This window comes from Triticum aestivum, chromosome 6D (genome assembly GCF_018294505.1).
Source record: "Triticum aestivum cultivar Chinese Spring chromosome 6D, IWGSC CS RefSeq v2.1, whole genome shotgun sequence".
NCBI classification, from domain to species: domain Eukaryota; kingdom Viridiplantae; phylum Streptophyta; class Magnoliopsida; order Poales; family Poaceae; genus Triticum; species Triticum aestivum.
In genome coordinates, this window is record NC_057811.1 from 177,197,609 (window position 1) to 177,269,697 (window position 72,089).

A 72,089-nucleotide genomic window follows, 5' to 3' on the forward strand; every position below is an offset into this window, starting at 1 on the left:
CAGCAGCAGGTCATGCCGCCGGCCTCATCCCGCTCCTCTCCTCCCCTGTATCTCCCTTCCTCCCCGTGCTTCTCTCTCTCACGTCTCCCTCTCGTTTCTCTGGCAGGAAACCCCATGACCGCGCCTGACCTACGCCAAGCTCCGCCGCCGCCGTCCCGTGCGCGCCTCCAGTCTTCCCCGCCTGGATCTGGCGCCCTTCGTCCATCCTCGCAGGAGTCGCACCAAGTTCCCCTGCATCGAGCGGGACAACCCCGCGTTGACCCCGCGCCTCGCCCGTTCCAGTCGAGACGCTCGAACCTCCTCTGCTTCCCTCTCGCCCGCACGTGCCGCATCGACCTCCCCTGCTCCGTTCATCGTCGTCTCTGCCAGATCCGGCGAGTCCCTGCACCCCGGCCTTGTCCCTGGCTCCAGGTCGCCGCGCCACCCCACCGGAGACCGCCAAGTCCATCGCCGACCTCCCCTGCTTCTGCGTGCGAGCACGCGAGGACGATGACCGCAGCGCCAAGTCCCGCTCGGTTCAGCCCGCTCCGTTGACCGCGCCTTCCTCACCCGCGTGGACCGCTCCATGCCTCCAGGCTCAGCTGGGCTTGGCCCAATGTGAGCAACCCTCGCCCAGATCCAGATTCATCCCAGTGCATGTTTTTTCCTTCCTGCGAATTTGTCTAATTATCCAGAGTTGGTAGAATTGCAGAAAAACCCTCTAACTTCATGCATATAATTACTCATGAACTATGTATCATATGTAAATAATTTATATATGCAAAATGCTTAGAATTTTATCTAGTTTCATAATATGCTGCTTTCATCCATGTTTAAAATGTTTAAACTTGTTGTTTGTTTAATTTTACATAAATGCCATGTTAAAATGATTTATTTCATAACTAATTAACCGTAGCTCCAAATTTAATAAACTTTATATGTAAATGGGGTAGAAAAATGCATAGATTAACATGGTGTACTTTTTGTACTGTTTAATAACATTAAAATATGTTTTAGGGCAGAACAGTAGCTAATTCGAAAAATGGACATGGGGATTTTCCAGAATTGTTGTTTGTTGTTCCGGCCTCATTTAAACTTGCCTAGATAGGTAGTTTTCATATGCTTCACCCCTTTGCCATGTTTAATAACATTTAATATTGTTGGGTACATAACCGAGAGAGAACTAAATAATTGATGTGGTGTTTCTTCAATATGCAATTCATTGCATATTGCGCTCCACCTAATTTGTAGTATTGTTTGTGCACTTTGCCATGCCATGCCTCATTAAACCGGACATGCATCATACTTGATTGTGCATCATGCCATGTTTATGTGATGCTTGTTTAGCATGTTGATTGCTTCTTTCCGGTTTGCTTCTCTCGTTAGCTTCGGTTTCGTTCCGGAGTTGTGAGGATTCGTTCGACTACGTCCGCTTGTCTTCTTCATGGACTCGTTCTTCTTCCTTGCGGGATCTCAGGCAAAGATAACCATTACCCTCGATATCACTTCTATCTTTACTTGCTAGTTGTTCGTTCTATCGCTATGTTGCGCTACCTACCACTTTTTTATCATGCCTCCCATATTGCCATGTCAAGCCTCTAACCCACCGTCCTAGCAAACCGTTGTTTGGCTAAGTTACCGCTTTTGCTCAGCTCCCTCTTATAGCGTTGCTAGTTGCAGGTGAAGATGAAGCTGGTTCCATGTTGGAACATGATGATGTTGGGATATCACAATATCTCTTATTTTAATGAATGCATCTATATACTTGGTAAAGGGTGGAAGGCTCAACCTTATGCCTGGTGTTTTGTTCCACTCTTGACGCCCTAGTTTCCGTCATACCGGTGTTATGTTCCTTGATTTTGCGTTCCTTACGCGGTTGGGCTTATGGGACCCCCTTGACAGTTCACTTTGAATAAAACTCCTCCAGCAAGGCCCAACCTTGGTTTTAACATTTGTCACCTAAGCCTTTTTCCCTTGGGTTCTATAGACTCAAGGGTCATCTTTATTTTAACCCCCCCCCCCGGGCTAGTGCTCCTCTGAGTGTTGGTCCAAACTACAGCCCTTTGCAGCGCCACCTCGGGGAAACTTGAGGTCTGGTTTTAGTTGTACGGATTGCTCATCCGGTGTGCCCTGAGAACGAGATATGTGCAGCTCCTATCGGGATTTGTCGGCACATTCGGGTGGTCTTGCTGGTCTTGTTTTACCATTGTTGAAATGTCTTGTAACCGGGATTCCGAGTCTGATCGGGTTATTCCGGGAGAAGGAATATCCTTCATTGATCGTGAGAGCTTGTGATGGGCTAAGTTGGGACACCCCTGCAGGGTATAAACTTTCGAAAGCCGTGCCCGCGGTTATTTGGCAGATGGAAATTTTCTAATCTCCAGTTGTAGAGAACTTGACACTTGACTTAATTAAAATGCATCAACCGCGTGTGTAGCCGTGATGGTCTCTTTTCGGCGGAGTCCAGAAAGTGAACACGGTTTGGGTTATGTATGAACGTAAGTAGTTTCAGGATCACTTTTTGATCACCCCTAGCTTCTTGACCGTTGCATTGCTTCTCTTCTCGCTCTTATTTGCGTGTGTTAGCCACCATATATGCTTAGTTCTTGCTGCAGCTCCACCCCATTACCCCATCCTACCCATAAGCTTAAATAGTCTTGATCTCGCGGGTTTTGAGATTGCTGAGTCCTCGTGACTCACAGATACTACGAAAACAGTTGCAGGTGTCGACGATACCATTGCAGGTGACGCAACCGAGTTCAAGTGGGAGTTCGACGAGGACCTTGGTCATTCCTATGTTTTCTTTTCCTGTTGATCAGTAGTGGAGCTCAGTTGGGACGATCGGGGATCTAGCATTTGGGGTTATCTTCTTTTCTTTTGTATTTGAGCGTAGTCGGTCTATGTGTGTACTCTGATGATGTATGATTTCCTTAAGTATTGTGTGAAGTGGCGATTATAAGCCAACTCTTTATCCCATTCTTGTTCATTACATGGGATTGTGTGAAGATGACCCTTCTTGCGACAAAACCACCATGCGGTTATGCCTCTAAGTCGTGCCTCGACACGTGGGAGATATAGCCGTACCGTGGGTGTTACACATTTGCAAAGATATTTCAGTAGGTGTGAGTTTATTCAAGTCAAGTCTTTTATATAAAGATAAAGGCATAACACTAACACCAGCTCCTAAATCACACAAAGCAGTTTTCACATAATTCTTTTTGATAGAGCAAGGTATAGTTGGTATTCCCGGATCTCCAAGTTTTTTGTAACATCCCAAATTTTCAATTTGGAATGTTATACATAGATCATACAATGCATAGCATATTTTTCTTGCATTTTGACAAATCCTCGATAAATCCTAAGCAACTCAAGGACCCTCAGAGAGAGTTGGGGATTTTCTCGATTTTTCATATTTGATTTTATCAAATAATAAAACGAGGATTTTGGTTTTAATTATTTTCTCTCCGGGAAAAATATTTCATTAAAAAATAAACGAGAGGAGAAAATATGACTTCTCCAAAACAATTGAAATACTGGAGGAAAAATATTAAAATCATATATTGGATTTTATCCGGATTTTATTTGCAATTTTAATTGCATTAAAAAATTGCACGTTTTCAAAACAGCATTTTTGTGTCAAAAAAATGTTCACCCTGTTCTAATTATTTTAACTAGACGGGGAAAATTTGTTTTATATTTTTTTGGATTTTTATTTATTTTTCTATGAATTCTTTTCGGCGGAATGTTTAAAAAAAACGCGCCGCGCCCGACCGGGCGGAGGCCCAGCCGAGCGGCCGGCCCAGCCGCGTCGTCTCCTCCCCGCGTACGCCAGCGCCGCCGCCGCCCGAGTCCGTGGCGAGCACGGGAGCCGCCGCCGCCTTGCCCCCTCCTCCAAGCAGGCCCCCCTCCTTATATACCCCGCCGCCGCCCCCTCCCTCGCCACCCCGAGCCCCGCCCAAGCTGCCGCCGCCGGAAGCCCGCAGCGCCGCCGCCCCGCTCGCCGAACCCCGCCGCCGTTCGCCGCCCCAAGCCCGCCCGAGCCCCCGACGGAGCCCAGCCGAGCCCCGTCGGAGCCCCGTTCCGACGAGGTACCGACTCGCCGTCGTTTGCCGGTTTTCTAAAAAAAACCGTTCGTTTAAAAAAAACCTAGATCGGTTTATTTCTTCGGTTTTATTATTTAGTGAACATTCACCGACCCGTTCGTTTTAACGAACGCGTTCGTCGGATTTTCTCTGTTAACGAACGTCCGTTCGTTAACGTTCGTCAGTTTTCTTTTTCGTCAGATTTTTCCGCGATTATCTCAGATCTCGATTTCTGATCGGATCTTCGTTTTCGTTTAACTTTTCGCTCGTTTATCGGAATCAGGCGATTCAAGCGCCTAGAGTTTCGTCTCGAAATTCTCTTTCTGTTTAACCTACTCAAACAAGTTTTTGCTACTGTAAAATTTGACCTAGATCCAGATTAGTAAACGAAGCTTGTTTCTTTCGCCGTTTGACTTTCGTTGCTTCGTTCGAGTTGATTCTTTTTGCAAACCGGAGTTCTTAAGTTGAACTTTCTGGTTGGATCTTTCATTCGAGTTTTACCTGTGTGCATTAGATGAGTACTTATTGTTTGCTTGTTTGTTTGCGATAGAGTACCCGGAGTGCGCCGCTTGTTACTTCGAATCGCTAGGTTTCGCGGATCATCAGCAAGGCAAGTAACACTTTGATCATACCCTTCCATACCCAGTTTTTATTGCATTAGATCACTCCTCAAACACTGCATGGTTAGGATCTAATTAAATTGTGGGTTTTGGGATGTAGTTGAGGTAGTACCTATTACCTGTTTTATTTATCAAACCCTTGAGAGTTACTTCTACGTTGCTATTATATTGCCATGCTATGCTCGTAGATGTGGATTGGGTTTGAGAGATTTACATGACAGATGTGAGATTGTTAATTAATGGTTTACTTAAGGTGGCAACTAAAAACTCACATCTGGGTGGATTGAGGTACCTGGGTATTCCAGGATTGCCTGTTTTTCTTTTGGACCGCCACCCAGGCTCAAAGGGATCATAAGGTTATTCATGCTAGAAACTTCCGTGTGCAGCCACAAGCTATTATGGGCTCTAGCATAGTTGATTAAGTTGTGTGAACACTTACAGTGGTAGACTAGCAGATGTAGGGGAAAGTAGGTGTAACTGTCTACCCATACGTAAGGTGCAAACACTCCTGAAAGACTGTGTCTCGATCATCCGTTACTCAAACACCATGTAGTGCGAGTAATCCAACGGAGGAGATCGAGTCTTGTGGGGAAAAGTGCGCAAACCTCTGCAGAGTGTACAAACTAATCATGGTTAGCCGTGTCCCCGGTTATGGACAACTTGAGTATCTAGTACTTGGATTATCTTGTGAATCTCATCACCATGTTACTTCTAATTAATTTTGTTGGGTTAATGATGATTTTTTTAATTGGGATTGAGATGCTGTCAACCATCTCAATGTAACATCCCAAATTTTCAATTTGGAATGTTATACATAGATCATCATTTGCATATCATGTTTTGTTGCATTTTGACAAATCCTCGATAAATCCTAAGCAACTCAAGGACCCTCGGAGAGAGTTGGGGATTTTCTCGAATTTTCTTATTTGATTTTTCAAACGAGGATTGGGATTTTAATTATTTTTCTCTCCGGAAAAATATTTCGATTTTAAATAAACGAGAGGAGAAAATATGACTTCCCCAAAAAACATTGAAATACTGGAGGAAAAATGTTAAAAACATTATTTGGAATTTATTGGATTTTATTTGCATTTTTATTGCATTTAAAAATATGCATGTTTTCAAAATATTTATTTTTGATTTTAAAAATGTTCACCCTATTCTAGATTTTCTAACAAGACGGGGAAAATGTATTTCATATTTTTCTGATTTATATTTATTTTTCTACGCAATATTTTCCGCGGAACTTATTTTAAAAAAACGCGCCCGCGCCGGCTGGGCCGAGCCCAACCGACGGCCCGCCCGCGCTCTCCTTCCTCCCCACGACGCCGCCGGAGTCCGGGAGCGCCACGACGCCGCCGCCGCCTCGGTAGCCCCTTCCCCAAGCCGGAGCACCCCCCCTTCGTTTTCGCCATCACCGCCGCCGGAGGAGCCCGCCGCCGCCGCCGCATCTAGCCGCCGCCGCCGCCCGCCTTTTGCCTCGCCGCCGTCGCCGAGCCCCGCCCCCTCGCCGCCGGAGCCGCCGCCCCGAGCCCCGCACCCTCGCCACCGAGCCCCGCCCGCAAGAGCCCCTCGCCGGAGCCCCGCCACGAGGTACTGCCGCCGGCCGTCTTCAACGTTGACCGGTTTTCTGAAAAAAAAACCTTTTGTTTTAAAAAAAACCCTAGATCGGTTTTTTTTTCGGTTTTCTTATTTTACGAGCGTTCACCGAACCGTTCGTTTTAACGAACGCGTTCGTCGGTTTTTCTCTGTTAACGAACGTCCATTATTTAACCGTTCGTCCGTTTTTCTTTTTCGTCGGATTTTCTCGTTATTTTCTCAGATTCGATTTCTGATCGAATTTTCGAATCTGTTTAACTTCTCGCTCGTTTATCGGAATCAGGCGATTCAAGCGCCTAGAGTTTCGTCTCGAAATTCTCTTTCCGTTTAACCTACTCAAACAAGTTTTTGCTACAGTAAAAAATGACCTAGATCCAGATTAGCAAACGAAGTTTCTTTCTTTCGCCGTTTGACTTTCGTTGTTTCTTTCGAGTTGATTCTTTTTGCAAACCGGAGTTCTTAAGTTGAACTTTCTGGTTGGATCTTTCTTTCGAGTTTTACCTGTGCATTAGATGAGTACTGATTGTATGCTTGTTTGTTTGCGATAGAGTACCCGGAGTGTGCCGCTTGTTACTTCGACTCGCTAGGTTTTGCGGATCATCAGCAAGGCAAGTAACACTTTGATCATACCCCGTTCATACCCAGTTTTAATGCATTAGATCTATTCCTCACACATTGCATGATTAGGATCTAATTAAACTGTGGGTATTGGGAAGTAGTTGAGGTAGTACCTATTACCTGTTCATATATCAAACCCTCGGGAGTTACTTCTACGTTGCTTTTATTATTGCCATGCTATGCTCGTAGACGTGGATTGGGTTTGAGTGAAATTCATGACAGATGTGAGTGTTTAATAATGGTTCAACTTAAGGTGGCAACTAAAACTCACATCTGGGTGGATTGAGGCACCTGGAGAACCCAGTGTTGTCTGTATGTATAAGGTCCGCCACCCAGGCTCAAAGGGATCATAAGATTATTCATGCTAGAAACTTCCGTGTGCAGCCGCAAGCTATTATGGGCTCTAGCATAGCTGAGTAGGTTACAGGATCTCTTGAAGAGGTGGACTAGCAGATGTAGGGGAAGTAGGTGTACCGGTCCATCCAGAGTAGAGAGTGACTGTTTCTGAAAGACTGTGTCTCGGTCATCCGTTTCTCAAACAACATGCAGTGCGAGAATCAAGCGGAGGCGATCGAGTCTTGTGGGGAAAAGTGCACAAACCTCTGCAGAGTGTACAAACTGATCATGATTAGCCGTGTCCCCGGTTATGGACAACTTGAGTATCTAGTACCTGGATTATCATTTGAATCTCATCACCGTGATACTTATAATTAATTTTGTTGGGTTAATGATGTTACTTAATTGGGATTGAGTTGGAGGTACCTTCTCAATGTTTCAACCACCATGATAGTTAAATAAAATTTATTCCTTTGCAGTAGGATAAAATTGGCTTTTCGCAAAAACTGTAACCATAGAGCCTTTCCACCAGCCATATATGCATATAGTATAGCCTTATCATTGTTCATTGTTCTCTATGTGTTGCTTTGCCAGCATATTCTATGTGCTGACCCGTTTCGGGCTGCAACGTTTCATGTTGCAGACTTTTCAGACGACGAGTAAGGTGCCTTAGGTCGTGGTCTTATACTCAGTGATGCCGCTGGAGTTGATGGACTCACTTATCTTCCAAGTCTTCCGCTGTTATCGTTATTAGATGGCCTTAAGCCATGTTTATCATACTTAATCTCTTTGGAGATATTCGATGTAATAAGTGTGTGATTGCTACTCTGTTATAAATCCTCCATTTGTACTGTGCGTGTCAGCATTACTGATCCAGGGATGACACTGGTGCACAGCAGCACAGGCCATTTGAGGTCTGGTCGCTACAAAGTTGGTATCAGAGCACACGCTGACTATAGGACACGACCACTAAGCTTAAGCCCTAGAAAACTTCTCTCTTCTCATTTCTGACTCCTCTCCACTTTCTACTCTTTTAGGAATGGCGAATGCAAGGAGCAAGTTCATGCAACCAGATGAAGACACGCCGTTTGGACGACACTTGAAGGAAGTCACCAAGTACTTGAACATAGGAATACCAAGCGTCACCGGAACCTACAACGCTACATTACCTGAAGAGGAGAGCTGGAAGATTCAAGTTATCATTCCAGGAAGGACGTTTGCGCCAATTACGGAACCCATGAGATTGGTTTTCGAAGCACCAACTTGGAGTTTAGGGAAGAGCATGGCCGCACATATCGCCATGGGACGCATTGGAGAAGTCTATCACCAGGAGCTTAAGGATACAATTTATCAAATTTGTGGACGTCGAGACGCGCAATGGGAGATGATCAAGACCAAGAAGGATGGATCAATTGCAGCTTTCATCCAGGAGCAGAACCAACATATTCGACGCCAGGAGAACCAGATGTGCACGGACAAGGAAGAACTGAAGAAGGCATTCACGAAGATCAAGGAACTCCAAGAAGAACTCAAGACTACACGCGAAGATTATTTGGAGGAAATCAACGCACTAGTCGGGAAGATTGACGACCTGGAGAATAAGATTGGAGCATCCGTGGGAAATCCAGTGCCAAAAGCAGAAGTCGACGAATGCACTTGTCCGGATAACTACATCATCATCGACGACACCGACTCGGAACCAAGTGAAGACGAATGGATCAATGAAGCTGGAGCAGACATCATGGAGTCTTCAACGGATCAGAATTTTTAGTAGACTACCATATCAGTAGTAGTTTTTCCCCCATTTAGTAGTATAGCTCAAGCACTTTGTAACGCTAGATAGATCGATTGTTTTGCCTTGTTTGGATTGATTGAGTGATATTGATTGAATTTGTCTCATGAGCATATGGGTAGTGTTTTCTCTCTAGACCTCATTCTATTCTTAATTCTCATCTTTTCTAAACCTATCAGATGCCTCCGAGACGCGACACCGGATTTGTTTTCCCGCCAGAGATCACCCAGTTGATTCAGCAACAGAATGCCTTGATGCAAGTGTTAGTTCAGAACCAAGGCAACAACAACAACAACCCACCGCCACCACCACCTGTTGATCACTTAGCCCGTTTCTTAAGGCTAAACCCGCCGGTGTTTTCCAGTAGCACCGAGCCGATTGTAGCAGATGATTGGCTCCGCAAAGTTGGAAGGGAGTTGACCACTGCAGGATGCACAGATGCGGAAAGAGTGCGTTTTGCCGCACATCAGCTTGATGGACCCGCAGCATCATGGTGGGAGAATTATACAGCCACGCACCCTATTGACACTGTCACATGGGACCAGTTTCAGCAAGCTTTCCGTACAGCTCATGTTTCAGCAGGAGCTATGGCTATGAAGAAGCGTGAGTTTCGCAACCTACGCCAAGGAGGACGCACCGTAGGCCAGTATGTGGAAGATTTCAGTAAGTTAGCACGTTATGCACCAGATGACGTTGCTACGGATGCTGCCAAGCAGGAGAAATTTCTGGAAGGATTGAATGATGAGCTGAGTATGCAGTTGATGGTAGCAACTTTCAACAACTACCAGGAGCTGGTAGATAGAGCTCTCATGATTGAAGGGAAGCAACAGCAGATTGAAAACCGCAAGAGGAAGTATGGACAAGGGAAGTACAATTCTGGAGCCCAGCAGAAGCCACGATTTACCCCGAAGCCGGGAGGACAGTTTCAGCATACCCATGGAGGAGGTAGTTCGCACAACCATAATGGCTCCAAGAATGGTAATGGGAATGGAGGAGGAAACGGACAGAACCGCACCAACCCATCTACCCCAACCAAGAGAGATCTAAGTCACATTACTTGTTTCAAGTGCCAGAAGACGGGACATTATGCAACTGATTGTCCCGAAGCCCAAAATGGAAATGGCAATGGAAGCTCTGGGAAGAAGCCGAACCCGTTCAACAAAGGACATGTGAACCACGTGAGCGTGGAGGAGATTGAAGCTCAGCCTGATGCAGTAATAGGTAAGTTTTTGGTTAAGTCATTTACTGCAACTGTTCTTTTCGATACTGGTGCATCGCATTCATACATATCAAGGGGATTCGTAAACAAGTTTAAGATGTCCACCCAAGTTCTCAAAAGCCCCATGTTAGTAACCTCGCCAGGAGCAGAGTATATGGCCACCCAAGGATGTTTTCAGATACCGTTGGCCATTGGAAGGCATGTTTTCCCCTCAGACCTCATTGTTTTGGAATCGCAAGGTTTGGATGTGATTTTGGGAATGGATTGGCTATCGTTGTATGGAGGAAACATCGATTGTGCCAGCAAGACTATTTTGCTTACCACCCCGGAAGGAAAAAGGATCAAGTATGTATCCAGGCATATGCCGAAGAGGACTCAAGTGAATTCCTTATCAGGAGTTGTACAGGAGGAAGTACCAGTGGTGAAGGATTATCCGGATGTATTTCCAGAAGAGTTGCCAGGCATGCCACCAGATAGAGACATTGAGTTCTTGATTGAACTTTTGCCAGGCACAGGGCCAATATCTAAGAGACCGTACAGGATGCCCGCAAAGGATTTGGAGGAAATTAAGAAGCAGATCAAGGAGTTACTGGATAAAGGCTATATTCGCCCAAGTTCGTCACCTTGGGGATCACCAGTACTTCTAGTGGAGAAGAAAGATGGATCACTAAGGATGGTTGTTGATTACCGAGGATTGAATGAAGTGACCATCAAAAACAAGTACCCACTGCCGATGATCAATGATTTGTTTGACCGCCTGCAAGGAGCTAAAGTATTTTCCAAGATCGATCTACGATCAGGATACCATCAGTTAAAGATTCGAGAGCAGGATATACCCAAGACGGCATTTACCACCAGATATGGATTGTATGAGTATACCGTTATGTCATTTGGACTGACTAACGCACCGGCCTATTTCATGAACCTGATGAACAAAGTGTTTATGGAGTTTTTGGATAAGTTCGTCGTGGTGTTCATTGATGATATTTTAATCTTTTCCAAGGATGAAGAAGAGCATGAGGAGCATTTACGATTGGTACTTGAGAAGCTCAGAGAACATCAGTTATATGCCAAGTTCAGCAAATGTGAGTTTTGGTTGAAGGAAGTTGGATTCCTTGGACATGTTATTTCTGGAGAAGGAATAGCAGTAGACCCTGCCAAGGTTGACACAGTGACAAGTTGGGAATCACCCACTACAGTTGGAGAAATCCGGAGTTTTCTTGGACTTGCAGGATACTACCGGAGATTTATCGAGAATTTCTCAAGGATTGCTAAGCCCATGACTGAGCTATTGAAGAAGGACACCAAATTCAATTGGACTGAGGAATGTGAAGCTAGTTTCCAGGAGTTGAAGAAACGATTGGTTACATCACCAGTGTTGATTCTGCCAGATCAACGCAAGGACTATGAAGTTTATTGCGACGCTTCTCGTCGAGGACTTGGAGCAGTGCTTATGCAGGAAGGAAGAGTTGTTTCGTATGCTTCACGACAACTTAAACCCCATGAGAAGAATTATGCTACGCATGATTTGGAATTAGCAGCCGTGGTGCATGCATTGAAGACATGGAGACATTTTCTCATCGGAAACCATTGTGAGGTGTACACGGATCACAAGAGTTTGAAGTACATTTTCACGCAGAAGGAGTTAAACCTCAGACAGAGGAGATGGTTGGAGCTCATCAAAGACTATGATATGAGATTGCATTATCACCCTGGAAAGGCTAACGTAGTAGCAGACGCGTTGAGCCGCAAGAGTCATGTCAACACCCTCATGACAGGAGAGTTACCTCAGGAGTTAGCCGAGGACCTACGTGAGCTATGTTTGGAGATAGTCCCTAGAGGCTATTTAGCGACATTGGAGATTCAGTCTACCTTGATGGAAAGGATCAGAGAAGCTCAGAAGACAGACAAGGAGATTGAAGAGATAAAGGAGAAGATGAGCAAAGGAAAAGCCAAGGGATTTCGTGAGGATGAGCACGATACCTTATGGTTCGAGGACCGCGTATATGTGCCAAATGATCCGGAGATCAGGAAGTTGATTTTGCAAGAAGCCCATGATTCACCGTACTCGATTCACCCAGGGAATACCAAGATGTATTTGGATTTGAAGAATACTTTCTGGTGGACCGGAATGAAGAAGGATATTGCGGAGTTTGTAGCAGTTTGTGATGTATGTCAGAGAGTGAAGGCAGAGCATCAGAAGCCAGCAGGATTGCTACAACCATTGCCGATACCCGAATGGAAGTGGGATAAAATAGGCATGGATTTTATCACAGGATTACCCAGGACTCGTTCAGGCTATGACTCGATATGGGTTGTAGTCGACCGTTTGACGAAAGTGGCTCATTTCATTCCAGTGAAGACCACTTACACCAGTGCTAAGTTGGCAAAGATATACATGACCAGGATAGTATGTTTGCATGGAGTTCCGAGGACCATTGTATCAGACAGAGGAACCCAATTTACCTCGAAGTTTTGGAAGCAGTTACATGAAACATTGGGAACCAGGCTGGAATTTAGTACAGCATTTCACCCGCAGACAGATGGACAGACCGAGAGAGTCAACCAGATTTTGGAGGACATGTTGAGAGCATGTGCACTAGATTATGGATCTAGTTGGGACGACAATTTGCCATATGCGGAGTTTTCATATAACAACAGTTATCAAACCAGTTTGAAGATGGCCCCTTTCGAAGCTTTGTACGGAAGGAGGTGTAGAACACCGTTGTTATGGGACGAAGTTGGAGACCGTCAGTTGTTTGGACCAGATTTGATTAAGGAGTCTGAACAGAAAGTGAAGTTGATTCGCGATAGGCTCAAGGTAGCCCAGTCCAGGCAGAAGAGTTATGCTGATTCTAAACGCAAGGAGACAGTTCACGAAATCGGAGACAGAGTGTATCTTCGAGTATCACCACTTCGAGGAGTAAAGCGCTTTGGAGTTAAGGGAAAGTTAGCGCCTCGTTTTATCGGACCATACAGAGTGTTGGAACGTATGGGAGAAGTTGCCTACAAGCTGGAATTGCCCGAAGGATTGTCTGAAGTACATGATGTATTTCACGTTTCGCAGTTGAAGAAGTGCCACGCAGAGATGGCTGAGATACCACTGAGAGATACTGTGCCACTGGAAGCGATTCAGTTGGAAAGTGATTTGACCTATGAGGAGAAGCCAGTTAAGATTCTCGAGTATGCCAGCCGAGTTACCCGCAGCAAGGTTATCAAGTTTTGCAAAGTTCAGTGGAGTCACCACACAGAAGATGAGGCCACCTGGGAGCGAGAGGAAGATCTACGGAAAAACCACTCCCACCTGTTTTCTAGCCAACCCGAATCTCGAGGGCGAGATTCATCTTAAGGGGGGTAGGTTTGTAACATCCCAAATTTTCAATTTGGAATGTTATACATAGATCATCATTTGCATATCATGTTTTGTTGCATTTTGACAAATCCTCGATAAATCCTAAGCAACTCAAGGACCCTCGGAGAGAGTTGGGGATTTTCTCGAATTTTCTTATTTGATTTTTCAAACGAGGATTGGGATTTTAATTATTTTTCTCTCCGGAAAAATATTTCATTTTAAATAAACGAGAGGAGAAAATATGACTTCTCCAAAACATTGAAATACTGGAGGAAAAATGTTAAAAATCATTATTTGGAATTTATTGGATTTTATTTGCAATTTTTATTGCATTTAAAAATATGCATGTTTTCAAAATATTTATTTTTGATTTTAAAAATGTTCACCCTATTCTAGATTTTCTAACTAGACGGGGAAAATTTATTTCATATTTTTCTGATTTTTATTTATTTTTCTACGCAATATTTTCCGCGGAACTTATTTAAAAAAAAAACGCGCCCGCGCCGACTGGGCCGAGCCCAGCCGACGGCCCGCCGCGCTCTCCTTCCTCCCCACGACGCCGCCGGAGTCTGGGAGCGCCACGACGCCGCCGCCGCCTCGGTAGCCCCTTCCCCAAGCCGGAGCACCCCCCCCCTCCGTTTTCGCCATCACCGCCGCCGGAGGAGCCTGCCGCCGCCGCCGCATCTAGCCGCCGCCGCCGCCCGCCTTTTGCCTCGCCGCCGGAGCCGCCGCCCCGAGCCCGCCACCCTCGCCGCCGAGCCCCGCCCGCCGGAGCCCCGCCACGAGGTACTGCCGCCGGCCGTCTTCAACGTTGACCGGTTTTCTGAAGAAAAAAACCTTTTGTTTTTTAAAAAAAAAACCCTAGATCGGTTTTTTTTCGGTTTTCTTATTTTACGAGCGTTCACCGAACCGTTCGTTTTAACGAACGCGTTCGTCGGTTTTTCTCTGTTAACGAACGTCCGTTATTTAACCGTTCGTCTGTTTTTCTTTTTCGTCGGATTTTCTCGTTATTTTCTCAGATTCGATTTCTGATCGAATTTTCGAATCTGTTTAACTTCTCGCTCGTTTATCGGAATCAGGCGATTCAAGCGCCTAGAGTTTCGTCTCGAAATTCTCTTTCCGTTTAACCTACTCAAACAAGTTTTTGCTATAGTAAAAATTGACCTAGATCCAGATTAGCAAACGAAGTTTCTTTCTTTCGCCGTTTGACTTTCGTTGTTTCTTTCGAGTTGATTCTTTTTGCAAACCGGAGTTCTTAAGTTGAACTTTCTGGTTGGATCTTTCTTTCGAGTTTTACCTGTGCATTAGATGAGTACTGATTGTATGCTTGTTTGTTTGCGATAGAGTACCCGGAGTGTGCCGCTTGTTACTTCGACTCGCTAGGTTTTGCGGATCATCAGCAAGGCAAGTAACACTTTGATCATACCCCGTCCATACCCAGTTTTATTGCATTAGATCTATTCCTCAAACACATTGCATGATTAGGATCTAATTAAACTGTGGGTATTGGGAAGTAGTTGAGGTAGTACCTATTACCTGTTTCTTATCAAACCCTTGGGAGTTACTTCTACGTTGCTTTTATTATTGCCATGCTATGCTCGTAGACGTGGATTGGGTTTGAGTGATATTCATGACAGATGTGAGTGTTTAATAATGGTTCAACTTAAGGTGGCAACTAAAACTCACATCTGGGTGGATTGAGGCACCTGGAGAACCCAGTGTTGTCTGTATGTATAAGGTCCGCCACCCAGGCTCAAAGGGATCATAAGATTATTCATGCTAGAAACTTCCGTGTGCAGCCGCAAGCTATTATGGGCTCTAGCATAGCTGAGTAGGTTACAGGATCTCTTGAAGAGGTGGACTAGCAGATGTAGGGGAAAGTAGGTGTACCGGTCCATCCAGAGTAGAGAGTGACTGTTTCTGAAAGACTGTGTCTCGGTCATCCGTTTCTCAAACATCATGCAGTGCGAGAATCAAGCGGAGGCGATCGAGTCTTGTGGGGAAAAGTGCACAAACCTCTGCAGAGTGTACAAACTGATCATGATTAGCCGTGTCCCCGGTTATGGACAACTTGAGTATCTAGTACCTGGATTATCATTTGAATCTCATCACCGTGATACTTATAATTAATTTTGTTGGGTTAATGATGTTACTTAATTGGGATTGAGTTGGAGGTACCTTCTCAATGTTTCAACCACCATGATAGTTAAATAAAATTTATTCCTTTGCAGTAGGATAAAATTGGCTTTTCGCAAAAACTGTAACCATAGAGCCTTTCCACCAGCCATATATGCATATAGTATAGCCTTATCATTGTTCATTGCTCTCTATGTCTTGCTTTGCCAGCATATTCTATGTGCTGACCCGTTTCGGGCTGCAACGTTTCATGTTGCAGACTTTTCAGACGACGAGTAAGGATGCCTTAGGTCGTGGTCTTATACTCAGTGATGCCGCTGGAGTTGATGGACTCACTTATCTTCCAAGTCTTCCGCTGTTATCGTTATTAGATGGCCTTAAGCCATGTTTATCATACTTAATCTCTTCGGAGATATTCGATGTAATAAGTGTGTGATTGCTACTCTGTTATAAATCCTCCATTTGTACTGTGCGTGTCAGCATTACTGATCCAGGGATGACACTGGTGCACAGCAGCACAGGCCATTTGAGGTCTGGTCGCTACACTCAATGTTCAACAACCACCATGATAGTTAAATAAAATGTATTCCTTTGCAGTAGGGAAAAATTGGCTTTTCGCAAAAACTTTAACCATAGAGCTTTCCACCAGCCATATATGCATGTAGTATAGCATTATCATGTTCATTATTCTCTATGTGTTATTTTGCCAGCATATTCCATGTGCTGACCCGTTTTCGGGCTGCAACGTTTCATGTTGCAGACTTTTCAGACGACGAGTAAAGGTGCTTTAGGTCGTGGTCTTATACTCAGTGATGCCGTTGGAGTTGATGGACTCACTTATCTTCCAAGTCTTCCGCTGTTATCGTTTTTAGATGGCCATTAAGCCATATTTATCATACTTATTCTCTTTGGAGATATTTGATGTAATAAGTGTGTGATTGCTACTCTGTTATAAATCCTCCAATTGTACTGTGCGTGTCAGCATTACTGATCCAGGGATGACACTGGTGCACAGCAGCACAGACCATTTGAGGTCTGGTCGCTACATTTTTTAGGTACTCCATCTTTGAAACTATAATTAGCAAGCATAGTGAAGATTTCAGCTTCCGGTATTTTTCTCTTATTAGTGATGATGTCTTTCATATAATTTGCATAAGGAGGCATTTTCAAGATATCAGTCAAACGAGTACGCAAAAAGACTGGCCTTAGCATTTCAGCAAAGCGTTCAAATTCTACATCATCTTTCTTTTTAGTTGACTTGGGTGGAAAAGGCATAGGTTTTTGAACCCACGGTTCTCTTTCTTTACCACGTTTTCTAGCAATGAAGTCTCTTTTATCATACCTTTTATTCTTAGGTTGTGGGTTATCAAGATCAACAGGTGGTTCTATCTCAACATTATTATCTGGTTCTTTTTCATTATTTGGTTGAGTGTCTTCATGAACTTCATCATTATCTTTTTCATTATCACTAGGTGAGTGTTCATTACCACATTGAGTTCAGCATTTGAGATAGAAGTTTCATTATCATTATCAGGAGGTTTCTCTATTTCAGGTTCACTAGAAGTATGCAAAGTCCTATCATTTTTCTTTTTATTTTTCTTTCTAGAAGGACTAGGTGCACTAGTGTTATTTCTTTGTGGGTCTTGTTCAATTCTTTTTTGGGTGTCCCTCAGGATAAAGTGGTTCCTGAGTCATTTTACCTCCTCTAGTTGCAACTCTAACAGCAAAGTCATGTATATTATGATTCATTTCATCAAGCAATTCTCTTTGAGATTTAGCAACTTGTTCTAACTGAGTTTGAACCATAGAAGCATGCTTTCCAACACCTCTAACATCATTTGAGATTCTAAATAACAAGTCACTCAAGCGAGCTATCATATCAAAATTATATTTCAATTGTTTCATAACATTTGCATTGAAGTGATCTTGTTTTCTAATATAGTTTTCAAACTCATAAAGGCATTGACTAGGATGCATATTGTGAGGATTATCATTATCATTGAACTTCATTAGAGAATTTACCTCTATCACCTTAGGCAGCGGTGGTGTATTAAGCCCATGTATTTCTTCAATAGGAGGTAAATTTTTAACATCCTCAGCTTTAATACCTTTTTCCTTCATAGATCTCTTTGCCTCTTGCATATATTCAGGACTGAGATATAATATACCCCTCTTCTTCGGAGTGGGTTTAGGCGGTGGTTCAGGAAGAGTCCAATCATCATAATTTTTCAATATATTATTCAATAATTCTTCAGCTTGTCCAACAGTTCGTTTCGTGAAAACACAACCAGCACAACTATCTAGGAAGTCTCTATAAGCATCGGTTAGTCCATTATAGAAGATATCAAGTATTTCATTTTTCTTAAAAGGATGATCAGGCAAAGCATTAAGTAACTGGCAAAGCCTCCCCCAAGCTTGTGGGAGACTCTCTTCTTTAGTTTGCACAAAGTTAAATATTTCCTGCAAGGCAGCTTGTTTCTTATGAGTAGGGAAATATTTTTCAAAGAAGTAATAAATCATATCCTGGGGACTACGCACACAACCAGGAGTAAGAGTATTGTACCAAGCTTTAGAATCACCCTTTAATGAGAACGGGAATAATTTGAGAATAAAGTAATAGCGAGTCTTCTCATCATGAGTAAAAAGGGTGGCTATGTCATTCAACTTAGTAAGATGTGTCACAACAGTTTCAGTTCATAACCATGGAAAGGATCAGATTCAACCAGAGTAATTAACTCTGGGTCGACAGAGAATTCATAATCCTTATCATCAATAAAGATATGTGAAGTAGCAAACTTAGGATCATATTTCATTCTAGCATTCAGAGATTTTTCTTTATACTTGCATAATAATTTCTCTAGATCATCTCTATCCCTACAAGCAAGAATATCTCTAGTTGTCTCCTCATTCATAACATAACCTTTCGGTACCTTAGGCAATTCATATCTAGGAAGGCTAGTTCTAGCAGGTGTTTCAGGAGATTCAGTTTCAAGCTCATCATCAGATTCAACAACATCATGTTGTATTACTCTAGCAATTTGTGCATCAAGAAAATCACCAAGTGGCACATCATCATTATCAAGCAAGGTACTAGCATCATCATAAGCATTATCCAAAGCAGAAGTAGCATCATCAATAACTTGCGACATATCAGAATTAATAGCATGTGGTGGTGTTGCAAGTTTACTTATAACAGAAGGTGAATCTAAAGCAGAACTGGATGGCAGTTCCTTACCTCCCCTCGTCTTTGAGGGAAATATCTTAGTCTTAGCGTCCTTCAGATTCTTCATAGTGATAATATGATAATAATCCCAAGTGACTCAACAAATATAGCTATGCTCCCCGGCAATGGCGCCAGAAAAAGGTCTTGATAACTGACAAGTATAGGGGATCGCAATAGTTTTTGAGGGTAGAGTATTCAACCCAAATTTATAGATTCGACACAAGGGGAGCCAAAGAATATTTGAAGGTATTAGCAGCTGAGTTGTCAATTCAAACACACCTGGAGATTAATTATGTGCAGCAAAGTAATCAGTAGCAAAGTAGTATGATAGTTTTGATAATAGTGACAGCAGCAACGGTAACGGTAACAGTGATAGCACTAATTTTGTAGCAAGTGTAACAGTGATGACAGCAGTAGTAACTTAGCAGAACAATATAGGAAAAAATTCGTAGTCATCGGATCCATGACTTGTTGGATGATATTCATCATGTGACAGTTATAACCTAGGTCGATACGGCACTAGCTCCAGTTCATCGATATTGTAACGCCCACGATGCGGCTATATCTCTCACGTGTTGAGGCACGACTTAGAGGCATAACCGCTTTGTAGGTTTTGTCGCAAGAAGGGTCATCTTCAAACAATCCCATGTAATGAACAAGAAAGGGATAAAGATTTGGCTTACAATCGCCACTTCACACAATACATTAATTAAACATACATCAACCAGAGTACACACATAGGTCCGACTACGGAACCAAAAGAAAAGAAGACAACCACAAATGCCAGATCCCTGATCGTCCCAACTGGGCACCACTACTGATCAACATGAGAAGAAACATAGTAACGACCAAGGTCCTCATCGAGCTCCCACTTGAGCTCGGTTGCGTCACCTGCCCTGGTATCAACGGCACCTGCAACTGTTTTGGTAGAATCTGTGAGTCACGAGGACTCAGCAATCTCACACCCGCGAGATCAAGACTATTTAAGCTTATGGGTAGGAGAAGGTAGTGAGGTGGAGCTGCAGCAAGCACTAAGCATATATGGTGGCTAACATACGCAAATAAGAGCGAGAAGAGGAGCAACGGAACGGTCGTCAACTAGTAATGATCAAGAAGTGATCCTGAACTCCTACTTACGTCAAACATAACCCAAAAGCCGTGTTCTCTTCCCGGACTCCGCCGAAAAGAGACCATCACGGCTACACACGCGGTTGATGCGTTTTAATTAAGTCGAGTGTCAAGTTCTCTACAACCAGACATTAACAAATTCCCATCTGCCACATAACCGCGGGCACGGCTCTCGAAAGTTTATACCCTGTAGGGGTGTCCCAACTTAGCCCATTATAAGCTCTCACGGTCAACGAAGGATATTCCTTCTCCCGGGAAGACCCGATCAGTCTCGGAATCCCGGTTTACAAGACATTTCGATAATGGTAAAACAAGACCAGCAAAGCCGCCCGATGTGCCGACAAATCCCGATAGGAGCTGCACATATCTCGTTCTCAGGGCACACCGGGTGAGCAAGACGTCGGGTTGGCATAGACCCTGGTTGCCCAGGGGGCGCCGGACATTGCTCGGTTTGGACCAGCACTCGAAGGAGCACTGGCCCGGGGGGTAAATAAAGATGACCCTTGAGTCTGCAGAACCCAAGGGAAAAAGGCTTAGGTAGGCAAATGGTAAAACCAAGGTTGGGCCTTGCTGGAGGAGTTTTATTCAAAGCGAACTATCAAGGGGGTCCCATAAATCACCAAACTACGTAAGGAACGCAAAATCAAGGAACATAACACCGGTATGACGGAAACTAGGGCGGCAAGAGTGGAACAAAACACCAGGCATAAGGCCGAGCCTTCCACCCTTTACCAAGTATATAGATGCATTAATTAAGATAAGAGATATTGTGATATCCCAACATATCCATGTTCCAACATGGAACAAACTTCATCTTCACCTGCAACTAACAACGCTATAAGAGGGGCTGAGCAAAAGCGGTAACATAGCCAAACAACGGTTTGCTGGGAAAGGTGGGTTAGAGGCTTGACATGGCAATATGGGAGGCATGATATAGCAAGTGGTAGGTAGCGCGGCATAGCAATAGAGCGAACAACTAGCAAGCAAAGATAGAAGTGATTTCGAGGGTATGGTCATCTTGCCTGAGATCCCGCAAGGAAGAAGAACGAGTCCATGAAGAAGACAAACGGATGTAGTCGAACGAATCCTCACAACTCCGGAACAAAACCGAAGCTAACGAGAGAAGCAACCCGGAAAGAAATAAACAACATAGTAAACAACCACCACATACACATGGCATGATGCACAAACAAGTATGATGCATGTCCGGTTTAATGAGGCATGGCATGGCAAAGTGCACAAACAATACTACAAATTAAGTGGAGCTCAATATGTAACAAGTTGCATATTGACGAAACACCACATTGAAGTTATTTAGTTTGCTCTCATTTATGTACCCAACAATGTTAAATATTGATTAACATGGCAAGAGGTGAAGCATAAGTAAACTAACTATTTAGGCAAGTTTAAATGAGGCCGGAACAACAAATAACAATTCCGGAAAATCCTCATATGCATATTTTGGAATTGGTACTGTTCTGTCCTAAAGCATACTTTAGAATTGTTAACATGCAAAACAAAGTGCACCATGTTAAACTAGGCATTTTTCTACCCCATTTACATATAAAGTTTATTTAATTTAGAGCTACGATTATTTAGTTATGAAATAAATCATTTTAACATGGCATTTAGCAAATTAAATGCAAGCGGCATTTTAAACATTTTAAACAAGGATGCAAGCAGCGTATTATGAAACTAGATGAAATTCTAAGCATTTTACATATATAATTCATTTTAATCCGATGCACGGTTGTGGAGTTATTAAATGCATGAACATTAAGGGGTTTTCTGAAAAACTGCAGTCTCTGAAAAATTAGCAAATTCGCAGGTCAGGGAAAAAAATGCTATCGGGCTGAAACTGGAGCTACAGGAACTGGGCGGCTCACCAGGCCTCATGGGCCGGTTGATGAAGGAGGCCCGACAAGGGGGCGCAGCTGGGCTTGGTGCGATCTCGCGCTAGGCCGCCCGGTCGCTGGCGCTCCAGACGAACAGGGACGCGGTCAACGGTGATGCGGTCCTCGCTCGGGCACAGGCGTGCGCTCGAGGCAGGGTCGTCCTCCTCCTGCTCGATGCAGAAGTAGAGGAAGAAGGCGCTGGCGGCCGGCTCCGGGACTCCGGGACGGCGCGGCGGCGGATCTGGGCGATGCAGTCAACGGCGCGGAACTTGGCCAGGCGGAGGGCGAGGTTGAGCTCGGGGACGAGCCCCTGCCGCTCGGGGAGGCGCGAAGCAGAGGAGGCTAGAAGCGGGGCGCTCACGAGCAAGGGGCACGGAGCTCCGGTGCAAAATCCATGGTGGCTGGCGCGTCCTGTGCTCCCTGAGAGAGAAACGAGGGGAGAGAAAGAGGGTTACAGGAGAGACGAGGGAAGGAGGGAACGGAAGGAGAAGGAGACGGGAGGTTGGCCTGAAAACAACGTCCGTCCGGGGTTAGTTTCATTCAAATCATGAAAATTAGAGTGAGGAAAAGCGTTAGGAAAAGTAGATACGTTGGAGACGTATTAGGATCTCACGCGTACAAAAGGTTGCGGCGGTGGAAAAGTGTTTTCGTGGCTCTCCTGATTTGTTTTGGAATATTTGAGAATATATAGGCGAAAGAAATAGGTCGGTGGAGTCACGAGGGTCCCACAAGGGTGGGGGCGCGCCCTACCCCCTGGGCGCGCCCTCCGTCCTTGTGGATGCCTCGTGGCTTCCCTGACGTGCACTCCAAGTCCTCTGGATGTCTTCTGGTCCAAGAAAAATCATCGCGAAGGTTTCATTCCGTTTGGACTCCGTCTGGTATTCCTTCTCTGCGAAACTCTAAAACAAGGAAAAAATAGAAACTGGCACTGAGCTCTAGGTTAATAGGTTAGTCCCAAAAATAATATAAAATAGCATATTAGTTCATATAAAACATCCGAAACATATAATATAATAGCATGGAACAATCAAAAATTATAGATACGTTGGAGACGTATCAGTATGTATTATTTTCAATAAGTCATTAGTTCGCTCCATTGTTCCGGAGAACAGAGTTTTAGTCATCTTTCCCATGAGGCATGGTTCGCAAGTATCAAATGATTCATAATCAAGTGATTCCAAAAGTCCATCTGTATGGAGTTTCTTCATGGGTTTTACACTAATATGACCTAAACGACAGTGCCACAAGTATGTTGCACTATCATTATCAACTTTGCATCTTTTGGCATCAATATTATGAATATGTGTATCACTACGATTGAGATTCAATAAACCATTTACATTGGGTGTATGACCATAGAAGGTTTTATTCATGTAAACAGAACAACAATGATTCTCTGACTTAAATGAATAACTGTATTGCAGTAAACATGATCAAATCATATTCATGGTCAACGCAAACACCAAATAACATTTATTTAGGTTCAACACTAATCCCGAAGATAGAGGGAGTGTGCGATGGTGATTGTATCAACCTTGGAATCACTTCCAACACACATCGTCACCTCGCCCTTAACTAGTCTCTGTTTATTTTGCAACTCCTGTTTTTGAGTTACTAATCTTAGCAACTGAACCGGTATCAAATACCCAGGGGTTGCTATGAACACTAGTAAAGTACACATCAATAACATGTATATCAAATATACCTTTGTTCACTTTGCCATCCTTATCCGCCAAGTATTTGTGGCAGTTCCGCTTCCAGTGACCATTTCCTTTGCAGCAGAGGCACTCAGTTTCAGGGTTGGGTCCAGCTTTGGGCTTCTTCATGGGAGCGGTAGCTTGCTTGACATTCTTCTTGAAGTTCCCTTTCTTTCCCTTGCCCTTTTTCTTGAAACTAGTGGTCTTGTTAATCATCAACACTTGATGCTCTTTCTTGATTTCTACCTTCGCTGATTTCAGCATCGCGAAGAGCTCGGGAATCATTTTGGTCATCCCTTGCATATTATAGTTCATCACAAAGTTCTATTAGCTTGGTGATAGTGACTAGAGAATTTTGTCAATCACTATCTTATCTAGAAGATTAACTCCCACTTGATTCAAGTGATTGTAGTACCCAGACATTCTGAGCACATGCTCACTGGTTGAGCTATTCTCCTCCATCTTGTAGGCAAAGTACTTGTCATAGGTCTCATACCTCCTGACACGGGCATGAGTCTGAAATACTAATTTCAGCTCTTGGAACATCTCATATGCTCTGTGGCGTTCAAAAGGTTTTGAAGTCCTGGTTTTAAGCCATAAAGCATGGCGCACTAAACTATTAAGTAGTCATCAAATCGGGCTTGCCAAACGTTCATAACGTCTGCATCTGCTCCTGCAATAGGTCTGTCACCTAGCGGTGCATCAAGAACATAATTCTTCTGTGCAGCAATGAGGATAATCCTCAGATCACAGACCCAGTCCGCATTATTGCTACTATCATCTTTCAACTTAGTTTTCTCTAGGAACATATCAAAAATATAGGGGAGCTATATCGCGAGCTATTGATCTACAACATAGATATGCAAAAACTACTAAGACTAAGTTCATGATAAATTAAGTTCAATTAATCAAATTACTAAAGAACTCCCACTTAAATAGACATCCCTCAAGTCATCTAAGTGATACGTGATCCAAATCAACTAACCCATGTCCGATCATCACGTGAGATGGGGTAGTCATCAATGGTGAACATCTCTATGTTGATCAGATCTACTATATGATTCACATTCGACCTTTCGGTCTCCAGTGTTCCGAGGCCATGTCTATACATGCTAGGCTCGTCAAGTTTAACCCAAGTATTCCGCATGTGCAAAACTGTCTTGCACCCGTTGTATGTGAACGTAGAGTCTATCACACCCGATCATCATGTGGTGTCTCAACACGATGAACTGTAGCAACGGTGCATACTCAGGGAGAACACTTTTACCTTGAAATTTAGTGAAGGGGTCATCTTATAATGCTACCGCCGTACTAAGCAAAATAAGATGCATAAAAGATAAATATCACATGCAATCAAAATATGTGACGTGATATGGCCATCATCATCTCATGGTTTTGATCTCCATCTCCAAAGCATCGTCATGATCTCCATCGTCACCGGCTTGACACTTTGATCTCCATCATTGCGTCGTGGTCGTCTCGCCAACTATTGCTTCTACAACTATCGCTAACGCATAGTGATAAAGTAAAGCAATTACATGGCGTATGCATCTTATACAATAAAGAGACAACCATAAGGCTCCTGCCGGTTGCCAGATATCTTACAAAACATGATCATCTCATACAATAACATATATCACATCATGTCTTGCCCATATCACATCACAACATATCCTGCAAAAAAAGTTAGACGTCCTCTACTTTGTTGTTGCAAGTTTTACGTGGTTGCTATGGGTTTCTAGCAAGAACCGTTCTTACCTACGGCAAAAACCACAACGTTATTTCGTCAAGTTTGTTGCTTTAACCTTCTTCAAGGACCGACCGCAGTCAAATTCGATTCAACTAAAGTAGGAGAAACAGACACCCGCCAGCCACCTTTATGCAAAACTAGTTGCATGTCAGTCGGTGGAACCGGTCTCATGTGCATGGACATGTAAGGTTGGTCCGGGCCGCTTCATCCCACAATACCGCCGAATCAAAATAAGACATTGGTGGTAAGCAGTATGACTATCACTGCCCACAACTCTTTGTGTTCTACTCGTGCATATCATCTACGCATAGACCTGGCTCATGATGCCACTGTTGGGAATCGTTGCATGGAAAACAAAAAAAATTCTACGCACACACAATGATCTATCCATGGAGATGCATAGCAATGAGGGTGAGAGTGTGTCTATGTACCCTCGTAGACCGTAAGCGCAAGCGTTTCACAACGTGTTTGATGTAGTCGAACTTCTTCGTGCTTCAACCGATCAAGTACCAAACGCACAGCACCTCCGCGTTCTGCACACGTTCAACTCGGTGACGTCACTCGCCTTCTTGATCCAGCAAGATGTGGAGGTAGTAGATGAGTTTCATCAGCACGATGGCGTCATGACGGTGATGGTGAAGTGATCTCCACAGGGCTTCGCCTAAGCACTACGAAAATATGACCGGGGTGTAAATGGTGGAGGGGGGCGCCGCACACGGCTAGGCAATTCTCTGGTGTGTGCTAGGCGCCCCTCCCACATATATATAGGTGGGAGGGAGGGAGAAGTAGCCAAAGGAGGCGCCCAAGTAGGAGGAATCCTACTTGGGGTCCCTCCCAAGCCGCGCCCCCTTCTTTCCTTATTTGGAGTGCGGGGAAAGGCAGGGGAGGGTGGCGCCCCTCCATTTCCTTTCTCCCATGAGAGGGAAAGGCAGGAGGGGCTAGCCCTCCCCCTTTTCCTTCCCTAGGGTTGTTCAAACAAGTGGAGGGGCACACCAGCCCCCTAGTGGGCTGGTCTGTCCCTCCCTTTGGCCCATTAAGCCCATAACTTGCCGGGGGGTGCTCGGAACCCCTTCCGATGACCCGATTCCTTCCCGGTACGCCCCGAAACACTTCCCGTGTCCAAATACCATCGTCGTATATATCGATCTTTACCTCTCAACCATTTCGAGACTCCTCGTCATGTCCATGATCTCATCCGGGACTCCGAACAACATTCGGTCACCAAATCATATAACTCATATAACACTATATCGTCAATGAACGTTAAGCATGCCGACCCTACGGGTTCGAGAACTATGTAGACATGACCAAGACACCTCTCCGGTCAATAAACAATAGCGGAACCTGGATGCCCATATTGGCTCCTACATATTCTACGAACATCTTTATCGGTCGAACCGTTATGACAACACACGTAATTCCCTTTGTCTATCGGTATGTTACTTGCCCGAGATTCGATCGTCGGTATCTTTATACCTAGTTCAATCTCGTTACCGGCAAGTCTCTTTACTCGTTCCGTAATACATCACCTCGCGATTAACTCCTTAGTCATTTGCTTGCAAGCTTATGATGTGTATTACCGAGAGGGCCCAGAGATACCTCTCCGATACTCAGAGAGACAAATCGTAATCTCGATCTATGCCAACTCAACAAACACCTTCGGAGATACCTGTAGAGCATCTTTATGATCACCCAGTTATGTTGTGACATTTGATAGCACACAAGGTATTCCTCCAGTATCCGGGAGTTGCATAATCTCATAGTCGAAGGAATATGTATTTGACATGAAGAAAGCAATAGCAACGAACTGAACGATCATTATGCTAAGCTAACGGATGGGTCTTGTCCATCACATCATTCTCTTAATGATGTGATCCCATTATCAAATGAAAACTCATGTCCATGGTTAGGAAACCTTAACCATCTTTGATCAACGAGCTAGTCTAGTAGAGGCTCACTAGGGACACGTTGTTTGCTTATGTATTAACACATGTATTTAAGTTTCCGATCAATACAATTCTAGCATGAATAATAAACCTTCATCATGATTTAGGAAATATAATAATAACCATTTTATTATTGCCTCTAGGGCATATTTCCATCACATGGTGCTATTTGAAAATATATATGGAGTAAGTATTGCAAATGCATGCAGTTTATTTGTGCTTTCTCCTCATTATGTAGATTTATGAGAAGGCAAAAAAGAAATAATATTATTGGTTATTGTCCACTTCCAATTTTCGGAGGCTAAAAAAATCAAAAAGGGAGAAACTGGGTGCAGGAAAGAGAAGATTTAGTGAAACTTATTCAAAGAGGTGGCCGCCTGAATAAACACGTGCGTTCTAACGTAAAGCACCGAGGGAAGAAAAAAATAAGGAAAAGGGAAAAGATGATGCTAATTTGAGCTCTAATTTTTTACCGAGCTTCTCGAATGTCATCTTAGGGTAAAGATTTGCACAGGTGGGTCTCTTGTCTTTGATGTATAAAAATCTTAGTTTTTTTACAAAATGGTTTGTATTTTTGTTCTCAAATCTTCATATGGAAATAACATTAACATATAATATTGTTCAACTAATTACTTATCATAACATTTTTTTTAAGTGTGCTCGCATTCTCCTATAAAATGTGTTTGGATTCGGCGAAGCGGTGCCAGATCGTGAAGACCGTACGCTTGCAACCAAGTAGAGAGGCCGTGCTTTCGGTCTTCCGTTCGAGGGATCGTTCAAGGGTGGTTCGCGGGATCTTCATCGACGTTCGAGGGACTCCAAGTACGATCTACACCGACTCGTCTACTTTCGCTGCACTCCCGGCGTCGGTAATGATCGTTGATCACAACCCGTTATGCATCTTCATATTGTTCCTGGGTGATCGTAGGGCGAAACTTTTGTTTTCTACTACGCTTCCCAACAGAAATGAACCCTGGAGTAATAATAGACCAGATAGAAGGGACCCCCCTTGGCCTCATATTGCCAGATCAAGGAGTTGCCCTCATTGGTATATAAGCATTTAGTATTTGTAGGAGCAATGTATACGATTGAAAAAAAGCTAGATGCATACTAGTTTTTATCGATCCATGTGTTATAGCTAGGCTGTAGAATAAGAGCCCGCTTCACTCCCTCTCCTCTCTTCTCACTCCTCAAAGTAGGATTTTAATGACATGGCAAGTCTATGATTACGCTTTATTAGACATGTTCGTAGAGAACGTCATCCTGGACAGAGAGATCAGGTGACATTTGGCGGCTGGTAGGCGAAGCTAGCCCGAAATGGTTTCATGCGCGTTGTAAGCATGCGACGGTGGATACGTGCATGGCATATAAGTGTTTATTAGAAAAACCCCTCCATTTCTACAAAAAAGAAAGAAAAATCCTCTCCACTAACATCTGGTATGGCCAAGTATCAAAAAAGGACATCTGATATGACCAGTAAGAACATCTATAGTCGGACTTAGCAAATCAGGCTCCCTAAACGTTCACGGACGCGCCCGGACACGTCCTCAAATAGCGACTAGTCAACCCTCAAATGTCCTCTTCCACAACCAGATACTTCATAGCAAATCCTCAAATCCATATAGTTAGATGTAGCATAAAACCTGCTAATTGATGTCGGTGTCCGTCCTTGTTGTTCCCTTCTCTGGCCATGTCTGGCGGCTGTGAGACCCGCAAAGTGAAGGTCTGGTCGCCGGCGAGAAAGACTAGGACATGGGACACGAACTGGCCAACATGAGACATGAGGCCCTGCTGTCTCGCATGCCCTACTCTTCCAAGTCGGAGCCTGTGGCTTCGATGTCGCCAGTCGAGGTGAGATCGATGATGGACCACCCATGACCAGATCCCGACACCACCCCGACTTCACTGCGGCGCCGGGGGTGCTCGTCATCCGTAGCAGCTCCATGGCGGCGGGTGACTCCACCTCGGCGACCTCGGTCGCGAGGGCTACAATTGCCTCCCACACCCTCTGCCTAGCACAGCGAGCACCCCGCACCATAACACAAGATGGGCCGGGACCATGCGTGCCGCCGTTTACCTCTGACCCGGAGCCCGCCGCCAAGAAGAGGTGCCATCGGAGGGGTTACGTCACCGCCCCGGAGTTGGGGTGCCAGACGGACTGCACCGCGTCCAACGAGGCAGCGGTCACGCGCCTCCCACCGGATCCAAGCGCCATTTGCACGGACGCAGTGGATTCCCACCGTATCGAGTCTGACCGCCATCGAGCGAACTCCTCCCGAGAACGCGAAGAGCCATGCGAACGGTCATCTCCTCCTCAAGCCTGCATGGGACGAGGTCCCAGTCCACAGAAAACAAGGTCTCAAAGTTGGATCCGATACCAATCATGTTGGAGAAGGCCGATGATCGCCGAAACGAAGCTTGGGGGCGGAGTATAGTGGAATGATGTGACTAGGTTTTGGTCCGGAGTGCGGATGAGAACAAATATATGTGAGGTCGCGGTGGCCGAATCTAATGTGGCAGATGAGCCGGGGCCTCCCATGTCCGTTCAGATTTAGGCTGGACATGAGGAGAGCTGGTCAGCTTGGACGTAGAGGGAGTGTTCGAGGAGCCCGGCCGTAAGGGAGGAAGATCTTTCAGCCAAGCTCCAGCTTCAACAGGACAACCTTTCTCACGCTGGCACTGCGGCTTCCAGGACCTCCACGCTGAGTGCATCCCTTGGGAGACGATAGCTCCTCCACTCAGTAACTTCGCAGACATGAACATTCCCTGCAAGCAGGGCTTTGTAAACCACGCAGTAACTTGCACTTGAGCTGAATGAAGTTTTTTTTGAGCTGAATGAAGATAGCGCCTTTTTCTTGTCCATTCAAACGAGAAGAGGACCCAAGCACGTATTCACGAAATTATAAAACAACACTTTCATCAGTGTTTACACCGTCCCTTTTGCTGCTCCCATTGCAATGCAGCACGGACATCACAAAATTATAAATCAAAGCAGGGAGACAAAGTTCATCTGGACCAATAGCAGCAGCAGTAGAAAATAGGACAAAACTATTTGCAGTTGCACACGACACTGGAGCCTCGCTTACGATTATGAACAGAAGCAACACAGATGCTAGACTCAACAAAGACGAGACGAGCGTTGGTTTACTGAACACAGGACACTAGATACACTATCGAAATATGGCACAATACGCGACAAAGCCAGAGGCATGCACACCTGCCATCACAAAATCGAAGGATTTGGTCACCATGGTCGTTGCTACACGGATGCCTGCTCGTCGAGTTCTTGGTCGTCGGGGGTAACTTTAGCTCGGATCGGCTCCTGGGCGTTGCTGGCGATCGACTCGGTTTCCTGAAGCTGCTTTGCTGGCGACCCTGACTCCTGATGATTATCTGTGTTTAGGTCCTCCGTGCTTTTTGGCTGTGTGGCCTCAAGTGGGCCGCTTGCCTCTGATGGCATTTTTGGCTGTCTGGCCTCAAGTGGGCCGCTTGCCTCTGATGGCAATTTCGGGAGTGACTTCCTCTGGGGCTTCTTCACCGAGTTTGATGGGGTTACTTTCTTCGCACCATTTTGAGTAGCCTTCTCATCAAGGCTCATACGGATAGGATGGCTTGGGGTGGTACTTTCTTCAGCCTCCAGCCCAGATTTGTTCTTGGAACGGCCAAGCTTTGGTGATTTAGCTCTAGTGGGAGGAATCTACAACAAATAAGAAATAACACAACAAGGTAATAAGTACTGTGATATTGTCCAATGTTTAGAATGCGGCAACACGTGTTTAGCTAATGTTCACAGTGCAGGATGTTAAGAGGAGCATGTGCTGTTTGTTTCTGGACTGGTTCAGATGATTCAGCACCATGGTAGCGTACAATTGGTTCATAGTTGCTTTAAATGATGACTATCAAAATAGAGAAGCGTGATTTTATCCCATCTTTATGCTCCAACTCTACAATTGGTAGGTTGCTATTGAATAGACTAGAATGCTGCAAGGTAAAAGATTATTTTCTGTCGTACAGTGAATTTTAAATTTTAGATCAGACAGGTCTGAGTACTAATATTGATCTTGTCTCAAGGCATGTACCTTAACTGCCAATACAGATTTTTCTATGAGTATAAAGGCCCTGCAACAGCATCCCATCCAAATGCAGCACATGGCATAGACAATTTTCTGATGATTAACATTTTTAATATACTTTTAAATCTTGGTGTTTGAGCGCATGAAAAGTTCCATTTTCAGTATATCTTCTGAACATAGCATTTTAATGTTTTCCTGAAGTCCTGTTTTTAAGTGATGAAGTTTTATTTCCTGTATACAATTAAATGCAAATGTCTTTTTTGGGCGGGGGGCGGGAGGGGGGGGGTGGGTTTCATGGTTATTTGCCCAGTAAGGGATAACCCCACACTCGGCTCCTTCTTACATAAGTCACATGACACTGTCATGAATTAACTTGTTGAAAAGCCAGGGATTCAGAAGGAATGAGGAGCAAAGCAGGATTACCTTTTTCAGTTCAACCTTTGGTGGTGGGGAGAAGCTTGGCATCGGCGTAGCCTTGAACTTTAAGCTTTTTCTCAGCATTTTGAGTTCAGCTTCTTCAGTCTCCTGTGAATAATAAGGCAACAAATGTCAGCAAGTAACATATGAGATGCAAGAATAACATTTAACATTTCCAAGAGATAACACAATGTCACCTTCGATTTCGCTTGCATATTGCTTATTTCCATCTCTCTTGCGTGAATCTTCTCCTCAAGCTTTGAGTAGAACTATATATTGGGTAAACAAAATAGCTGAATCAAATCTGCTTTTTTTTCCTCCAAATAAAATCAGGGAAATAGGGTATTAGACCAGAAATTACCTCTCTTCTTTTTTCAGCTCTCTCATCACACTTGAAACTGAATCCATAGGCAGGAGTGCTGCCAGACCTTCGAGCTTTTGAACTTTCACTATTTAAATCTTCTTCATCTCTTCTGATGGAAGAATGCTGGTCTGATTGCTTTTGAGCTTTACTTCCCTCCCTGGATCTGTGGGGGTGAATATAACAGCATAAGTGACTCTGTGAGTATCCAACAAAACTAGATAATATTAACAGGGAAAAGGAAAAATGGAGCATGAAATGTAAGAGAAATTCCCGAAGACCTTAGATGCAATTATGCAAATATGGTCCACAGACTCGGCCCTAAGTTGAACTTGACAATGAGAAAAGGAAGCACAATACTTCAACTGATCAATATTGAGCAGGGCTTTATGAAGTACACCCTCTGTTCCTAAATATAAGACGTTTTGGCAGTTCAATTTAAACTGCCAAAACATCTTATATTTAAAAACAGAGGTAGTACATGACATCCAAATGCTGGAAATACTAAAGTTAACTTCTAATACTGACACACTTGTTGAGGTTTGTGGCAGGTCGATAAATGACGAGATGAAAAGGTGTCGTTTCAGTGACATAGTAGAGAAATAGATCAAATAAGTATTATTTCAATTGAACTGATGTCTGACCGTCTGAGGGTGAGCATACATGTGTTTACCACATTGAGGTAATCCAAGAAATGGAAACATGGTACAATTCCCTATTTTTAACAAATCACTAACTAGCAACCAAAGGTTTATCTTTAAATGGCACCATAACTTTGGTTGGAACTTATCTTGATTACTAAAAGTTAGATATACATACAAATATAGGGCAAAATCCGCTCTGTCTCAAAACAGGAAGTAAGACCACAGTACGCAAGAAATAACACAGAAACAGGAAAGAAATATGCATACTTTGCGTCCTCGAGCAATGATGTCTCCTTGGCAGACGGACGAGACTCAATCTTTCCAGATTTCTGATTACCATTACCAAACAAAGCATTTGAGACCTAGCTGGCTTGGATATGGAACCAATTCCGGGTAACATAGGAATAATAAAATCAAGCAGAACGGAGAACTCACTTTCTTATCGACACTCGGATCACCATTGGTACAAGAGCCAGTGCCTGAGTCTGCATGCGATACTCGCACAATGGGTGCCTTACGAAGAGAGGAACTAGGGGTGCCTCTCCTTGCTAGACCTTCATCTCCACTCTTTGGGCTCCTTGTCTTTGCAACCTTAGGACCATGACTTGCAGTTCCCTATAAGCACATCATGTAGAAAACACTAATCAGAACAGTATTGTCACCAGACAGGCACAAAACATCACTGTCACAAGATCACCTTGGAACGGCCGATCTTCCTCCCTTCTGGGTGTGAGCTGGCTTCTCCACCTGCCTCTTCGTGCGGGTTGATCACCTCACTCTCCCCTGAATGGTCTCTGTTGGCCTGCGCATCATGCTCTTCGCCGCGCTCCTCTACACCGTCAGGCAACTCCAGCTTCGCCCCGTTCTCTATAGTCACAGCGCCCATAGCATCGGCAACATCAACAACGGCATCCATCTCGGCCAAGGCTCGCCTCTTGCACAATTTATTAATAACCCCTGCTCCGCAGTCTCCTAACTCACCGCCATTCAACCTTGCCACAGAATCATGCTCTGTTGCCCTGCACCCCTCACGAGAATGCACAATGTAGTGTAAGATTGCTAATCATGGTGCTTACTTGAGAGATATTTAACTTGACGGTCCTCGCAAGATACAAATCGACGGAACTTGGTGGAACAAATGTGCATCGGCTGACTGTGAATCCACGCATGCGTGAAGAAACTATCACCAAAAAACGATCAAACGCATGCGTGAAGAAACTAACACCAAGAAACGATCAAACGCACACGCTATACGATCCTACAAACAAAACATGTGGTCTTTCGTTCCCACAGTGAGGAGCGCACCAAATCCGAGCAGCACCGCGGAAAAGCCGGATCCAGACCACTCTGGATCCGGGGAAAGGGGGATCCACGCTCAAGATCTGCGGCCAAGAAACGCCAAATGCGTGCAGATCTAGCTGAGTAACCGCTAGGACGGTGGCACCAGCAAGAAAGGAGAGGGGTGGGAAATGTGAGAAAGATGGTTTCTTTACCTCGCCGGAGAAGAGCATATGGGAATGGCGTGGCGGAGGCGTGCGGTGGACGGGGGGAGAGAGAGAGTGGGGCGGCGGCTCGCCGGCTCCCGCGGAGAACGAAGCGAGGGCCGAGGAAGAGGAGGGGAGGGGACAGGGTGGTGACTGTGTCTGAGTTGGAGGTTGTTACTGGTTTCCAATTTCCAATATGGTTGTCTTTCATGTTTCCTTTTCTTTTCTCTTCTTTTACTGTTTCCTTTTTCTCTGTGTCCCCTAAATTTTCAATTTGTCAGGTCTTCTAGCATTTTAGAGCATCTCCAACGAAGATGCCTCCGTGTACATGAAAAAGAGTAAGGAAGTCGGTCATCCAGAAACATTAAATTCCAGAAACAGGGTCAAAATCAACTCGGATGGGGTGGTGTCCAAGTTCGGAGAGAAGAGTGGTGGTGGTGCGGTGATGTGTGATCACAATAGGGCTTTTCTGGCCAGTGTTTGCCATTTATTTCAGAATCATGTTGATCCTGAAGCGGTGGAGATCCTAGCATGCAGGCTTGCTCTACAAGTTGCTGTCGAGTGTGGTGTTGAGAGGGTCCATTTGAAGCTGGATAACAAGGCGGTAGTGCATATGCTAAACAATACAAGAGATCAAGGAGTTGCTTAAAACTTTTATGAATTTCAGAGTTGTTTGGATTCGTCGTTCTGCTAATATTGTCGCATATAAGTTAGAAGTTGATGTACGTGAACAACTTTGTCATGTTTGGTCCCCCCCCCCCCCGACTGTGTCCTAAATGTAATTTCGGATGATATTCCTAGCTATGTTAGCTAAATATTAACCCTAGAAAAAGAACACGATGGGTCAGACAGACTTGAAAAAGTCCCACAGTGGGCCCAGTGGACTATCCGAACTCCCCCGAAGCTCCCTAGATTTGGTCCGGATTTGTGAGAAGTCGGACATGTGAACTGGTCCACGGAGGTTTGATACACGATGTTGGAGGGCAAAAAGTGACCGGACCACGTAGTCCGAACATTTAGGGGTGTTTTGATGGACCGCGTTGAAGAAGCCCTTATCGAATTTTTGTTACCAATAGACCAAGCGTGCATGCAGTCTTCGACTTTGTGAAGTTGTTGCTTTGTAGATATGAATCTAGTTTTTGAAAATTGACCATGAATTTGATAGAAATTTTTACATATTTTATTAAAAATATATTCGCAAATATGTATAAAAACGTACTTCAACAATAAATGGTGATGGATCCCATATATACATTTAAACAAAGTTTAGTTGCCAATTTTATTTGCTGAGAGACGGTATCGATATGCAAAACGATGACTTATAGGTAACGGTTCGAGTAGTGACCACCGAACTCATTACCACACAAGTTGTGTTTTGGCTACAACTTAGATCTGGTCCCTAGATTCCTATCAAAACATGTTATCGTTGTCCGGTTAGAAGCGTGACGAACATCCAATCGTGATACAGCGTTCGTTATAACTTGCTTTTTTAGAATGGCTATAACTCTCTTTTGTCATCAGTACTAACTACATGCCCCTTGATAATGCCTCTCATGATCCATGGATAAGCAGGATCATCCCACAGTCATCACCACAAAAAGGTTGATAAACTAGAGTGGAGGCAACGACGACCTTTACCACTGCTACCCTTCAACTTGTGATATTTGTCAAGGGATTTTCGTCGGGTCTTAGCAGCAGTCCTAGAGTTATTACGTGGATTTGCAGTGGAGGGACCATCATGTCAGGATATCATCAAGTCTATAACACAAATAAAGGGTGATTTCCCCAGGTTCAACCTAGGGTGGGTAAAAGCGCTACTTCATGCATTGCTCTTTTTCTTATATATATATATATATATATACACATACATATATATATAGAATATCGAGGATTACAATGTCAGGGGGTAATATACTGGGTGAGTTAGGGAAACTTGGTGAGTTATGGTTGTGATTTTGATGGGATGCGTAGAAAATTTTTACGTCGTCTGTAGTCTATAACTAGGCGGAAAGGAGTGGATCCCGTTCTACATGCCCCTATTGCCCCTTATATAGTTCCGGTATCGAAGACTCCATGTTGATGCATTAGGGCGTATAGGGGTTGAAGTCAAAGAGGTATTGCTTTACAGTACTTTAGCCTCTCCTACGCGCCGCAGAGATTTGCCCCGGATGTGGTGTATACAAATAGAAAGGTTCCCATGTGGTCGGGGCTGCATTTCCCTAATGTAATGGCTTGTCCATGGGCTTAGTGGGGTCGTCGATTCGACGTTGAGGGGCGTGGCCATAAGTAATTCCACTTATCATCAACCCCCCCAATCAATATTTGTAATGGAGCTTGGTCCGTGAGTAAGGTTAACATATATACTCATAGTCGTCTTCATCTTGTCCTTGATAGGTGCAGGTGTCCTGATTGATGTGTGTCGCTGAAACGTAGATGATGGATCATTGGACGATGATAGTTGGTCAATAGTAGTTGACCTTGCTTTGTTGAATATTTCTTCTTATTTGTAAGATGTTGCTTCTTGTCTCTTAGATGATGCTTCTTGTTTTGTCGTGGGTGCGAAGTTGCTATTTGTTGTGATTGTGTCATTGAATCTTTGCATTCCTTCACCAGTTGGGATTTCTTGTTCCGTCCACGTGTTGTGGCGATATACTTTGTGTGCCGGACTAACAACAATTGGGGCATTTGTGAGGCTCATGCCAGTACCGGTCCTAATCTCCCTTTGTTTAGTATTATTATTATGATTTGGGCAAATCAGATCATCAATCTCCTTCAAAGTCTAGATGCCTTTCCTTTTATCCTCATTGGATTGTGTCTTCCTATCTTTGTCTTCAGGTCATATGTTTTGTGATTTCCCACGAGATGTATTTATGTGACAAAGGGGCCTTGATGATTCCATCTCCGCATCACTGTTTATCCCTCGCTTTTGCATATTAGTTGTAGGATTTTCAGAATTGTACCACACTCATGTGCCCTTTTTGCCTGATTTCATGACGTTCTAAAAGGAGAAGGATATTTTGAGCATTGATTGGAAAAGACCTAATTTTGGGTGAAAATCATGTCAATTGACCTCATAATAACCTTCCATATGAAGAAAATGTCACACGGGAGGAAACCCAAACATGGAGGGCTTTCAAGAGGTGAAAACGGCACATGGTACAAGCATAGGCATTCGTATCACTCGACACCGCCACCCCCTGGTCGAGTAATTCAACCCCATGTGATCGGATTTCTCAGATGAAAAACAAAGAGTCTAGAACCACAAACCAGAACTAGCAAACATCACCTCCAAAAAGGGATCTGGAGAGGAATCTACGGAAGGGCACTGCTACACCATCATCCCGACCAGGGAGACTACAACATCAATCTTCATCATCATTGTCATCCACATCCTCAATATCAATCCCTTTATTCATCTCGTTATAATACCAGACCCTAGTTTGGATTCATATGTGTGTTGCATTAATCATTCATCTGTTATTGCCCTAAACATCTTTATGATGTTTGTTGTCTCTATGTTTGAGTAATCCCCCTAGTCCTCGGCGATATCAAGAAAACCTAGCATGTTTATAAGCTTAATGCTGATAAGGTGCATGATTCTCTTTACATGTTATGTCAATTATTATTCGTGATGATGTCTGATGTCGACCTCACAACATTTTCCTATAATATATGGACTTGAAGGATTTTACTATCCAAGGGTAACGAAGATGTGGAGGTATAGCGGTTACAAAATATTCGACCCTCTCTTCGTGGAACTTGGATAGGGGAGTGACGAAGATCCTTAATCATTGTTGCATCTACCCCGGTAGGGGAGGGACAGTGGTGGCATGTGTGATACAAAGTTGCGGTTGTATGCACGTATGTGTACTTGGCTCCGTTCACACATAAAAACACATAAAGTGGGTCGATTATCTAAACCTAGAATTGTGCATCACGACAATTAAGTAACATACATACTAGTGATATCTAGAGTCCCTGAGAACTTCTTAGTCCTACTGCATATTTCATCGCTCTAATTACTCTCTTGTTCTTTACTTTCGTTATTGTGCACTTTAATTCTCATCACAATAACTCTCGCAGTATTTTTCCAATTCTGTGTTTCTTTTGTTTGGGTTCGCAACTAACTTGCAGGCACATTTTTGATAAACCTCTACAAGAGGCAAAATACCATATGCTAGCTCCATGTGAGACTGATACTCTTTCTTCGAAAAGGCTACAAGTCAACCATGTGCACTTGTAGGACGTCAAGCTTTTCCTGACGCCGCTGCCGGGAAGATAAGCACCTTTGGTTTTCGTTTTGAGTTTTGGTTTACTATTGTGTACTAATTGTTTTGCAGGTTCTAAGAAACTATGGCCGTGTATGAGCATCTGTATCAACTCGTTTCAATAAAGCTCTCGGGATCACCTATTTAACAAATCTTCACATGTTTAGGCCCGATACGTAATGGTGAAACCTACAAAGTTAATCCGAGTCTATGCGGACTGGTGAAAAGTAAGCCATTTACAAGTGACAATATGGAGGATCCATACCAACATGTGCAACTATTTGATGAGGTATATGGCACATTTATATTAAATGCTTTCACTTGTGATGAAATGAAGTTAAAGTCTTTTGGTAAATATGCTTATAAAGGATGCAGGAGTACTCGCCTTTTCATGACCTTGTCATGTGAGAGTGCCCTCTGCAGTGTCTATTGTGCCTAAGTCTCACACAGCTGGCTCCCTAGCACACTCGCAATCGTTCGATCTCCGTGCACGCTGATACGTCTCCAACGTATCTATAATTTTTTATTGTTTCGTGCTATTATATTATCAATCCTGTATGCTTTATATGTCATTTTATATCATTTTTTGGGAACTAACCTATGAACTCAGTGCCTAGTGCTAGCTCATGTTTTTTTTGCCTATTTCTTTGTTTGGCAGAAAAACCATACCAAACGAAGTCCAAACACAATGAAACTTTACGTTGTTTTTTTGGACCAGAAGAGACCCTGGAAGCTTTGAGGGAGGGCCAGAAGATCTATAGGTGGGCCATAAGCTCACATTCTGCGCCCCGAGGGGAATGCCACTTGATCTTGTGGGCCCCACGGAGGTCCATCTGACCTAATTCCAGCACTATAAATTCCCTAAATCCTAGAAACCCCCAGAGCGAGACCCGAAACAGTTTTATCGCCACCGCAAGCCTTTGTTCTTCTGTGATCTCATCTAGTGGCCTCCATCGGTACTCTGCCGGAGGGAGAATCAATCACGGAGGCCATCTTCATCAACCGTGCTGCCTCCATGATGATGTGTGAGTAGTTTCGAGAGGACCTACGGGTCCATAGAAGTAGCTACTTGGCTCTCTCTCTCTCTCTGATCTTCAATGCAGTGATCTCTTCGGAGATCTATTCGTTGTAATCTTTGCAGTGTGTTTGTTGGGATCCGATGAATTGCGGGTTTATGATTGCTACTTATGAGCCGCATTAGGATTTCCTCGAAGAGGAGAGGATGATGTGGTACAGTAGTGATAAGTATTTCCCTCTGTTATGAAACCAAGGTTATCAATCTAGTAGGAGAACCAAGCAACACTATGTAAATAGCACCTGCACACAAAGAACAAATACTTGCAACCCAACGCGTAGAGGGGTCGTCAATTCCTCAATGGTTACGAGCAAGATTAAATGATATAGTTTTTGATAGGTAGATCAAACAAAATAGAAGTAAATTGCAGTGAGATATTTTTGGTTTTAATATGTGATAGAAAATAGACCCTGGGGCCATAGTTTTCACTAGAGACTTCTCTCATAAAATTAGCATACAGTGGGGACAAATTACTGTTCGGCAATTGACAGAAAAGCAAATAATTATGATGATATCCAAGGCAATGATCATGTATATAGGCATCCTATCCGAGACAAGTAGACCGAAATGATTCTGCATCTACTACTAGTACTCCACGCATTGACCGCTATCCAGCATGCATCTAGTGTATGAAGTTCATGGAAGAACGGAGTAACACCTTAAGCAAGATGACATGATGTAGACAAGATAAACTCACGTATGAAATAAATCCCATCTTGTTACCCTTAATAGCAATGATACATGTGTGTCATGTCCCTTTCTGTCACTGGGATTGAGCACCGCAAGATCGAACCCATCACAAAGCACCTCTTCCCATGGCAAGATAAATCAATTTAGTTGGCCAAACGAAACCAATAAACTAGAGAAGAAATATGAGGCTATAACAATCATGCATACAAGAGTTCAGAGAAAACTCAAATAATATTCATGGATAGATCTGATCATAAACTCACAATTCATCGGATCCCAACAAACACACCGCAAAAAGCCATTACATCAAATAGATCTCCAAGAACACCGAGGAGAACATTGTATTGAAGATCAAAAAGAGAGAATAAGCCATCTAGCTACTAACTATGGATCCACAGGTTTGTGGTAAACTACTCACACGTCATTGGAGGGCAGCAAGGATGATGAAGAGCCCCCTCCGTGATCGAATCGCCCTCCGGCAGAGTGCCGGAAAAGGCCTCTAGATGGGATCTCGTGGTTCCAGAACTTGCGATGGCAGAAAAAGTATTTCGTGGACTTCCCTGTTGGTTCCATGATTTTAGAGAATTTATAGAGGTGGAGCTAGGTCAAATGGAGCCTCGTGGGCCCCACCACCCATCAGGGCACGCCCTGGTGGGTGATGGGCCCATGCTCCCACGTCTGGTCTTCTCCCGAAGCTTCTAATGTCTCTTTTGTCCAGAAAAAAATCTCCAAAAAGTTTCATGGCATTTGGACTTCGTTTGGTACTGATATTCTACGAAACCAAACACAAGCAGAAAACAACTGACATTGGGCACTAAGTTAATAGGTTAGTCCCCAAAAATGATATATAATTGCTTGTAAGTTTATATAAAACATCCAAGGTTGAATAGCATGGAACAATAAAAAATTATAGATACGTTTGAGACGTATCAATGATCAGATTATTCATTGAAAGTAATTGAGTCTTTTCTGAAATCTATTAAGTGTGATTTTATAGCCTTGTATTTCTCTCTGATCTATCCGTCTTGTTTGGCCAATTATATTGATTTGTCTTCAGTGGGAGAGGTACTTGGTGGTAGGTTCAATCTTGTGGTGTCCTTACTCCGTGACAAGAGAACTTGCAAAGCACGTATTTGTATTACTGCTACTAAGGGTAAAACGATGGGTTTCAATCATATTAATTGATCTTACTTTGTCTACATTATTTGATCATGCTCCAAGCATTACTCTGTTTGTTATGAACTTAATACCTCAAGGTGCATGTTGCATGGCGGTCGAGGGTGGAAGATCGAGAAGATAGGTCCAGAGGGGGGTGAATATCCACTTAACAAGGCAAAGGTGCAGCTTTCTGTTTTCTTGGAATTTGGGCAAATTTTAGCACAAGTTAAATGGCAACCAATACTTTCTACACATGAATATCTAGAGATTGAGCAGCGATCTCCTTGCCCTTACGAACTCTTGGTTCAACTCCACATGATTTGGAGGCTCCCAAGTGACACCTAACCAATCTGGAGACACCACTCTCCAAAAGGTAATAGATGTTGTTGATGATGAACTCCTTATGCTTGTCCTTCAATAGATAGTCTTCTCAACACTCGATCACTTTCTCACAAATTTGGCATGGTGGTGGGAGAAGGATTGGAGTGGAAAGCAACTCGAGGGGCTAGAAATCAAGGATCAAATGGTTGGAGTGGAATCCCTTGATCTCAACACAAGTGCAGGTGGTTCTGTCTCAGAAAATGGATATGGGAAGTAGTGGCTTTGTCCTGGTTGCTCTCTCTAAGAGTAGGTGGTGTAGGTGGGGTATATATATCCATCACCAAAGATCTAGCTGTTACACACCTTTATGCACAACTCGGTGGAACCGGGTGAAAAACTCAGTGGGACTGACTAGTGTAAAAGGTTCGAACTTCATACACTTCGGTGAGACCGGATGAATCCACTCGGTGGGACCGATTAGTGATGACGTAAGCACTCTTCACATCTCGGTAATTCTGATCGGTCTCACTCGGTAATTCCGAAATGAACACAATGGGTTATAGAGAGTTGGCACACACACTTCGGTGGGACTGAATGTCATCTCGGTGAAACCGAGTTTCTAGGGTTTAGGCAATAGCTCTGTCTAATGTATCCCGGTGGATCCGGATGTAAGTGTTTTGATGGCACCAAGAATAACTTTAGTGTTTTGGATAGATTGGATTATGAGGGTGTGGCTGGCCGTTTTGGAGCAATATCTTTAAGCACTTGAGCAAATGACTCATGATCAAAACCTCATCCCCTTTGAATAGTATCGACTTTCCTATGGACTCAATGTGATATTTGATCACTTAACCAAAAATGCAGAGTCTTGAAGCTCCTGCTCCTGCTTGTCCTTTGTAGCTTGAGGGGTCCACATCTTCATCCATCTACTTGCCTAGGTTGAACTTTTCCTGAAATATACCTCAGGAAAACATTACTCCAACAACATGTATGTTGACATGAATTACCAAAACCACTAAGGGAGCAAATGTGCTTTCAGAGGGGTGTAGTAATAGTAGTAGATTTAGTAAGATTAATGGTCTACTTGTCTCGGACGCAATGCCTATATATTGATCATGCCATGAATATGATTATAACTATGCACTATTCTATCAATTGTCCAATAGTAATTTGTCTACCCACCGTACTATGCTCATGGGAGAGATGCCTCTAGTGAAAGCTATGGCCCCCGGGTCCATTCACTTTATATTTACTAAAACCCTAAAATACTTGCTACAATTTATTATCTTTTATTTTCCTTTTTATATTATCTATCTACCACTATCAGATTTGATCCTTGCAATTAACGAGTACAAGGAGATTGACAACCCTCTTGCCCGTATTGCCTGAAGTATTTGCTTTGTGTGTGCAGGTACCGTTTATCTTGTTTGCTTGATGTCTCCTACTGGTTTGATAAACCTTGGTTCTTAGCTGAGGGGGATACTATCTGCTACTATACTACATCACCCTTCCTCTTCGGGGGAATCCAATGCCTAGCACAAGTAGCAGTCGCCCCGCACCTGGTCATGTTTCCTCGCACGTCCACGATGCATGGGACATGGGCGTGGTTAGGGCCACCACTGTGTAGTGAGCTTGTGTCATGCCCGAGTGTGCCCTCTCGTGCACTTACCAACGCAACAAGCAAGGTGGGTCCAAACGTCAGCGTATTCGGCCCTCGGTGGGCTGGTTCGCTTGCACTAGCCAGGAACGCGAGCGCGCCCGGCTTGACGTGTGTCAATCGGGTGTTAGAAGAGGGACATCTGGCCAGCGGTCGCAAAGACGCGCGATGGGTGCGTCTGGGTCCGCCTGTCAATGTTTGTCACCCCATGTCGGGCTACTTTGCTCGTGCCAGCACGACACAAACATGCGCCTGGGTCGTCGTGCAGGAACCGGGTCGTCAGAGAGGACCGTGGGTCGCGACGGCGAGCCAGTCGGGCATGAGTGCCATCCGTCCAGGGTTGCGATGATACGTCCCAAACGTATCTACTTTTCCGAACAGTTTTGCTCTTGTTTTGGACTATAATTTGCATGATTTGAATGAAACTAACCCAAACTAACGTTGTTTTCAGGAGAACTACCATGGTATTATTTTTGTGCAGAAATAAAATTTCTCGGATTAGGCAGAAAATTTACAGAGAACTTTTCTAGAATATATAAGAAGTATTGGCAAAAAGACCTGCTGGAGGGGGGCCACCACAAAGCCACAAGCCCCTGTTCGCCCTACCTCCATCTCCATAAGTATCGTCTCACGGAGAAAAAATCAAGGAATAAGAATCATCATGTTTTACGATACAGAGCCGCCGCCACCTCCCGTTCTACATTAGGAGGGCTGATTTGGAGTCCGTTCGTGGCTCCAAAGAGGGGGGTTCGCCACCATCGTCATCATCAACCCTTCCCCATCAACAATTCCAAGATGCTCACCACCGGGAGTGAGTAATTCCTTCGTAGGCTTGCTGGGCCGTGGTGGAGTTGGATGAGATTTGTCATGTAATCGAGTCAATTTCTTAGGGCTTGATCCCTAGTATCCACTATGTTGTGAGATTGATGTTGCTATAACTTTGATATGCCTAATGCTTATCACTAGGACCCGAGTGCTATCATCAATATAATTGATTTTTTGATCCTATCCGCTAGTTATACGCACTTGTTATTGTTCTGATCCGTATACCCCATGGTGACAATAATTGGGATACTCTTTGGGGATGACTATAATTCGAGGAGTTCATGCATTCACTATGTCCTAATGCTTTATTCTGGTTCTCTATTAAAAGGAGGCCTTAATATCCCTTAGATTTCCTTATGGACCCCACTACCACGGGAGGGTAGGACAAAGATGTCATGCAAGTTCTTATTATTAGCATGTATGACTATATATGAAATACATGCCTACATTGAATTGATGAATTGGACTATTGTCTATCGCTCTAGGATGTGACTGTTATATGATGAATGTCATTCAATACAAACATCCATCGTTGATCCGATGCCTACGCTTTGCTCATATTGTTTTTGCTAAGTTACTATTGTTGCTGCTGTTACAATCACTACAAAAATTTCAACTATTACTGTTACTACTTCTACTGTTACCGCTATTATGAAAACTGTCAAACTACTGTGCTACTAAACAGTTTCCTGCAGAGAAACAACTTTCCAGTTGTGATTGAATTGACAACTCAGCTGCTAAAGCTTATAAGTATTCTTTGGCTCCCCTTGTGTCAAATCAATAAATTTGGGTGAAATACCACCCTCGAAGACTGTCGCGATCCCCTATACTTGTGGGTTATCAAGACATTTTTCTGGCACCGTTGTCGGGGAGCATAGCTCTATTTATTAAGTTCACTTGGGAGTTAAATATCTGGTTATCACTATGAAGAATCTAAAGGACGGTAAAACCAAGATAGTGCCCTCTAAGACGAGGGGAGGTAAGGAACTGCCATCTCGCCCTGCACTTGATTCACCTTATATTTTAAGTAGACTTGCGACACCCCCACCTGTTATTCAATCTAATATGTCACAAGTAATTGATGATGCTACTTCTGTTATGAATGATACTCGAGATGATGCTAGTACTTTACCTGATGAAACTGTGCCACTAGGGGAATTTCTTGATGAACAAATTGCTAAAGCTAAAGAATTTGAGAATGTTCAAACTAATGAAAATTATGATTCACTTGATATACCTAGCTCTCCTACTAGATTTGAAATGCCTAAAGTACCTAATGGTTATGTTATGGATGGGGAGATTGTAGAGACTTTCTTGCTTGTAGTGATAGAGAAGATCTTAATAAATTACTAAGTAAGCTAAAAGAGAAGGCTATGATAGAGAGAATGAAATATGATCCTAAGTTTGCTACTTCTCCTATCTTTGTTGCTGAAATTATTACTTTGGTAGAATCCGATCCTTTTCATGGTTTTGAATCTGAAACTGTTGTGGCACACCTTACTAAATTGAATGATATAGCCACCTTATTTGCTCAAGAGGAAAAGACTCACTATTACTATATTCTTAAGTTGTTTCCTTTCTCATTGAAGGGTGACGCTAAAGAATGGTTCAATAGTCAATACTCTTGCTCCTGGCTGTGTGCGTAGTCCCTAGGATATGATATATTACTTTACTGGAAAAAAAATCTTGCTCATAAAAAACAAATTGCCTTACAGGAAATATGAAAGTGCGTTATCTCGACTAGACGAGGGGTGAATAGGCGATTTTTACAAATTCGTCACTGAGGAATATCTACTTGAGGAATTTGCTAAGTGACGAAATACAAGCAGCGGAATAAGTACTCAGGTGCATGCTTGACAAGACAGTTGCATAGTCATCATGATGAAATGAAACATACACAGAGCGCAGGTAGCGTGTAAACATGATAAGCAGGTAGAAGACAAGATGACTGAAGAAATGGGATTGAGGAAATTGAGAAAGTCAAAGTCAAAGTCTTCAAACAGTAACGATCAATTTCATCAACACATGAGCAAGGAAATGAAAGGGTTGAGGAAATGGAACCAGTAGCTCGGTGAAGACAGTGATTTGGTAGACCAGTTCCAACTGTTGTGACAGTTGTACGTCAGGTTGGAGCGGCTTGGTATTTAAACCAAAGGACACACAGTCCCAGGACACACAGTCCTTACCGTATTCTCCTTGAGCTAAGGTCACACATACCTCTCCCAATCACTCGTGGTAAGTCTTCAAGGTGACTTCCAAACCTTCACAGACTTGGTCACCCGGCGATCCACAATTCCTCTTGGATGCTCTAGACCATGACGCCTATCCCTCTGGAAGATGCACAGTCTTTAAAGGTAACAAGCGTCGGTTCCACACAGGAACAATCTCTTCAGTGATGCTCAATCACTTTGGGTTTTAGGTGTTGGGGTTTTGGGTTTTTCCTCACTGATGATTTTCTCTCAAAGTCCTCGGAGGATGGGATGCTCTAAATGACAAGTGTCAGTTTCTCTCGGAGCAACCAACCAGCTAGTGGTTGAAGGGGGCGGCTATTTACAGCCAGGGAGCAGCCCGACATGATAAGACATAAATGCCCTTCAATGATATGACCGTTAGGTGGATAAGATATTTGGGACAGTTGACGCATAGCACAACAATGGTCAGAAATTTGAGCTCTCAAATTCCTCAGGGCTATCATGTTCCTCACTTGTAGGCAATCCGCATTGGCGAATTCCTAACTCCTCAGTCAGAACAAATTCCTCAGAGACCAGAAGATCTTCGCCTCTGTCACTGAAGAAATTGACTGAACTGTATGAGATTTACAAAGGCTTCACTCGAAGGATTGGGTAGGTGTAGGCTTTGAGATGAGCATCACTTGGAAATTTTTCCTTAGTTTTACCTCGACCCCCTTTAACAGTACGGTGTTTCCTATGACTCAAGAAAGGAAAATGAAACTACGAAAACAAAAGTCTTCACGCTTCATAATCCTCGTATCAATATCAATATCTTCAAGGTCACACAAATTTCCTCATTTTCAAAGTCTTCAACTGAAGACATTCATTTTTAGGGTCGACATTCTTCAGAAATATCAAACTCCTCATAGACTTATTAGACATGTGTACACTCACAAACACATTAGTCCCTTAACCTATAAGTCTTCAATACACCAAAATCACCAAGGGGCACTAGATGCACTTACAATCTCCCCCTTTTTGGTGATTGATGACAAATAGGTTAAGTTTTCAACGGGGATAAACATATGAAGTGTAAATGCTGATATTGAGGAATTTGATTGCAAGAAGAACTCCCCCTGAAGATGTGCATATTTGAGGAATTTGCTTTGGATTGCAAATGCACATTGTAGAGTAAAATCATGGAGATCTCCCCCTATATCTTGTAATCCATGCACACATTTAACATATAATATGAAGAATTTGAAATGCATGATGAAAAATGGTGTCTGACGAAATTCAGCATGAGTGCATTAAGGTACTTGAGGAAATAAGCATGCAGAAAGCAGTTCAAAAGTATCAGACCACCATCGGACTTAAGTTTACAACTCAACCAACAAACACTTCAAAAGAGTGAGAGTTGTAACTTAACGAAAAAACAGCCCATATATAAGACCTGCTTGAAGACTAACTCAAATTTCTCCCCTTTTGTCATCAAATAACCAAAAGGGATGAAACTGGAGAGACTAACGCCCCTGAAGAATATCATCTTGAGGTCGATGGAGGAGCGCCAGCGTTGTTGGGGTCATTTGTCGTTGTAGGGCCTGCTGCAATGTCGTTGAGATCCTCAGCTTCATCCATCTCATGTGATGAAGAAAATGAACTTGTGACCAACTGAGGAACTTTGACCTTCTTGAATTTCTTCGAGGGAGGATTTGAACACTCAAAGTTCTGTTGAAAGTCCATCTGCTTGAGGTCTTCATAACTGTAAAGATGAGAAAGTATGGCCCAAGTGCGATCAAAGATTTCATGCGCATAGTAATGATTCTTATTCATAGTGTTCTGGGTAACAATCATGTCCTAAAAAATTGAGCCAAATTGATGCTTGACCCACTTGTGATTGCGATCGATGTTCTGGTGAAGACTTAGAAGAAGCTCACGACCAGTCATCACTCGTGGGGCAGTGGCTTGAGGATTTCACTCATTAGCTTTAGCAGCAGAATCTTGAGTTGCAGAGTCATCATTGGTGGAGTAAGATGCAACCTTATGAAACTGACCATCCAATGGACGAGTGCCTTCATCAATGACAACAACTTTGCCTTTTTCATGAACTGAGGAAATTTTCCGTTTGAGGACTTCAATGGGAGGCAGAAACCTGAGGTGATTCTGAAAATCAGCCTTGTATGGAATTGAAGACCTGGTTCTGATGAATTTCACTATCCAAGGAGCATAGGGCTTCAATTCAAACGGCGACAGTGCAACATTTGCCAAAGTCCTCATGAAGAAATCATGATAGTTAATGGGAATACCATGTATGATGTTGAACAGCAGATTCTTCATGATGCCTACAACTTCTTCTTCTTCAGAGGTGTGGCCTTTGATCGGACTGAATGTTTTGGTCAAGATGCGGTATATTCACTGGTACAGCGAGGTGCTACACAAATGGGTTTTAACCCTTTCCGCGACGGCATTCAGAACCGTCCCCAAGTGAGTGACTACGATAGGGGGTCCTTCCCACACGACCTGGAAACCGTCGGGGATAGGGAGCCTCGATGCATATACAGTACTCCCTACTCATTTGTGCTCGCATTGCCATCGTAGTCGGTATTCTGTGGTGCTACGTTTATGATGCGCGACCCATGACAAATAGTTCACGATTATAGAAGTAGATAATCACACACATTTACTTTTCCTCAACTGTGTGTAATTCGGTGTAAGAGCGCACACAGTTGTCGCTATAAAACTGTATGCGAAGCTTGAATACATCCCACATGATTCATCCGTCGTACCCGCGTCGGATGATCGACCTATCGCACATGTTCTTCTATGACCAAACGTTTGCGATGCGCACAACATCACAAACAGTCCATAATTGCGAAGCGTGTGCGATAAGGTGACTATCGCAAATATTTAATAAGAAAGAACTATGTGCGATGCTGTTGTTAATTGCACACGTTTTTTCTTGGCTGATCGTGTGTGCAGTAGAGATTGATCGCACATGTAGTGGATCCTAGAAACGCGTCTGATCTCCATGTCTATCGCAGATGTTTCGCTTTCGCAAATCGTGTGCAGTGTAATCCCTAATTTAAAAATCACATGTTTTGAATTTGAAAGTAGGCAATCACTTATTTCATATCCAACCATGTTTATTACAAATATAGGTTTAACCATGAATGCATAATTCGATGCACAGGTACATATACTGAAGAACTATAGAAGCGCCAAGTAAAGAATGATGAATCACAGTTGTACTAAAGACTGTAAAGAGAGAGAGGTGAAAGACATTCTGGTTGCTGGAGAAGGTGAAGCGGAATGCCCATATTGTGCCCTCCTCCATGCATAATGCGCGCATGACTCTAGGCCAACCCCTTGTGATGGCTGCCCGTCCATCCTTCACTGTCTTCATTAGGACTTCTCGATGCTCATTGTAGTCTGGATGAAATATTTTAACCTTCATTGCATGTCCACCAATCATGTACTTTGCGAGGTAATCTTGAGTGAACTACTTCGGGAACCACTGCGAACGAAAAAGATTCAGACATTGTTGTCTAACAACTCATTATGGGCAGTAAAAAGAGAAGGCTGCAGAGTTTGTAGTTACCATCCTACAGCTCACTGTTGTGTTGGATAGAGCATAAACAAATAATTTGCTTGCCACCATTCGTATCTTTTTGCTAATAATCCTTATTAGTTTCCTCACTTGATGCTTGTTCATGAATATCTCACTGCCCCATACGCAAAAAGGGTCGATGCGTGGATCCTTGCCAAGGGCATATGTACCTACAAGCAACAAGTCAATATTAGAAGCTAACAAGTGTCCAGGCCTGGATCTATATGCACTATATTATGGAACGAGGGGGGGAGTACAAGCCGAGGGATGAAACTAACCTCGGCGGAAAATGGTGGCCACTCCCGTTGTTGTCCTGCATAAGTAGTGGAAAGGCATGATAAGTACAACAACCTTAACATCAAACAAATATAGCAAAGGTAAACAACATCATCTCCAAATGATAGCTTGAATGTGTTGGTTTCAGCATGCTGTTAAAGTAGATATAAAATGGAAGGCAATGTTACCGACAACAGGCTTAACATCCATCAAATATTGCAATTCAAACTGGTATTGTTGAAATGAATAGAACGTAGGTAATGCTTAAACATCACACTGGATAAATGTGTAAAACTGAAATAAAGGGCATGTGTTAACTACACCAGGCATAACTGGAACCAAATATAGCCGTTCAAACTGGTATTGATGCAGTCGAGCGGCACAGTTCCGACTTGCACATAATGAACATCACATTGTGAATGACTGAAATAAACAAGGCATAAATGATCAGTATAACAACCAAATACAGCCATTGAAAACTGGACAGAGTCTCAATGCAACCAACCTAACAAGCAAATACAGATAAACATGGCATATGCTTGAAAACTGGACAAATGCTCACTCCAACCAACCTAACAAGCAAATACAGATAAATAAGGCATCTGCTTGAAAACTGGACAAATGCTCACTGCAACCAACCTAACAACCAAATACGGATAAACAAGGCATCTGCTTGATAACTGGACAAATGCTCACTTCAACCAACCTAAGAACCAAATACATATAAACAAGGCATCTGGTCGATAACCGGAAAAATGCTCACTGCAAGCAACCTAACAACTAAATAAGATAAACAAGGCATCTACTCACTATAAACAACCAAATATAGCCATTCGTGAAACTAAAGTGGACAATTCATACTTAAACATCACATAGCCCTATTGAACAATACATTTTTGCACAACTGAAATAATTAAACACGACAGTTAAAGCACCGCATGACAAATGCTACCAGAACAAAGGGTACGGGTTGGCAAGCTAGAAAAGGTAAGATTTGTTGATAGGATGCTGCCTCACATGTCATGGACGGGATCCTTCCAGTTGGAAGAGCACAGACCCATGGTGCGCTCTCTGATGTCACAGATGGGTTGTTTCACCTTGGAAGAACCTTTGTGGGTGCCCTCCTCGTGGTCGTGGTCGATGAGATCTGACTTGGTAATTGAGGATCCCAAGCCACCGCCGTAGACGTGTCCTTCAGAAAAGAGAAAATGGGCTCAATGGCATACACGGATCGCAAATCCTTGACCGCTTGGCGGAGGAGATCAGCGGCAGGTCCGTCGAAAGATCGACGGCGGTTGAACCAGAGGGGTTGGGGATGGACCACTTAACCTGTGACATCGCCCCGTGAAGGCGTCGCTGTCGACGAGCTTGATGTCATAGCCAGCTTTCCCGAGATACAGTAATACGCTAGCCCGCTGACATGAAGCCTTTGGCATGGCAACATAGTCAATGTCTTCGCCGGCTTCCGCGGCGACGTGTTGCTCCGGGATCGACAGGTCAGGGCGAACGGCAGCCACCTCCCCAACGTCCGTCGGAGAGGCCATTATAAACCTCTTCTTGGCCGAACGCTCGTCGGGCTCCCCGGGATACGTAGTCGAGCTTAGGCTGCGACATTCTGGAGTAGGGGATGTGGATCTGGCAGGGAGGGACACCGCCGGCCTCATCTAAAAATCAGGGGAGTGGGGCAACGGTATGGGAATCGCTGGGTAACCTGAACTTTATTATCTAAGCTAGGAGGAACGGGCAGACCGGCAGGGGCTGCCGGCGGCGGCGACGACGAGCTAGGGTTCAAGGGGGGAGGGGGCTGGGTGGGAGGACTGTGGAGGGGGGTGGTGGTGCTTGAGAATACGCCGCAGCTACTGAAAATTTTAGTAATGGTGGTGGATGAGGGAGGGCGACGGTTCAAATGCCTCGGCTACTGCAATTTTACTATAAGGTCGGTGCTGGAGGAGTGCGGGCGACGTTTGAAGTACGACGGCTACTAAAATTTGGGTAAAGGAATTGATGCGGGGAGGGAGTACCCAAGATCGCGCACGGCCCAATAAGAATATGCGTGTATGATAACAAGGAAAAGTGGCGGAACCGCCGATTTTTGCAACGCTCAAGGTGGGTAGTTTGTTTTTACATTTCTAGCTAGCTGGCCCATCGCACACGGTTCGTCCTAATTTCTAAATAAACTAGCGGCCTTTAGCTTGCGCAGGTGGTGATTTACAACGCACTTGCATCGCACACGGTTAAGCCAGTACTTCCACCCTTTGCTCGCGCTTGCGCAGTCGTGGTGATTTTACAACGCACTTGCATCGCACATGGTTGAGCCAGTACCTCCTGATACGTCTCCAACGTATCTATCATTTATGAAGTATTGATGCCATGTTTACAACAATTTTATATGGTTTTAGTATGATTTGCATGGAACTAACCCGAACTGACGTTGTTTTCAGCAGAACTACCGTGGTGTTGTTTTTTTGTGCAGAAATGAAAGTTCTCCAAATGAGCTAAAAAAAATTGACGATTTTTTTGGAACAAAAGAGACCCCCGAAACTTCGTGGAAGGACTAGAATGTGAAGGAGTAGGGCACAAGACACCGGGGCGCGCCTGGGCCCTTGTCCGTGCGCCGGTGGGTTGTGCTCACCTCGAAGCCCATCTTCGCGTGAAACCGATGCTAAAAATCCCTATAAATAGAGAAACCATCAGGGGTGGCCCTAGATCAGAAGTTCCGCCGCTGCAGGCCTCTGTAGCCACCGAAAACCAATCTAGACCCTTTTCGGCACCCTGCCGGAGGGGGGAATCATCACCGGTGGCCATCTTCATCATCCCGGGGGCCACCACGATGAGGAGGGAGTAGTCCACCCTCGGGGTTGAGGGTTTGTACCAGTAGCTATGTGTTTAATCTCTCTCTCTCTCTCTCTCTCTCTCGTGTTCTTGAGATGTCATGATCTTGATGTATTGTGGGCTTTGTTAATGTAGTCGTATCATATGGTGTTTTCCCCTTTCTATCTTGTTGTGATGAATTGAGTTTTTCCCTTTGAGATTTCGTTGTTATCGGATTGAATACTTTTATGGATTTGAGAACACTTGATATATGTCTTACAATTGAATACTCGTGGTGACAATGGGGTATCGTATTGATTCACTTGATATATGTTTTGGCACTCAACTCGTGGATTCCCGAGGTGACATTGGGGTAATCTATGCATAGGGGTTGATGCACGTTCTTGTCTTTAGTTTCTACGGTAGAAATCTTGGGGTCCCCTTGTAGTTCTTTGTGTGGATTGAGTATTATGAATATGAATTTGCTTTGGTGTTATTCTAGTACGAACTCTAGGATAGATCGAACGGAAAAAATAGCTTTGCGTTATTTTAGTACGAACTCTTGATTAGATCAATCGGAAAGAATAGCTTTGAGGTGGTTCCGTACCCTACAAACAATTTATTCTTATGTTCTCCGCTAGATAGGAACTTTGGAGTGATTCTTCATCGCACTTTGAGGGATGGTTATATGATCCAATTATATTAACACTGTTGAAAGATTCCACTAGCGAAAGTATGGACCCTAGGCCTTGTTTTCAAGCATTGCAATACCGTTTGTGCTCACTTTTGTTACTTGCTACCTTGCTGTTTTTTATTGTCACTATCACAAAAATCAATATCTACTATCATTACTACACTTTTATTACCATCTCTTTGCTGAACTAGCGCACCTATACAATTTACCATTGTATTTGGTGTGTTGGGGACACAAGAGACTTTTTGTTATTTGGTTGCAGGGTTGCTTGAGAGAGACCATCTTCATCCTACGCCTCCCACAGATTGATAAACCTTAGGTCATCCACTTGAGGGAAAATTTCTACTGTCCTACAAAACTCTGCGCTTGGAGGCCCAACACGAGTTTACAAGAATAAAGTTGCGTAGTAGACATCAAGCTCTTTTCTGGCACCGTTGCCGGGGAGGTGAGTGCATGAAGGTATATCATTAGATCTTGCAATCGAATCTTTTAGTTTCTTGTTTTTATCACTAGTTTGGTTTATAAAAATAAAACTAAGAAAAAATGGAATTGAGGTTGCATCATATTATTGATCATCTTTATAATATCTTTCTTTAAAATGATGGATCGAAAAATTGTGCTCAGTTGTTAGAAGAAGAATCCAATAGAATGTTTGGTATAAATGATGAGCATGATTGCAATGTTGTTAGTATGAACTCTTTGAATATCCATGATGCTAATGATATGCAAAGCCATAAGCTTGGGGATGCTATATTTGATGAAGATGATATTTTTAGTCCCCCAAGTTTTGATGAGGAAATTTACTATGGTGATAGCATGCCTCCTATTTATGATGATTATAATGATGAAAGTCGATTCGGAGAGGTCATGAATTTAATTAATGATGAATCCACTATTTTGCAAGAGGTTGCATTTGATTATGACAACAAAGTTCCTATATATGATGATTATGGTGATGACATGTATGCTATATTGAATAATGATAACCTTGAAACTTGTCATCATGATTTTAATTTCCAATCACATGATAGTTATTTTGTTGAGTTTGCTCCCACCATTATTGATGAGAATAAATTTGCTTACGTGGAGAGTAACAAAATTTATATGCTTACGCATCATGAAAAGAATGCTTTATGTGATAGTTATATTGTTGAATTCATTCATGATGCTACTGAAAATTATTATGAGAGAGGAACATATGCTTTTACATATCTCAATAATATCAAGTTTCCTCTCTATGTGTTGAAAGTTTTGAAGTATTGCTTATTTTGCCTTCCTATGCTAGTTGATTCTTGTTCCCATAAAATTTTTGCTCACAAAATCCCTATGCATAGGAAGTGGGTTAGACTTAAATGTGCAAGTCATATGCTTCATGATGCTCTCTTTGTGTTTCAATTCTTATCTTTTATGTGAGCATCATTCAAATTATCATGCCTAGCTTAAATGCATGAAAGAAAAGCGCTTGTTGGGAGACAACCCAACACTTTTACCTACTATTTTCAATTTTTTTGGAGTAGCAGAAGTATGGTTGGAGTACAGATTACTTCAGACTGTTCTGTTTTTGACAGATTCTATTTTCAATGCATAGTTTGCTTGTTTCCTAGTTTCTGTGGCTTATATTGCTCAATATAAATTGTGTAAATGATATGCTACAGTAGGCATTGTGTGGAAAAAATTATGAATCTTGTCTTTGATAGTACCAAAAGTGAAATGGTTTGCTCTTTATCATACTAACCTATCTCACGAAGTTCCGTTAAGTTTTGTGTGATTGAAGTTTTCAAGTTTTGGGTGAGACATCGATATGAGGAGAATAAGGAGTGACAATACCATAAGATTGGGGATGCCCAAGGCACCCCAAGTTAATATCCAAGGAAGATCCAAGCAACTAAGCTTGGGGATGCCCCGGAAGGCATCCCCTCTTTCGTCTCCAACATTATCGGTAACCTTACTTGAGGCTATATTTTTTATTCGTGACATGATATGAGTTTTGCTTGGAGCATCACTTTTTTTGTTCGGATTTGCTTGCTGTTGTTTAGAATAATGTTTTGCATCTTTTACTTCAATAAAAGTGTCAAGGATAGCCTTTACCATGCTTGTTTTGCAAGTATACATGTTGCTGTTTGAAAATAGAAAGTTTATCGCTGTTGCAAAAATTCCCTAGAAAATTCAGAATGTGATAAAATTTAGAAACTTTTTGAAAAATAAGCTCTGATAAATTTTCTACAGTGTGGTAAATTTTCATAATTTTTGGAGTTAGGTGTTGGGGAACGCGGTAATTTCAAAAAAAATCCTATGCACACGCAAGATCCATCTAGGTGATGCATAGCAACGAGCGGGAGAGTGTGTCCACGTACCCTCGTAGACCGAAAGCCGAAGCGTTATGATAACACGGTTGATGTAGTCATACGTCTTCACGATCCGTCCGATCCTAGCACCGAACGTACAACACCTTCGCGATCTGCACACTTTCAGCTCGGTGACGTCCCACGAACTCTAGATCCAGCTAAGGTCGAGGGAGAGTTTCGTCAGCACGACGGCGTGGTGAAGGTGATGATGAAGTTACCAGCGCAGGGCTTCGCCTAAGCACTGCAATGATATGACCGAGGTGGAAATCTTTGGAGGAGGGCACCGCACACGACTAAGACAACTGTCAACTTGTGTGTTCTAGGGTGCCCCTGCCCCCGTATATAAAGGATCAAGGGGAGGCCGGCCGGCCCCTAGGGCGCGCCCCCAATAGGGGAATCCTACTAGGACTCCAAGTCCTAGTAGGAATCCACCAAGAGGGAGAGAGGGGGAAGGAAGGAGAGGGAGAGAGGGAGAAGGAAAGGGGGGCGCCGCCCCCCTTCCCTAGTCCAATTCAGACCCAAGGGGGAGGGGGCGCGCGGCCTGCCCTAGCCGCCCCTCTCTCTCTCTCCACTAAGACCCATGTGGCCCATTAGTTCCCCCGGGGGGTTCCGGTAACCCTCCGGCACTCCGGTTTTATCCGAAACTTCTCCGGAACATTTTCGGTGTCCGAATATAGTCATCCAATATATTAATCTTTATGTCTCGACCATTTCGAGACTCCTCGTCATGTCCATGATCACATCTGGGAGTCCGAACTACCTTCGGTACATCAAAACACATAAACTCATAATACCAACTGTCATCGAACGTTAAGCGTGCGGACCCTACGGATTCGAGAACTATGTAGACATGACCGAGACTCACTTCTGTTTAATAACCAATAGCGGAACCTGGATGCTCATATTGGTTCCTACATATTCTACGAAGATCTTTATCGGTCAAACCGCATAACAACATACGTTGTTCCCTTTGTCATCGGTATGTTACTTGCCCGAGATTCGATCGTCGGTATCTCAATACCTAGTTCAATCTCGTTACTGGCAAGTCTCTTTACTCGTTCCGTAATGCATCATCCCGCAACTAACTCATTAATCACATTGCTTGCAAGGCTTATAGTGATGTGCATTACCGAGAGGGCCCAGAGATACCTCTCTGAAACACGGAGTGACAAATCCTAATCTTGATCTATGCCAACACAACAAATACCATCAGAGACACCTGTAGAGCATCTTTATAATCACCCAGTTACGTTGTGACGTTTGATAGCACACTAAGTGTTCCTCCGGTATTTGGGAGTTGCATAATCTCATAGTCATAGGAACATGTATAAGTCATGAAGAAAGCAATAGCAATAAACTAAACGATCATAGTGCTAAGCTAACGGATGGGTCAAGTCAATCACATCATTCTCTAATGATGTGATCCTGTTAATCAAATGACAACTCATGTCAATGGCTAGGAAACTTAACCATATTTGATCAACGAGCTAGTCAAGTAGAGGCATAGTAGTGACACTCTGTTTGTCTATGTATTCACACATGTACTAAGTTTCCGGTTAATACAATTCTAGCATGAATAATAGACATTTATCATGATATAAGGAAATATAAATAACAACTTTATTATTGCCTCTAGGGCATATTTCCTTCATTAGGGAAGTATGATGAATCTTGCATTCTTTACAGACTGTACCGTTTTGGCAGATTGTTGTTATGTTTGCATTGTTTGCGTATGTTTGCTTGCTTAATGATTCTATTTGAGGATAGGAGTATTAAATATGCAGAGGCATTTAGTATGCAATGTTGAATAATAATTTTAGTGATTTGCTACAGTAGAGAATGACATGGTTTTTGCATTGGTTTATACTGACTTATCTCACGAGTTCTTGTTGAGTTTTGTGTGGATGAAGTTTTTGAGATTTAGGAAAACCGTGATATGAGAGGAATGAAGAAGACACAAGAGCTCAAGCTTGGGGATGCCCAAGGCATCCCAAGTTAATATTCCAAGAAGTCTCAAGCATCTAAGCTTGGGGATGCCCCGGTAGGCATCCCACCTTTCTTCTTCAACAATTATCGGTTAGTATCGATTGAGCCTAAGTTTTTGCTTCTTCACGTGATGTGTGCTATGCTTGGAATGTCATTTTATTTAGTTTTTCTTGCTGTTCTAATAAAAATACTTAGAACTGAAAGTTTTTAAATAAAATAGACTCCTCAAATAGTTGCCAGAGAGGCTAGGTAAGCAACACTCACATCCCGTCAACGAAGCTCTTTTCTATGGGATTGCTCTAGTGCTTCACTTATATCTTTTTGAGCACGGTGTGCTTTAGTATTTTTGAAGAAATTCTCTCTTGCTTCACTTAAATTAATTTGAGAGAAAGAAATATTATGCTCATGATCTTTACTTATATTTGTTTGAGCTTATCAAAAGCAACATATGAAAATTAGTTCCAAAGTGATAGATATCCAAGAAGGATATAATAAAAACTTTCGTGAAGTTCATTGGACAAAATAAACTTGATTCCTTGTAATAGTTTTGAGATATGATGATGTGATATGTGAGTCATGTTGATGAGTAATTATGCTTTAGTAAGAATATTGGTGTTAAGGTTTGTGATTCCCTATGCAAGCACGAAAGTCAATAGTCATGCAATGAAATTACATCCTACTTGTGGTGCATTATTCGGTGTTAATTATGCTTAATGCTCGCTTATGAGATTATTTGTTTCTTGGTTGATCGCTTCTCAATCTTTTGCTAGCCTTCATTTTGCACTAAGTATGATCACTACTTGTGCATCCAAAACCCTTTAAACCAGTTTTGCCACATGAGTCCCTATATGCGGTATTCTTTTGCCGTTCTAAGCAAATTTGTATGTGCCATCTCTATTTTTCAAAATAATATTCCCTTTTGTGTGCTCGTACTGCTCGCGAGGCGGTGATGGGTTGCCGATATTTTCCATGCTAGATGTGTTATTTTCACAATGAGTGTTTATTCACTTGTCATTGCACGAGAATAAGGCGAAGGTATTAGGGATGCCCAGTCCCGAAATGAAAAATGAATTTACTTTATGTTGTCAAATAATAAATTCCTTGGAAAGTGTTGGTATGAAGGGAAACTGTGGATTCAGCTAGCCATGGAAAGTGAAAGTATGGTGGAAAAAGGAATAAACTTTATTTTCTGTTTGGGAACCGCCTATGATATATCTAGCATGGAAAGTGTTGGGAGCTCTAAGTCATTTTCGTTGGTGGGAAAAGTATGCCTCTCAAAATGTTTTTATCTCTTAATTTTTGCTTTGAGCTCTGGCACCTCTACAAGTCCCTACTTCCCTCTGTGAAGGGCCTTTCTTTTACTTTATGCAATTTTTATTATTAATTTGAGTCTCCATCTTCTCTTATAAAGCACCAACTAGGGGGCACTATGATCGTACTTGAGTATTGGGTGTGGCTAATATGCGAGTGTGTTTCATGAATGGATTAATGATTAAGCATGATGGGATAGGGATAACTTATTTTAGCATTGATATTTTTAAAGACATGGTTGCTTGTTGATATGCTTGAGTATTTAAGTTATCATGTCAAAACTAGACTATTGCTTTGAACTATATAAAAGTCCAAATGTCCATGCTACAAAAGAAAGATTATATGATGAATATGATAGGTAGCTTTCCACAGCAAAAATTCCGTTTTCAATTGCTACTTTGCCATAATAAGTTTTATGAGAAAGAGTTGTTGTTATGATTCTAGGGAAAGTGATTGAAATTATCATTGATCAAACTTATGCACTTTGCTAGCATTCACACTCCATAAATTATTTCTTTTATCATTTACCTACTCGAGGACGAGTATGAATTAAGCTTGGGGATGCTGATACATCTCCAACGTATCTATAATTTATGAAGTATTCATGCCATGTTTACAACAATTTTATATGGTTTTGGTATGATTTGCATGGAACTAACCCGGACTGACGCTGTTTTCAGCAAAACTACCATGGTGTTGTCTTTTGTGCAGAAATGAAAGTTCTCCAAATGATCTGAAACTTTTTGACATTTTTTTTGGAACAAAAGAGACCCCCGAAGCTTCGTGGAAGGACCAGAATGTGAAGGAGTAGGGCACAAGACACCGGGGCGCGCCTGGGCCCTTGTCCGTGCGCCGGTGGGTTGTGCTCACCTAGAGGCCCATCTTCACGTGAAACCAGCACCAAAAAATCTTATAAATAGAGAAACCATCAGGGGTAGCCCTAGATCAGAAGTTCCGCCGTCGCAGGCCTCTGTAGCCACCGAAAACCAATCTAGACCCTTTTCGGCACCCTGCCGGAGGGGGGAATCATCACCGGTGTCCATCTTCATCATCCCGACGGCCACCACGATTTTGAGGGAGTAGTCCACCCTCGGGGCTGAGGGTTTGTACCAGTAGCTATGTGTTTAATTTCTCTCTCTCTCTCTCTTGTGTTCTTGAGATGTCACGATCTTGATGTATCGCGGGCTTTGTTAATATAGTCGGATCATATGGTGTTTTCCCTTCTCTATCTTATTGTGATGAATTAAGTTTTTCCCTTTGAGATTTTGTTAAACGGATTGAATACTTTTATGGATTTGAGAACACTTGATATATGTCTTGCAATTGAATACTCGTGGTGACAATGGGGTATCGTATTGATTCACTTGATATATGTTTTGGCAGTCAACTCACGGATTCCCGATGTGACATTGGGATAATCTATGCATAGGGGTTGATGCACGTTCTTGTCTTTAGTTTCTCCGGTAGAAATCTTGGGGTCCCCTTGTAGTTCTTTGTGTGGATTGAGTATTATGAATATGAATTTGCTTTGGTGTTATTCTAGTACGAACTCTAGGATAGATCGAACGGAAAAAATAGCTTTGCATCATTTTAATACGAACTCTTGATTAGATGAATCGGAAAGAATAGCTTTGAGGTGGTTCCGTACCCTACAAACAATTTATTCTTATGTTCTCCGCTAGATAGGAACTTTGGAGTGATTCTTCATCGCACTTTGAGGGATGGTTATATGATCCAATTATATTAGCACTATTGAGAGATTGCACTAGCGAAAGTACGGACCCTAGGCCTTGTTTTCAAGCATTGCAATACCGTTTGTGCTCACTTTTGTTACTTGCTACCTTGCTGTTTTTATTGTCACTATCACAAAAATCAATATCTACTATCATTACTACACTTTTATTACCATCTCTTCACCGAACTAGCGCACCTATACAATTTACCATTGTATTTGGTGTGTTGGGGACACAAGAGACTTTTTGTTATTTGGTTGCAGAGTTGCTTGAGAGAGACCATCTTCATCCTACACCTCCCACGGATTGATAAACCTTAGGTCATCCACTTGAGGGAAAATTGCTACTGTCCTACAAAACTCTGCGCTTGGAGGCCCAACACGAGTTTACAAGAATAAAGTTGCGTAGTAGACATCACCTCCACCTTTGCTCGCGCTTGCGCAGTCGTGGTGATTCACATCGCACTTGCATCGCACACGGTTAAGAAATTATACCTGTATCCGTTGAGCGTCATCAGAGTCTTTGCAACCAAAAAACATTAGAGAGGGTCAGAAGACAACCACACCAACATGTGGCCCAAATGTATATGAGTGAAAAGGGTGGCCTGTGATGTTCAAAATTCCAATGCACAAGTTTGACCGCGCGGGCCTACGGTTGAGCACGTCGTCGAAGATCGATGAGAGGGGCCAGAAGTCAAGAACCACCTAGAAGTGGCCAAATATATGTAGGAATGTTGGGTGTGATGTTTAAAACTTTAAATACACAATGCACAACTTTGGTGGCACCTGGCTCACAAACCCGAAAGCACCCTTGGATATATCTATAATGACATAATGTCGTAGCTAGCTAGGGTGCTTGACCCACCACCTCCCACTTCGTGTTAGTGGGGCGGATGCAAGTAACGACACTTTGGTCATACATGCATGTCGCCATGACCTACCATAAGAAGGACCAGTGAATCTATCGTTTGGTCAAACGACAATTGTGGTTGTCGATAAACCGCTTGGGACAATAGATTGAACCATCATAAAAATCACACGAGAGGGACCACAAAACCAGCACCTCTTGCATGCGGCCCAAAATGATGTACGTTGGAAGGGGTGATGTGTGTTTTCAGTATAGCATAATGTATAATTTAGATGTGGTGCCTACCTCTTGATACAGACAACAACCATGAAGGCCAGGTAGTTAAGGATGAGATATACGCATGGTACGGTGTAGGTCAAACCCAGCAATCCGAGCATGTGGGAGGGAATCCTGACAACGCATGAGCTCGAGCTTTGGTTGAACGACATGTGAATGTGACCGGCACTAACACTAACTAGGAGGAATCCATTCATGGCCAGCACATACCCCTCGTTATCGGTCAAAGGGATGATATATATACCTCGGGGAGCCCACAGATATGCACAGCGTCGATAAATCGCACAAGGGAGACATGCTCGATCAGAACACCCTGCCCCCTATACCCTGTATGTGACCTGAAAAAGGTTTATATAATCACCATGACATGTCACTATAGAGTCAATCATTCTTTAATTTTTTAGAGCAAAAAATAATCAATAAAAACATAGTCTACAAATTAGCAAAACAAGGATCCCAAGGTTTATATAATCGCCATGATAGGTCACTATAGAGATATTTATCTCTTTATCTCTATAATGACTGTGTCATAGCATTTAAATGAAGCTTGAGATACGCAACTTCCCACCGGGTCACCCATCCTTGGACTACTCCAGCCCGAGCATGCTTAACTTATGTGTTCTATTCGACTAGGATAGCGGATGGGAAGCTGCACCTTGCTGATAGGAATTGCCTTCTTGCCTTTAAGGCGTTTCACGCTGGTCACACACATTTGATATGGGACCTACTCCCTCCTATCACACGCATTTGTGCTTTTAGAAACTGTGTGCAATATTTACATGGCCGGTGTGTCGCCGCCTAGCCTTCAATGAGCACTGACACTGGTAGCGGGAAAACGATGGGAGAAGAGGTGGGAAACCGATGAGAGCAGTGGCGGGAAACGGTAGTCTGTTTGGATATATAACAGCATTAATATAGAAAACTTAGTAGAGAAGGAAGCGTGAGCTAGCACGACGCATGCGCACAGTGCTTACCCATATACTGCATGTGTTGTCGAAAGGGCTGAGGATTGCCGTTCGATCTGGGAGCATCCAACGGTGCAGGCGTACGATCCGTGGGGTTGGGGTTCTGGCCAATCAGAATGCATGACTCAGATCGCGCGTGCAGCAGGGGGGAGGGGGGCATCGGCCACGGTTTGGTAGGCACACGGCTTTCATGAGTGAACCGTGTGCTATTTGAAAACATTTCGTGAGAAGAATCTAGGTTTTTAAATCCTCATAAATCCAAAACTCACCCGAAAATCGTAAAACTTGGCATGGTGTCACGACATGGCACATATATGTCGTGCTAAAAAATTGTCCAATTTGGGGCAAGTTTTATTACAAGCCTCTTACAAACCGAAGCTTCTCTCAAGAAGTCTCGTGGTTCTGATAGGGAAACATGTCCCCCTTGTGGGCGAAACGATAATCACTGCCTCTTTTCGCCTTGTATTTTCTTCTACGAGCAACATGGAACGAGAGGATATCCGTGCTAAAACTTAAACTTATTCAGGGTTCGTTTGGCCTTTTTATACACTAATTGAGTTTCCTAGGCATTTAATGTCCATAATTCAAATCTAAACTACAAATACATGCTCCAGTTCACCAAAATCGCTAGAAAATTTATACATGTGTCCTTGGGTGCATGTTTAGGTCCCATGCCAGGAATGGGAATGAATTACGACCGTACCAGCGTCCTGGCTCGTCCTCAAACATTTGGAATCTTGGTTTTTAAACCCCCATAAATCCAAAACTCACCAGAAAGTCATCAAAGGTGGCATGGTGTCATGTCATGGCACATATATGTCGTGGTAAAAACATTGCCAATTTGGGCCAATCTTTATTACAAACCTCTTACAAACCGGAGCCTGTCGCAAGAACCCTCGTGGTTTCGATAGGGAAACGTGTCCCCTTGTGGGCGTAACAATAATCGCTCCCTCTTCTAGCCTTGTATTTTCTTCTACACGCAACATGGAACAAAGGGAGATTCACGCTGAACTTTGAAATTATCCAGGGTTCCTTTGACCTTTTTTATTCATTAATTGAGTTTTCTAGGCATTTAATGTCCATAATTCAAATCAGAACTACAAATACATGCTCGAGTGCACCAAAATGGCTAGAAAAAACATACATGTCTCCTTGGGGTGCATGTTTAGGTCCCATGGAATGAATGAGAATGAATTCAAACGTCCCGGCATCCTGGCTTGGCCACAAACATTGTGAATCTCGGTTTTTAAATCTCTGTAAATCCAAAACTCACGAGGAAATCATGAAACCTGGCATGGTGTCACTACATGGCACATATATGTCGTGGTAAAATAATTGTCAAATTTGGGCCAAGCTATATTACAAGCCTCTTACAAACCTAAGCTTCTCGCAACCCTCATGGTTTCGGTAGGGAAACATGCCCCTCTTGTGGGTGAAATGATAATCGCTGCCTCTTCTCGTCTTGAACTTTGTTTTCTACGAGCAACATAGAATAATAGGAGTGTCGTGCTGAAATTTGAAACTGTTCAGGGTTCGTTTGGCCATTGTATATATTAATTAAGTTTTCTAGGCATTTAATGTAGTCCATAATTCAAATTTGAACTACAAGCGCATGCTCCAGTGAAGCAAAATGGGTGGGAAATCGTACATGTGTCATTGAGTGCATGTTTAGGTCTCATTTAAGGAATGGGAATGAATTACAAACTTCTCGTCGTCCTGAAACATTGAGAATCACGGTTTTTAAATCCCAGTAAATTGAAAACTCACCCAAAAACACATGAAACTTGGCATGGTTTCATGACATGGCACATATATGCCTTGGTAAAAAAAACGTCCAGTTTGAGACAAGGCGCACACATTAATAGCCAATGAAGTCCATTTGAAACACATAGCTGACACATTAATATCGCAAACGGTTGTATTATATGAACCGTGTGTCCCCGTAACCATTTAAGTGCGGCCACTACCTCTGCCAAAATTTAACCATACTCGGTGGCGTGTGCGCAGCTGTTTGATTAGACGGGACGAGCGCGAGAAGTCCGCCGTGCAGGCTCGACGGGACACGTGCGAGCAGTCTGCCGCATAGGCTCGACGAGACACGTGCATCCTGTCCACCTCGTAGGCTCGACGGGACATGTGCGAGCAGCAAGGCCGCTCATGCTCACCGGGAAGCGAGCTTTTGACCTCCATCCACCAGCCGCCCGCCTCGCTCACAACTTCTCCATTAATTGCGGCCGAGCCGCTTTTTAACACATGGTTAATTAAAGCACCTGGATGGAGGGTGTTTGCTTGTGACCCCATGGAAGCATTTGCTTTGTTCGTGTTTTCAACTCGTATTTCGGCCTAATTTAAATTGCCACATAGGGCAATGGATAATACGACGACAAATAAAACGACAACGGATAATACGACGACAAATTTACAATGGCGTGGATAATAATTGTCTTACATATTCCGGATAATTTAAAGTGCCACACGCGGCAAAGCCCGGAAGACACGGGGGCAAGGGAAGAAGGAAATCGTAGACAACGATCTAGGTCGCTACTGTCTCTACTCGTCGATGGATCGCCGGGCGACGACATCCTCCAGCTCCTTCAATTCCTCATGACTTTGCTTGAAAGCAGCTACGGATTCCTCCACCTCCTGCTCGCGCTCGATCCGGAGCTTCCTCAATTTACCCATCAGTTCCTCGACGATGCTGTCAGCGTCATCCCCGAGGCACTGCTTTGCTCATGCAGCATCTTCCAGCCGGCGACCTCCTCCTTCTCGGTGAGCGCCTTGAGGAGCTTCGCATTGTCACCCATGAGTTGCTCGACAAGGCCGATCGCCTTGTCAACCGAGGCATCCCTGATCTCGAGCAGCTTCATCAAGCTGTCGACCAGCTCCTGCTGCTTAATGAGGCTAGCGAGAATGTCGTCGTCGCCGGCCAAGGACTTTAGCAACGCCAGCTCATCACGATCGCCAAAGCGGCGAGTGCGCTTGTGAGAGCCCTCGCGTGCCCGTGAGAGCTCGTCCATTTGTGACACAGGGACATCTCTGCTGCGGCTACTGCTTCGCGGCGGGACCTCTCTAGTGCGTCTGTGGCCTTGGTCTTTTGTGCCTGGTTATATGTCCACCCGAAACTCCTCCTACCGGTCATGGCGGAATGACTTGACAGGAAAGACCAGTTTTGTGGGTGATGAGGAGAGGAACTGTGAAGTAATTTTCGAGTGGGTAGTTTTTATAGCTCGGTGCTAAGTGTGAACACATATTAGTTTGATAGGTGTGAACAGATTTGCAATTACTTATTGCATTGTAATCTGCAATGTGACGAGAAACAAGGTCAAAATTTATTGATGGTTGTGGGCCTACAAAGTCCGTTTCTATTGTTCTGGCTCATCACAAACAGTTCTTTTGCATCAACTATATGCCATGCATCGGAAGCCCGAAACGTGGGCCCGCGTTCTCGGATGTACGTGTACGTGTCTGCCCACTATCACACATGGTCAAGATATCACCATCGTGTCCTATGGATGCGCAATCGCGCCTCCCACGGGTTACTGAGGTTGACCACGTGGTTGCTCGCTGTTGAGGCGGCCGCTGCTCGCGGTCTGCTCCTTGTTGAGGTGGCCGCGGCACGCTCTGCTCGCGTCCGTCCGCGTGTTTTGCTCGCCATTGAGGCGACCGCGGCGCGCTCCGCTCTGGCGTCCCTGCGCGTGCTCTGCTCGCCGTTGAGGCAAATTCACAATGGCAACGGTTAATAATTGTCTTACATATTCAGGATAATTTAAAATGCCACATGCGGTAAGGCCCAAAACACTCATGACCTACATATGCATACAATTATAATAAAATATAGGCTAAAAGGTTGAGCTCGCGGCCTTCCGACGACGGTCTTCTCGGACTCCATGATCAGCATAGCACCCTTGCGTCCGTTCATTCCAAGTGTCCCGACCCGCCTCTGCCTACGGAGCTGCTGGCGCTGGGAGGCTCTTGGGGCTGCTGGGCCTCTTCCATAAGAGCTTGACAGCATGCAATCATGCGCATGATATCTCCGCGGAACCGCTCCATTTCCATGTCTCTGGCCTGGTAGCAAATTCCGTCCATCACCTACATCCCCAAGATATCACGTTGGCGATGTTCTATTTCATCAGGGACGTCAACTCCACCAAGGATGCGCTCGAGCCTTGCCACGACATAATCGGGATCGAGGTTGACATGGCATCCGCGGGCAATGATGAAGCCGCAGGCTGCCTGTGTGTTGAATGAATCGCAGAGGTCCTCTGCCCATTCCTTGCGGGGCATCAGGCTCTTGATGAGCACTGGTGACAGCGGCTCATCGGGTGGGTCGTCGATCATGCCGCCGAGCAGCTCTGGATCTTTTGCACGGTGGATGGCAAACTGCTCATCACACCTCGTCTGCAATATGTCGATTGTGTGCCCACACTACAAAAAAATACACTTCCGTGATGATACGTGTTTGTCATAGTAGGTCACGTTTTCAGTCATGCATGTACATCCATGACGATTTTATGACAGAATCAAGATAGTCATACCTGTGCTGTCGTAGAAGTGTTCCATGACATTACCAAAATTATCATCATGGAAGTGTCCACTTCCATGACGATAAATGGCGCGTCATGGAAGTGCTTTCGTCAGGGGTAACCGACACGTGGCATCCGCCGTAACGGGTCGCTGTTAAGCTATCAGGTCCAGTTTTGGATCCGATAACCCGTTAACAGCCCGGACCAATGGGGATTTTCCACGTGTAAAATTCTCAATGGACAGGGGAACCACGTGCCGGCTCACCGTTGGGACAGATGTCATCTACTCATTGGACAAGAGGCGCCTATGATACGTCGAAACGTGGCATGGCCCAACAGAGGCCCATTCCGGTGAAAAGGCCGGCCCGTTTGACTTGGTCAAAAGGTAGCGGGCCGGCCCACGGAAAGCCTGTTAACGGTCTGTTTGTATATAGCCCATTTACGGCCCGCTAACTCACGGCCCGTTATGGCCTATCCGAATTAAGCCCGGTAGCGTCATCTGGGCCGTCCAATATGATTCCAGCCTATTGTAACTTCTGGCCCATGTATGACCCATGACGTCTTTCGGGCCATATGAGGCCCTTTGTAACTCTTGGACCATTAACGACCCGTGGTGAAACTGGCCCGTAATGAACAGTGTACCGCTTTTACCCATTAATGGCCCATTATTCCATTGGGCCGTTTCCAACCCATGTTACCTTTCGGCCTTCTCAGGGCCCATTTATTCTTGGGCTCATTTCCAGCATTCGGTTACTTACGGCCCGTTATTGGCCTTTTCTGCTTATGGGCCAAATTCAACCCGTGGCCAACTGTGGCCCGTTAATCCGTTGGGCCGTTTCATAGCGTCATCAAATATGACCGATTAATGACGGCCCGTTATGGTCAGCCCATGAACGGACAATTCCAACTCTAGCCCATTTACGGCCCATAATGCGGTCTGTTATTGGCCCATGTTTGGCCAATCGATCATACGGCCCGTAGAAGGCCCATTGATGCTACGGCACGTAAAGTCCCATTGTTTCTACGGCCCGTAGGAGGCCCATGGTCACTACAGTAAGTATGTAGCCCATGGTTATTGTGGCCTAGTTTTAAAAAATAGGTTATTGCGGCCACAAGCAAACCACGGAAAAAGGACTGCACTTACTACAAGCAAACAAATAAACAAGATAACAAGGAAATAAATAAGCAAGCAACTTACACTAGGCTATCACAACTATTACACATATTACATCCACTGGGCATCAAAGTTCGCCACCAGTGCAAATATAGGGAACAAAGCAGCATATCACATACACTGGTTGCCAAATTTGGCGACCAGTGCAAATAAACGCTGCAGCAAAACAAGTCCAGAACTAAAACCACTTCAGAAGAGCTCAAGAAACAATATCCTGGGTACCCATAATGCTGGCAAGATGGTTAGCAAGCTTATTAACTTTCTCTTGTTTGGCGCTTAAATCCTCCAGCGCTTGCTGTTGCACCAGAAAGTATGCATCTGAATGCAGGGACTTCCTCAGTCCTTCGGCTTCGAGTCGCAGCACATCTGGTCGATGTCTTTCAACTTGAAGTTGAGACTCAAGAAGATGAATTGATTCAGGCAGTGAGTTCGAAGAGCTTGTGCCAGCAGTAGTGGCCAGTAACTCGAACACTACATCAAGATAGGACTTTTGGGTTGTCTCACCATCGTCAAGATAGTTTTTATCAGCTTTCTTGGAGACCAACAGGGATGTCTCACTATCTTGAACCTTGTCTGCATTACTTCCTTTACCATTGCATAATGGGGTACTCTTCTCCAATATTTTGTCCGCATTCTAAAAGAGAAACAAGCAGACACATCACAGGTTTACCATGTTGTATATGAAACTCATTTTGGTAAATTAGTTCAGTAGTAAAGTGGACAGGATAACAGCATGAAACAAACATATATCTATGTACCATGGTCAGTGTATGGTCTATATCATTCTAGTTTTTGTTGCCAAATCAAGATAGAGACACAGTTCAAATAATATCTGTTTAAGACAAAGCAGAATAGCCAGAATATAAGTGTGGGAAACTATAGAGCAATAACAACACTTGTAATGTGCATGACATGAGAACATAACTATTTATTCAATTGAAACTGAAATCAACATAGATCAAGTTACAACAGCAAACCAGTTAAACAAAGAGGTTTAAAACATACCTGTTGCGCCATTGGAGTTTCAATTCCATCCTTCAAATTTGAAAATAGTTGGTATGATTAAATACACTAATGCAAGAGCAAAGGAGTATGAACCATAGCTGCAGAACCTGACCTGAGAACAATTCTTCTTCTGCTTTAAGCATTGAGTTGGGGTTCAGAGTGGTGGTCCTCGTGCTTTGGGCACTGCAGTTCCCTTACTAACTGCTCGTGTTTGGGTGCTCTGTGGTGGAGACAATGTTGTGTCAACTAGAACTGGTTACTATCTGCTGGGGTTGGGGTTAAAAGGGGTGTAGCTGGTTCTCTGTCCAACCGAGTAGGGGTACAATCTGCGAGAGTCTGGGTTATGTGTGGTGGGGCTGGTTCTTGGGCAAGTACAACCGTGGTTCTATCTGCATCGACTGGTAGCACAATCTTTTCTGAAGACCGTGTTGTTACTCCCTTAGATACTGCCATCACCCTCTCCAATTCAAATGGCTGATACACAAGAAAATTAATTGAATGTATAGACATTGTATGATAGACAGGTGCAATGGATAGTGGGGAATAAAAGAGGGCATGAAATAATTCACATTTATCTTGTCTAACCAAACAGGATAGCATGACACAATTTCACATATATGATGGCTAACTAAACATGATAGCATGACACAATTTCACATATATGATGGCTAACTAAAAAGGATGGAAAGACATAGTTCAAAATATGATGACTATGTAAACAGAATGACATGATATAACTATATAATGTGTTTAAATAGGTTGGCATGCCATAATTCACATACATGCCGCCTATGGAAACATGATAGCATGATATAATTCACGGATAGAATGAAATAATTCAAAATATGATGACTGTAAAAACTAAACATGATGAGATGATATAACTATATGATGTCTTTATTAAATGGGTTGGCATGCCATAATTCAGATAGATGCTGTCTATGTAAACATGATGGCATGATATAATTCAAATATATGATTTATATACTAAGCAAGTAAGCAGATGGCAATCGCATATATGATGTAAAAACTAAGCAATGCAAGACAACATATGCATGATATGAGTAATATAACCCTGCCAAGTTTGAGCATAGACCTCAAGGGGGAAATAGGACTGGTCATCTGTCTCTGAATCATCCTCTGAGGAGCTATCTATAACCAGCAAGATGTTTGCTTTGGCAGGGAGCCAAGTCTGCTCTGAATACCTTGTTTTCACTCCAGATACTTCCATCACCGCTTCTAATGGCTGATGCACAAGAAGAGTAGTTGAATATACAAATGTTCTCAACAAATGGAATACGTAATACAAAAAAAGGATAGCATGATATAATCCACATATATGATGATGGGCTAAACAACATGGCATTGCATAATTCACATATATAATGCCTTGCAACAAGATAGCATTGCACAATTCACATATACAATGTCTTGCATGAAGATGGCATTGCATAATTCACATATATGGTAATTAGACACTAAACAGGTGGCATTCACACAAAACATGTCTAAACTAAGCAAATGACATAGCAATGCAAGACACCATATGCATGATGTGAGCAACATAACCCTGCCAAGTTAGAGCATACACCTCGGGGGGGGGGGGATATGACTGGTCATCTGTCTCTGAATCCTCCTCTGAGGAGCTATCCGTAACCATCGAGATATGCGCTTCGTCAGATAGCATAGTCTGCTCTGAAGACCTTGTTTTCACTCCAGAATTTTCCATCGCCGTGTCAAATGGCTGATGCACATGAAGTGTAGTTGAATGTACTAACATTGTTGACAAATGTAATACGTAATAAAAAAAGGATGGCATGATATAATTCATATTTAAGATGACTGGCTAAGCAGGATGGCATTGAAAAATTCACATATATGATGCCTGGCTAAACAAGATGGCGCTGCATAATTCACATATACGATAAAAACTAAACAGATGGCATTCACACAAAGCATGTCTAAACTAAGCAGATGACATATTTGATGTATAAAGTAAG

General features: G+C 43.5%; 1 protein-coding gene across 2 annotated transcripts; it reads right to left on the bottom strand.

The window, feature by feature from the left end:
• Positions 1 to 30,330: 30,330 nt before the first annotated feature.
• Positions 30,331 to 34,547, bottom strand: LOC123144366 (protein WVD2-like 5). Of its 2 annotated transcripts, XM_044563474.1 has the most exons (9): positions 34,361 to 34,547; positions 33,565 to 33,886; positions 33,303 to 33,482; positions 33,135 to 33,196; positions 32,224 to 32,389; positions 32,060 to 32,131; positions 31,869 to 31,970; positions 30,866 to 31,069; positions 30,331 to 30,820 (listed from the first exon to the last, which is right to left on the bottom strand). In XM_044563474.1, exons 2-9 carry the CDS (start codon positions 33,781 to 33,783, stop codon positions 30,632 to 30,634), a joined length of 1,194 nt encoding a protein of 397 aa, XP_044419409.1. In that variant the 5' UTR covers positions 33,784 to 33,886; positions 34,361 to 34,547; the 3' UTR covers positions 30,331 to 30,631. The 2 variants fall into 2 exon arrangements, with proteins under 2 accessions (XP_044419409.1, XP_044419408.1); XM_044563473.1 differs by having other exon boundaries at positions 30,331 to 31,069.
• Between the last annotated feature and the right edge of the window lie 37,542 nt (positions 34,548 to 72,089).

Excerpts from the sequence above, each read along its gene's own strand:
- LOC123144366 (XM_044563473.1), bottom strand. The coding sequence starts at position 33,783 with ATGGATGCCGTTGTTGATGTTGCCGATGCTATGGGCGCTGTGACTATA. Across the intron at positions 32,132-32,223 it reads GAGCTGAAAAAAGAAGAGAG|TTCTACTCAAAGCTTGAGGA; the intron begins GTAATTTCTGGT and ends CCCAATATATAG. Across the intron at positions 31,971-32,059 it reads ATATGCAAGCGAAATCGAAG|GAGACTGAAGAAGCTGAACT; the intron begins GTGACATTGTGT and ends TATTATTCACAG.